Source organism: Pelophylax lessonae (assembly GCF_965119305.1).
Source record: "Pelophylax lessonae genome assembly, chromosome: 1".
Lineage (NCBI taxonomy): Eukaryota > Metazoa > Chordata > Amphibia > Anura > Ranidae > Pelophylax > Pelophylax lessonae.
Window position 1 is genome coordinate 404,577,481 of NC_138768.1, and position 72,089 is coordinate 404,649,569.

Below are 72,089 nucleotides of genomic sequence, written 5' to 3' on the forward strand. Positions count from 1 at the left end.
TGAGAGAGTGAGAGTGATCAAACCAAATTTAACACACCTGCTCCTTCACAGCTGAGATCTTGTAACACTAACGAGTCACTTGAAAGCGGGGAGGGAAAATAGCTAATTGGGCCCAATTTGGACATTTTCTCTTAGGGGTGTACTCACTTTTGTTGCCAGCGGTTTAGATATTATTGGCTGTGTGTTGAGTTATTTTGAGGGGACAGCAAATTTACACTGTTATACAAGCTGTACACTCACTACTTTACATTGTAGCAAAGTGTCATTTCTTCAGTGTTGTCACATGATAAGATATAATAAAATATTTACAAAAATGTGAGATACTGTATATATTGGAGGCATTCACATGTCATGCAGAGGAGGTAGATCAAAACAGTAGCGTTTTTATTGTTGTCATTTTGATGAAGCTCAGTCCAACTTTCTCAAGTCATGACACTACAACATGGAAGTGAACAAACAAATAAACTAGTGTCGGTGGGTGGGACTTTGGGTTTATTGGTCTGTTCACTTCCATGTTGTAGTGTCTTAAAAAAATGGACTGAGCTTTATTGAAATGTTGAAAATAAAAACCTATAAGTGCCTCAATACCAGTTTTGTAATGTATTTGCATGGATTTCTTTGTGGGTGAACACCTGGACATTAACCTTAAACCTAGAGTGCAGTGGCTCCCCTTGCTACTAGTATATATAAAACATGTGAATATAAAAGGTTGTAGGTGATGCAGGGGGGTGCTAGTCCCAAGAGAAACCTCTGATGCTGTCATTGATTCAGGTGTGTGTGGCAGGTCCTAATGCTTGGCCGTGCAGATGGCTGCCATTAAGAAGATGTGAAGGATCTGGCCATGGAAAATAGAAAGGAGAGGATTATTGTTACTCTGGGGAGAAATTCAGTGCCATCAGTTCAGCTGCCTGTGGTTGGCAGGATATTAATGCCGGGCCAGGATTGTTCAGGTTGTGGAATGTGATCATCAGGTGAGGTGGCTTGCAGATGGTCATCTCTCTCAAGGAACGTGGGACTGGGGGTGAGGTGTATGTGCCTGGAGATAAGATTGAGGGAATAGGGGCTGTTGGTTGAGTTGAATGCAGCTATCAGTCTCAGGGAGGGAGAAATAAAAATGTATTATCCAACAGGATAGGGTAATTCAATTTCTATAATTTATCTTAAGTTATCTTTTCTGAGAATTGGAGGAGAGGATACAGCTGTCGACACTTGAGGAATCTGAGTGGGTACCCATTAGTGGCAGGAGCAGCAGTGATTTGGTGCAGTTTGATCTAGGACAGGGGTCTCCAAATTTTATAAACAAAGGGGCCAGTTTACTGATCTTCAGACTTAAGGTGGACCGGACTGTGGCCATTGGGAGTAGAAAAGGTCCCAACATCAGTGGGAACAAACAATGCTCCAACTTTGGTGTCAATGGGAGGAATTATGCCCCATCGCTGGTGTCATTGGGAGGAATTGTGCCCCCCTATTTGGTGCCATTGAAAGGAATTGTGCCCCCCTATTTGGTGCCATTGAAAGGAATTGTGCCCCATCTTTGGCTTCAATGTGGGGAATTATGTCCCATTGTTGATATCAGTGGATTAAAATAGTGTCTCAAAGGCTGGATAAAAGCAAGCAAAGGGCTACATCTGGTGCCTGGCTGCAGTTTGGAGACCACTGGTCTAGGAGATACAGCACCTTGAAAAGGTATTCATACCCTTTGCCTTTTTCCAAATTTTTTCATAGTTACATAGTTACATAGTTGGTGAGGTTGAAAAAAGACATCAGTCCATCCAGTTCAACCTATGATGTGTGTGTGTTTGCTTTTAACCGTACATTGTATAACCCTGTATGTTGTGGTCTCTAAGGTGCCCATCTAACAGTTTTTTGAAACTATCAATGCTCTCTGCTGATACGACTGCTTGTGGAAGAGAATTACACATCCTTACCGCTCTTACAGTGAAGAACCCCTTACGCATTTTAAGGTTAAACCGCCTTTCCTCTAGTTTTAGTGAGTGGCCACGTGTCTTATTGTATCTTCTTTCTCTGAATAGTTTGTTCCTTATGCTAGGGTTGCCAGTACAGTATTTGTACATTGATATCATATCCCCCCTGTCGTCTCTTCTCCAGAGAGAATAGGTTCAGTGCTTGCAGTCTTTCCTCATAGCTGATGTCCTCCATTCCCCTAATTATTTTTGTTGCCCTTCTCTGGACTCTCTCCAGTTCCAGCACATCCTTCCTGAAGACTGGTGCCCAGAACTGGACAGCATACTCTAGATGTGGCCGGACCAGAGTCTTGTAGAGTGGGAGAATAATCTCTTTATTTCTGGAGTGAATCCCCTTTTTTATACATCCCAGTATTCTGTTGGCTTTACTTGCAGCCACTGCCAAGCCTGTTGTCTACCAGTACCCCCAAGTCTTTTTCCATCCTAGACTCACCCAGAGGCTCCCCCCCTAGTGAGTAGCTTGCTTTCTAGTTTTTGGCCCCAAAGTGCATTACTTTACATTTTTCAACATTAAACCTCATCTGCCATGTAGTTGCCCACCCCGTTATTTTGTTCAGGTCCGCTTGCAAGGTTTCCACATCCTGCATAGAAGATATTGGCATGCTTAGTTTAGTATCATCTGCAAATACTGAGATTGTACTAGATATCCCCTCCTCTAAATCATTTATGAATAAATTAAACAGGATTGGTCCCAGGACAGAACCCCGGGGGACCCCACTTTCCACACCCGCCCAATCCGAGTACTCCCCATTAATCACCACCCTCTGTACTCTCCCCTGGAGCCAGTTCTCTATCCAGGTACTCACCTTATGGTCCATACCTACCTTCCTTAGTTTGTACAGTAAGCGTTTGTGGGGAACGGTGTCAAAGGCCTTTGCAAAGTCCACATACACCACATCCACAGGCTTTCCTTTATCTAGGTGGCAGCTCACTTCATCGTAGAAGGTTAATAGATTGGTTTGGCAAGAACGATTTTTCATAAATCCATGCTGATTGCTACTAATAATACAGTTTTCATTACTAAAGTCTTGTATGTGGTCCCTTAACATCCCCTCCAAAATCTTGCAGACTACCGATGTTAGGCTGACCGGCCTATAGTTACCCGGGATATATCTCGGCCCCTTTTTAAATATTGGTACCACGTTGGCTTTTTTCCAATCAGCTGGCACCATACCCGTCCGTAAACTATCCTTAAAGATCAAGAATAATGGTCTGGCAATCACCTTGCTGAGCTCTTTAAGAACCCTCGGGTGCAAGCCATCCGGTCCCGGTGATTTATTTATGTTAAGTTTCTCTAGTTTAGTTCTAAGTCTATCTTCTGTTAGCCATGGCGGCATTTCCTGAGGTGTGTTGTTTAGTTCGGCCTTACAAGCTAGGTTCGTGTTACAACCAAAAGCGTAAATGTATTTTATTGGGATTTTATGTGACAGACCAATATAAAGTGGCACATAATTGTGAAGTGGAAGGTAAATAATAAATAGTTTTCAACATGTTTTTGCAAATAAATATCTGAAAAATGTGTATGTGTATGTATTCATCCCCCTTTACTCCGATACCCCTATTTAAAATCTAATAGAACCAATTACATTCAGAAGTCACCTAATTAGTAAATAGCATCTTGAAGGCCAAGGAACACACCAGACAGGTCAGGGATAAAGTTGTGGAGAAGCTTAAGCAGGGTTAGGTTATACAAAAATATCTCAAGCTTTGAACATCTCACAGAGCATTGTTCAATTCATCATCCGAAAATAGAAAGAGTATGGCACAACTGCAAACCTACCAAGACATGGGCATTCACCTAAACTGACAGGCTGGGCAAGGAAATCATTTACCATAAAAGCAGCCAAGAGGCCCATGGTATTCTGGAGGAACTGCAGAGATTCACAGCTCAGGTGGGAGAACCTGTCCACAGGACAACTATTAGTCGTGTACTCCACAAATCTGGCCTTTATGGAAAAAAAACATTGCTGAAAGAAAGTCATAAGAAGTTCCTTTTGCTGTTTGCCACATGGCAAGAAGACACAGCAAACATGTGGAAGAAAGTGATCTGGTCAGATGAGACCAAAATTGAACTTTTTTGGCCTAAAGTAAAACGCTATCTGTGGCATAAAACTAACACTGCACATTACCCTGAACACACCATCCCCACTTTGAAACATGGTGTTAGCAGCATCATGTAATGGGGATACTTTTTTTCAGCATGGACAGGGAAGCTGGTCAGAGTTGACAGGAAGATGGATGGAGCCAATCTTAGAAGAAAACCTGTTAGTGTCTGCAAAAGACTTGACACTGGGGCAGAGGTTCACCTTTTAGCAGGACAACAATCCTAAACAAACAGCCAGAGATTCAATGGAATGGTTTAGTTCAAAGTATATTCATGTGTTAAAATGGCCCAGTCAAAGTCCAGACCTAAATGCAATTGAGAATCTGTGGCAAGACTTGAAAATAGCTGTTCACAGATGCTCTCCATCCAATCTGAAAGAGCTTGAGCTATTTTGCAAAGAAGAATGGGCAAAAATGTCACTTTTCAGATGTGCAAAGCTGGTAGAGACATACCCAAAAAGACTTGCAGCTGTAATTGCAACGAAAGGTAGTTTTACAAAGTATTGACTCAGTGGGGCTGAATACAAATGCACGCCACACTTTTCAGATATTTATTTGAAAACCATTTATCATTTTCCTTCAATGTCACAATTATGTGCCATTGTTGTTATTCTTGTTAACCACTTTGCCGCTGCTCACTAGAGCTCTACTGTGGCAAAGTGGCTCGATAACGTCTGGCGACGTAGACCTACGTTGCCAGACATTACCCTCTCTCGGCGGCGCGCGCGCGCCGCCGGAGGCTCGACCCCGCTGTATTCAGTCACAGCGGGAGTTGGGCCAGGGGAGGAGCGGCGGCGATCGCCGCTGCTCTTCCCCGATCCTCAGGGAATCGAGTGTGGAGATCCGCCTGCTTGTGTAAACACAAGCGGGCGGATCTCCTAAGTGACAGGCAGGGTCAGATTGCAGGATTCAGCATAGCTGAACCTGCGATCTGTCCTTGTGTCACATAGTCCCCTCCCCCCACACACGTCAGTAAGCACCAGGCATACATTAACCCCTTGATCACCAATAAAAATTAACCCCTTCCCTGCCAGTGTCATTTTTACAGTAACAGTGCATATTTATAGCACTGATTACTGTAGTAATGTCACTGGTACCCCAAAAGTGTCAAAAATGTCAGTCAAGGGTCCAATCTGTCCGCCGCAATGTCGCAGTCCCGCAAAAAAAATCACAGATCGCCGCCATTACTCTTTAAAAAAAAACACCAAAAACTACAGAAATCTTTCCCTTAGTTAGTAAACGCAATAACTTTTGCGCAAACCAATCAAAATACGCTTATTGCAATTTTTTTACCAAAAATATGTAGCAGAAAACAAATTGGCCTCAAATGATAAAAAATTTAGATTTATACATTTTGGGGGGGGGGGGGGGGGAATTTCATATAAAAAAAATGTGAAAAATATTGTTATTTTTTCCAAATTGTCGCTATTTTTTTGTTTATAGCGCAAAAAGTAAAAATCGCACAGGTGACCAATTACCACCAAAAGAAAGCTTTATTTGTGGGAAAAAAGGACGTAAATTTAGTTTGGGTACGGCATTGCATGACCACGCAATTGTCAGTTAAAGTCGCACAGTGCCGCGCAAAAAGTGGCCCAGACGTAAGACAGCAAAATCCTCCGGTGGTAAAGTGGTTAAAGTAAAACTAAAGGCCAAACTATTTTTCATTTTGGATAGCAGAAAAGAGGGTTATAAGCTCTGTAAGTTTTTTTTAATGTTCAATATTTCTTTATTGAATTTTGAATTTACAAAGGGATATATGTCAATACAATTTTAACCACTTAGCGCATAACCACGTATACCTACGTTGGCTGCATTTAAGTGGTTGTACCGGGGTGATGCCTCTAGCTACTGTTTTTTGTTTACTGCTTTCCGGCGGTAATAACGTATCGGTATTGGTCGGTACCTCAGCAAACCTGTGGTAAAATTATAAAAAAATAAATTAAATAAATAGAAAAAAATAAATTTCAGCCGCCCCGTCACCGTGAGCTCGCACACGAAAAAAATGTATACGGAGGTCGGGCCCGCAAATGAAATCGCTGTTCAAACCACACATGTGAGGTATCGCTGCAATCGCCAGAATTATAATTTAAAAAAAAGAGCTACTCTCTAACTCTAAACTGGTAACGGTCAAAAACGTTTAAAGCGCCACCTATGGAGATTTTTATTGACCGTAGTTTGTCGCCATTCCGCGGGTGTGCGCAATTTTAAACCGTAACATGTTGGGTATCTATTTACTCGACGTGACTTTATCTTTCGCAATATACAAAAAAATGGGCTAACTTTACTGTTTAGTTTTTTTTTTAAATGCAGTGAAATTAAATTTTTCGTAAATTTTTCCAAAAAAATGGCATTTGAAAGACCGCTGCGCAAATACCGCGTGACAAAAAATATTGCAATGACCGTCATTTTAGTCTCCATAAGTCTTTTCTAAAAATATATATATATATAATGTTTGGGGGTTCTAAGTATTTTTTTAGCTAATTTTAAGCTGATTTTATCTTGTGAACAAAATGGGTCAAAAATGGGCTCGGTCCAGAAGTGGTTAACACCTCCTTTCCTATAGCCAAACAGGAAGTGGGAGGAAATCCCTCCAAAGTGAGGCACCAGAGCCACCAGAACTAGAGCCCCCATTGGAAGATTTACCCTCTATTTCTGTTCTTGTGACAGCCCAAATTCGTTTTTGTTTCTTTCACTTTCATGCTCGGTGATAACAGTAAACAGGAAAAATAGTGAATCTTTTTATTGAGGGCTCAGACAGCAATAAAACATGATAGATGTCCTAATCCTTAACCACTCTATCAAAAAGTAGAAAAAAATGTTTTGTCTTTATTTATACTTTAAATCAATCCAACTAATTGATATCACTGTACACTGAACAATGTGTTTGTCCATAATCAGCAGCAATACATACACTGAACGTTACGACTGATTTCTGCCATCTGGGGATGGATTTCTAAATTGTTTTGTAGAAGTCAACTGTTTTATTGATTCGCATTATCTGCAATAACATGTTTGTTTCAGAACCTATAAAAGCAGAAGGCTCCAGAGGAAGCTTCTTTTTTCCTGATACAGGATTAATACTTTAAAAAAGCATGCTCAAATAAGCGATGGGGGTATATAGGTTTTGAAATGACATTTTTAATACTAAATTTGGTATTCTGCATGAAATTCTCATTTCAAGTAACATGAAAAAAGAAAACATATAATTGTGAGCTCTGGTACCCTTAGGAAATTCTTAAAGCAGCCACATAGTTTTAGCTCAACTCAAGCACAGCTGGAGAAGATTATTGCCAACTTGACACACACGTTTTGGAATAACATTTTTTCCATCAAAGTCTCAGTGAAATCTTAGAATCACTACTGAATAATGCAATGTGTTCCTGCTTTTCTAAACATGAGAAGTGAAATTTGTAATTCATGCAAAGACAGTAGATGAGAAATGCTGGAATATGTTAAACATAATTTGTTGCATTTATGTATTTTGTTTCAAAAAACATTTGACAAAATAACTTAAACTACTGTAATTCATGGTCGGGCTTGAGTGGTGAATAGCAATAGAGATTTCTGTCTATGTGACTGGTTTCCAATTTAGGGTTCAGGAATATGGTTTTAGATATAATTTAACTGTCAGTAACAGTTTTAGCACTAAAAGTCCGGGCTTTGATTAGAAGTGAGATGAACACATTATTAGTCTCATGTACGGAAGTTCTGGTTCTAAAGAACTGGAATTGAATTTGCTTGGGGAAGCTCTAACAATAAAAACATACATAAGCTCTTACAAGGATCGTCACTATGGGGTCCGCTAACATCTCTATGCCTCAATGCTGCATGACATCTTCCTTTCTATGGTTAGGGTGGTTACATTGTCTTGTTCTGGCCCTGCACTCTTTCCACAAGGGGGAAATACTATCACCGGAAGCTCTCAATGACTTGATAAGTCCACACAAGTTAGCTCTTTGGTCATACCTCCAAATCCATAATTTTCTGACCTCACAGGGTCCAATTGCACTTTGGGGGAGACCTTTAAACTCACTGGAAACTATTTGTGGATGCTTCCAACCACAGCGACACAGGATTTTCTTTCTCTATAGGTCGCTTATGGGCATGACCCTCATTTCCATTGCTCCATTCTGTCAGGCCTAGGCCGGGGAGTTGAATTTGTCTTTCTTGGATGGAGAGTGGGAGAACGTGTGGACCCTTATTCACAAGGGCTCGCTCAATGTGGCAACTCTCCCTGTGGTACCGAACCCTGTCTAGGCCTCACAAATTTTACCCTACCGTCTCCAACCTCTGCCTGAGATGTGGAGTGGAAGTTGGCACAATGCTGCATATGTGGTGGTTGTGCCACATTCTTCAACCCTTTTGGAAACAAGTACACAGTATCATTTGCAAAGTTACTTCTTGCAGTTTAGATGACACTCTGGTGCAATTCATATTGCATCATACCTCCCTGCTTCAAAACGCATATAACAAATCGCTGGCAATGTGCATGTTAAATGCTGATAAGCTATAAATACCACACCATTGTCGTTCCTCAACTACCCCTTTGATCTGCAAGTAGCTTAACAGGATTATTCATATGGAGCAGATGGAAGAGTTAATCCACATTTCACAGTATAAGATGTCCACATTTACAATGATTTGGAACTGTTGGATTGCTTATAAGGAATCCTCAGAATATAAAGCACATCTAGGTCAGCTTGTGTAATCAGTTGCTAATACACTTTATGATCTTCTTATCTGAATCCCTTAATGGGGCTGGTAGCTCTAGATCAGATAATCATCTGAAAGTTGTAAAGTTGTTCGCTTATACTTTTTAGCACCTGCTCTGTATCAGGATCCTCCCCTACCTAACATCCTGCCCCCCCCCTCCCCCCCTGTTTTTTTTTTTCTCTTCTTTTTTTTTTTTTTTTTCTTTATCTTCCTTCTTTCTAATACTCTGTTTCTTCTTGCTTCTTTGCTCCCTCTTTTCGTTTTCTTTTCCTGGGGTCTCTTCCCCTCTGTTTCTAAACCTAATCAAGTATTCAGTTGTGGAGGCCTGAGCTTCCACTAGATCTCTGACTGGCAGGTGAGAGACAACCATCTTTGGCCTTGTTGTCATGTTCTACAATTCTTTGGAATGTACTTTCTTTATATATACGTACATAAGCCACATGTTACTTATGTTTGCCTTATCTTTGACATAATTCACGTTTCGACTGTATTTACCTTATTCTTAAGGTTTGTCTTTTTGTGTGAACAATCATTTGCAATAAAATCTTTATGAAAAAAAAAAAACACAAAACATACAGTACATGTAAAGCCAAATGGCAATGTGTTTAACCCAATAGGAGAAAAGCTGTTTAAATTCTGTGTTTGTAATACAAACTTGACATAAGCCCCTTGTTGTTCTAGTAGTAAAGAGGTAGGCAGCAACTTTAAAGTAATCAGAATTTAAGACCCTAATCTACCTTTCCTCCATGTATTCATCCTTTCTTTCAGGGTTTTATGTAGTCTACTGTAAGTCAGATGAATGAAGGAGTTAAAGAATTAACAATTTAAAGTATATCTAAACTCAAGAACAAAAATGTAATTTTAGCCAGGTGCTGGACTACAGAAGCATGGAGAATGAGACATTAGCCCTTTTTACAATCAGTTTACTTTCACTTTCTGCTGTTATGCTGAATGTTGTGTTGCCCTATCCCCTCCAGTCAGCAGAGGGAGAACTATAACCAGAAAAGCCTACGGATTCCTATGCCGAACATTGAGAAACATGGGATTTAAAGTCCAGAAAGCCATATTGTGGAGATTATAGACCATTTCCACTACAGTTCCCATAGAACACTGAGGGAGGGGGAGTGGTGAAACAGCTTTTAACAGACTTCTCTAAGAACTTTTTCCTCTTGGCACTGAGGCAGTCCATGTTAGCACATCTGCCTAGGTACTCACATATCAGCAGGAGGCCAATCAAGAGGGACTGGAGCTTGGGCCTGGAATTGGAGACATCGGATGTAGAGCAGCACGGACCACAGCATCACATTTTCACCATTGCCGCAGGGGGACCTGAGCATCCTCTCACCCTCTTCTTTCCACTGCTGGTCACCAAAGGCTTTCTGTGGAGAGACAGAGGGGGCCCCCTTCTTTCACAGTGAGTAAATAAAACAATAATAATATTGTATTGTTTTTTGTGTACTACAAATAAATATGCGCATTGGAATTTGTTCATATTTTTTTTTCAAAAGTAAATTAAAGTAATAAGTAGTGAAGTTACTTTTCAAATGCAGTAACTAGTAAAATAATCTCATTACAATTTACAGAAGTAACTAGTAACTAGTTCATTTTTTTGAGTAACTACCCCAACACTGAAAATGTCAGATCCCTAGCACATCTAGATCATGGTGAAGGTAAGAACCTATTGGCCTCCCCTCTTAGCATCATCATTTAAAAAAAATGTTGACACTTTGTATTATACCTATAACAGAAGGGCTGGTAGTAATGGTACTCACTGACTTTACAAACACTTTAAATTACAGGCTTGTAGAAGGTCTTGAAGTTGTACAAGATATTATAGAACAGCGACAGTGTGCTCTGGTGGTGTATATGCGCCTGTGGGATTTATTTTTTTCTTGTAATATTAGCTTGTCTTACATCCAGCATCAGCACCCCAATGTGACTTATTTTAGCTTACAAAAACAGCTTATTCAGGTCATTTTAGCAGTGACACATGCTTTTTCATCAAAAGGTAATAGAGCCTCTTTCACTGGCAGATAGCAATTGGCCAGCTGTTTGCTGAGGCTTTCCCTGTATTTTCTGATGCAAGATTGTCCAGCCACTGGCTAATTTCTGTCAAACTCACATTGGAAATTAAAGTAAACTCTTCCTGTTTTTTTTTTTTTCGTTTTTTTTTTTCCCACTGCAAAGTAAATGCATAATGTGCTAGTTTGCATTACATACTATTACATTATGTGACACTTACCTGCAAACAAAGCCCACGTTGTCCCCGCTGGCGGCCACATCCATCTTTGCCCGTCTTCCTCCTGGGTCTGCGGATTCCGGCTGTATTACTGGCCGAAACCGCATGACGTCACTCCGGGAGCCGCCAGTCACGGTACCGGGCCAGTGCTGCATGCAATGTAAATATCTCCTAAATGGTACATGTTCAGGAGATATTTACAGTACCTATAGCTAAGCCTTATTAAAGGCTTAACTTAAAGGCTTACCTTTAAAGGTATTAAAGGCTTACCTATAGGTAATAGTTCTCAAGGTGGGCTTACAACCACTTTAAGAAACCACAGTTGATACTGTAGTGTAAAACTGACAAGCAGGAGGATATTTTTGAATTGGTCAAAATGTAAAAACACAAGGCACAGATAGGTGTTTTCATTCAAGATTTAGGAGGCCACAGATGATAAAGCAGTGTAGAATTCGCCTGCCTGCATTCCTTTTTAATTGAGCAAGTATAGGCTGCAAAGTACTAGATATGTAGTGCACAGGAACATGTTTTCCTGATGCCAATATGGCAGCATACATGTGTTATAGCCTATATCCACCCACAGGAACCTGTTTAAATATATATAAGGAAAGCTAGAGCATTCCCCCATCTTTAAGTTGGGGAAGCCAATGCAAAATGCCTAAATCAGATTTTCCAAATCTGTTGTAATAACACTTTAGTCCTCCCTGTTTAGCTCATTATTTATCACATGTATGATGCCCTGTTGGTGTCAGGAAAATGTAAAAATATATCAAATACTTACCGTAATTTTAATTTCCTGATGCCAATTTATGGCAGCATACAAACCCTCCTTTTTTTGATCTTGCTATTTTTATGGAGAATAGGGGAGGTTGCTCTAGCTTTTAATTTATAAATTGAAACAGGTGGATATAGGGGCGGAGCTATATCACATGTATGCTGCCATAGATTGGCATCAGGAAAGGAAAATTATGGTAAGCATTTGATACAATTTTGCATTTTCATTCAAGAATTAGAAGACCAACCTGGGTAAAATTTAGAAAAAAAAAGAAGACCGACCTGAGATAATAAAACAGTCTATTTTTTTTTTTTTTTTTTTTTAAGGAAAGCCTTGGAGCAACAAAAAAAAAGCTTGTTATGGAGTGACTTCTGCCCTAAAAAAACAAAAAAAATGCAAATATTGCTCAAACTAATAAGGTAAAAAGAAAACAGCAAAGGGTATAGCCCATAAAGCTAGCAATCAGAAGTAAAACAAATCCCCCCCCCCTTATTAGTACTTCTAAACCTGTTAAAGGTTTTCAAATAACCCCATGTGTTCATTTAGACACAGAGCTTCCGTTCGGTCCCACCCCCTCTCTCTCCTGATTGGCTAACTGACTTCATTGACAGCCGCTGGAGGCAATGGAGCTGCTGCTGTGTCTCAGCCCATCAGTTGAGAGAGTCCTGGATGGCCGAGGAGATCGCTAGTTAGAGATGGGGCTCAGGTAAGTGTTAGGGGTTGGCGAGGAGGCTGCTACACTTAAAAGGCTTTTTATATTAATGCATAGATAAGATAAAAAATGTTCTGATTTACAACTCCTTTAATGCCCATATGGGGCAGACAGACATGTTCGGGGGAGAGCTACGTGTCATGGTCTTGTCCCTGACATGCACTATGCAAGAGAAATGGCAACATTCTGGTTCTCAAATCCTAAATGCATGATGTGCTACAGGATTTTAACCACATGTTAGTACTGAAGATTGTAAAATAATTCTATGCACGCTGCTATATACCCTTACCTATTCCAAGCCAACTTTTGCAAAGGAGTACAGATTTTTGGTTTTTACATATTGCAATGCATGTTCAATATTCCATTTTAAAAATGCTTACCATGTAGTTGGTTATGGTTGAAAAAAATATAAACTGGTCTGTGGTCATGATTTTGGAGCCTGCAGGATTCACTGAACATCCATGGTCATGGTGAATTAGAACCTCATCCTTCAGGCTCATATACATCGTCTCTTATACAATGTGATCAATCTTGATAGGTAAATTATACTTAGTTAGTAACCTTTCCAATTCAGAATTAGTTTGTCTAATGTTATTTCTACAGCACAAAATAAATGCATGAGCTCAAATGCATTAATTAGCATTAAATGTGAGAAATTCCCAGTAATTGTGTAACTGAGATCTTTCTAACAAATTCCGTTAAGGGGTTTTTAGACACTTAAAATTGACATCAAATGTTAATTTTTTAAAAGTTGTTAAGTGACTTTAGAAGACCTTAAATAACCTCTTGAGAAGATCGTATGTGTAGAGTGCATGGAAAAGAAGTCTATGCTGCCTGATGGAGTGGAAAAAGTGTGAATAAACAGCTGGATCTGAAACACGAACGCCACACTGCAGCCTTGAAATACAATTAAATAAAAGAAAAACTTAAAACAGCTGCTTTAGGTACTATAACTGTATTTGAATGTTTCCATTGCATTTTCCAGGGTAATAGTAAATAAAACGTATCTAGCTTTTATAATGATGGCAGATAATGTGTGCCAACTAAGCATAAAGATGAATATGTTTTCTTTTCTTAATAAAAGGCCTTTCTGGCCTTCTAATTGAAGACAGTGTTCTGATGTCTTCAATTCAACACAGTGGCCCAGAAAGCATAAAATACTGGTGAAGCTGTATGTAGAATACATGCAGCCAGAGCTAGGACACAGTCATATGGCTGCCAAAGCAAGGATGCCAAAGAACACCCCACCAGCTTTTTTTAGGGAAGGGGGGGGGAGCACAGTCTTTCTTTTAGCAGTACTGCCTTCAAACATTTCATTTTATACATATTTTAAAGGATAAAACAAAACAAAAAATACACCTTTTTTCAGTTAAAAAAAAACAAGTGTTACTATGTAAGACCCCCCCCCCCCCCCAACAAAGCCCTTTGCCCCATGTTGATAAGGACAAGGGCCTCTTCCCCTAAACTCTAGCCTGTTGGTTGTGGGAGTATTTGAGTGGAGGGCTTATCAGATTCTGGAATAATACCCCTATTCATTAACTTAAAAGCATGTAAAATAACAAATATTAAAAATTTAAAAAAGGTAGTAAAACATTATAAAAAAAAAAACTGTGGTAATTTAAGACACATTTTTGACAAGTCCTTAATTAGAAAAAAAAGTCCTCCAAAATGTCCCATCATTTAAATGAATCATCAATGACATTGTCATGCGATGCAGATCCTTGCCAATCATGATAAACTATACCCGTTGCTAAAAAAAAAAATAGTTCTGCAACTAAATGTAAACCAAGGGGTGGAATCTCCCAAGTGATATCATCGACCAAATATGGACATCATAGGGGAAACATTGTGATGTCATTGACCATATAAGGCCATGTTCACATTTGTTTGATGATGTCAACTCAGAGACTTTACCCCTTTGTTTACATTTAGCGATGGGGCTCAGGAGCTGTCATTTGCAGTGAGTGAGCAATGGGATTGAATGTGTCACAGTATTTTATGGGCAGTTTGGCAGGTGTCATTCATTGCTATTAAAGAGGATCTGCATTGCTTTACCATTTTTTTTGACAATGGATTCACATTGTTAGATTACTTTTTTTTTTTATATTTTAATTAACGACAAAAAGTGTGTGTTTTTATTTACCATTTACTTATGTACCCCTTATTCATTCACATGAGGTGGTGGTATCTGGGTGGGGGAAGAGGGCCTTTGTATTCATCAACATAGAGACAAGGTGATTTGCCAGGGGGCACCCCTACTGCCACTAGTAAAAGCAATCCAGCTGCTAATTAGCCCCTATGAATGCTTTTACATTACAGAACATTGCTGACTTTTTTTTTTTTGCTTTGGTACATGTTTTACAGAGCAGTGCCCAGTCCCTCATGCCATTTCTTTTTGCCAATACCTTGCCTATTAGCTTACAAAATGTCAATAGCTGTTTTTAACATTCAGCTTCCATTGAGTTCCATTGTTACCCATGGGTTCTGGTTCAGCACCAAACCTCAATAATGTTTGCGGAACCCAAATTTGTTCAGCTCATCTCGACTAAAGCTTGGTGTCAAAGGCAGGTGCCTTTTCTGCCTTGTTGCAACCCTCCATACAGCATAACATATATTCAGCCTTGTTTCTGTTTAGATGCTGATATCATATGATGTGTAGAGATGACAAGTGTAGATAAGGGAGGACTGAAGTATGATCCAATATTTACAGTATCTCACAGAAGTGAGTACACCCCTCATATTACACTTTGCTACAATGTAAAGTAGTGAGTGTACAGTTTGTATAACAGTGTCAACAGTGTACTCACTTTTGTTGCCAGCGGTTTATACATTAATGGCTGTGTTCTGAGTTATTTTGAGGGGACAGCAAATTTACACGGTTATACAAGCTGTACACTCCCTACTTTACATTGTAGCAAAGTGTCATTTCTTTAGTATTGTCACATGTAAAGATATAATAAAATATTTACAAAAATGTGAAGGGTGTACTCACTTTTGTTAGATACTGTATAAGTGCTAAGAAAATTCCAAACATCACTTTTGACAGGCAGGCCTTGAAGGGTTTAATTGCAAGCATTTGGCACAATCAGAAGTGTTTAATATCACACTTAAAACTTTTACATGAAACTATAGTATTTTTGTGATTGTTTTAGAGTTTACTACATGTGCACGTAGATGGGTGCAGCATAGTCCAGTGACAATAACAGACACAGTCCAGGTGTAATAATAAGAACTTGTAAGGCAAAGACAGTTCACAATAAACCCAATGGAACGATAGCGCAACCAGGATCACTCATGAATTCCAGCAGCGAGTAGCAACTGTTAGGAAGGGCAGTATGTGTCCTGGCCATCTCGTGCCCAAGCGGGCAGATGTGCAGAGAGGTTGTGAACCCTATGCTTTTCCTCCTCATCTGGAACTTTTCTCTATCACTAATATTGTCCCTGACAGATGGGGTACCTGTCCATACTCTACCAACTCACAAAAGTCTGTCAAGCTTTGAAACCAGGGCCTTAAATAGGCTCTGCCTGACCCAAGATGGCTGCTAGGGTGAGTCGTTTGGGGTGGCAGCATCCAATCAGAAAGATTTCCCAGTGAACCAGGAAATCATAGAGGAACCATGTTCCTCTTGACCTCCTCTCCAACTGCAAAACTGTTGCAGACAAACACCACTTACAGTGGAAAAAGTAGATGGCACCTGCCTACATTTCCTCCATCTTTAACAGATGCTGTCCTCGGTATCACAGAAACATGGAAACAACAATAAAAACAGTGATAAAAGCACAATTAAAGGAAGCTTAAGACACAACAGTAAACAATTGCAAACAACATAGTCGGAATATATTGCAGGCTGCTATTACGGTTAGACTGCAGCGGCTACAGCCCTCTTGATTCTCTGTAGAGTCACTTGATAAAGGTTCATCTGCGGATTGTAACTCTGGGGCCTCAGGTAGCAAGGGAGCAGATGTGCCTGTAACGGGCACGGATATTAGATCCCTGCCCTCCTCACTAACTCGTGACAATCTCAGCTATACCCAGCGCAAAGATTTTCCAGCTCACCGGACCACAATCTAGGGGCCAGCAGCCTAAGAGTGATTGTCACTGGGCTAATTAAGCAATTAACCCTTTAAATGCCAACAAGCCCATTTTGTCTGAGCAGGAGGGAGCCCGTAATTCTAGCAATAGCAATTATGATTTTAAAATAATTGTCTGTAACACACACTGTCACCACAGACAGGTATGTTCATAGGATTTATTCTATACAGTAGCACTCTTCAAGAGACAGGTTCTTTGTTAGCTTGCATTAAGAGCTTAAGGACAAGGTTAACACTTTTCAAAATATGGTTTTAACAATGAAAAGGTCAAAGTTGGCGCAAATAAAATATTTACAGAAAAAAGGTGTTTCAAAGAAATATCGACATAATTCAGCAATAGAAAATAAGGTAGAATTGAGGAGGAAGGATACTTGCAGTCAATGTCCTGGGTGTTATTAGAGATCAATCGATGTGTGTTATCGGTTCTCAAACTTGACAGAAGTTCCTGCTTTGATGGTACCATGTTAACTCTCTCAACTGGCTGGGCATCTCCCTTCATCTCTGGGATCAAAGGGGTGTTGACAGATGCCCCTGACCAATAAAACGGAGTGTCCATGGGCTGTCCTGGGTTTATGACAATATTAGGTCCCACCCTTACGGACAGTTTTATACCACTATTTAAATCTACCACTATGTATTGGTTGCATTCTTGAAACTGATAGATTATTGTTCAGCATTGAATTTCACATCCAGGGATACTAAACATAGGGTAGCTCAGATATGTCACCCAGGGAATATCTGACAGCTATGTTCCCTTCTAAATGTGCTAGTGTGGTCATGTATGACCTTATTTCATTAAGTACAACATTTCTCATTCAAATATATACTTATTATTAATGTGTCATGTTCCTGTCTGAGTTTACGAATCGTGTGTGGATTTGTTAAGTTTTAAATTGGGCAGAGCTCTCTGATTGCCTTTTTACGATCCCCATTAGTTCTGGGTATCCTTAATGGATTTGATCATAGTTTTACGATAGGCCTGTACAGCAGGAACAGACATCTTGCCAGGACTCAAATAGCTGTTTACAGCTCTACACAGGTCTAAGCACTGGTTCCTGATGTCTCTGAGTTGAGATAACTGCTCTTTTGTGTAAAACCTATGCATTTAATGAATTAAAGGAGGAGGGAGGGGGTATTCACTGAGGCAATGTGTAACTGTTCTGAAACTGTTCATGGCTTACCTATGATAACTGAACAACATGGCCACGTGCTACAGCTTTTTTTGTGTCCAGTACATGATATAATTACAGTGTCTTCTACTTTCTCTCCATCTGACCCCAAGATCAAATCCTTTAATAAGTCAATACAGTGTGTGATACTGAATTGGGTGGACGGGCGTTCTGGGTCGCCAGTCTCTGAGTTAGGAGAGGTCAGAGACTCAAATAGGAGGGGTGGCAGTAACCAGCCAGCTGAAGATTCACGCACTGGGGGAAGCTCTATGGCGCCAACCATCTCACGGTCATCGGCAGATTTCCTGGAGCAGTCACCACCCAGTACTGTACACATGGTCTAAGCATATATTTAAGGTGTCAGACCCCTTCAAAACCAGATCATACACAGGGGTAGGTGGAAAAGCCTTCCCTACCACCTGATATGGAATGAACTTCCACTTGGGCTCCAGCTAGCTTCCTCTGGTGCTTTTGTATTCTTTACCAATACCCAGTCCCCTTGTTGCAGTAGCAATTCTTCAAAAGCAGGATCAGGAACAATCTCCTTGTGTCTGTCCAACACCAAATACTTGGCCTTTTGCATCTGCTCCCAATGTTTCCACAAACTGAGCACTCTTGGTGGGAGGTGTTCAGGTATCCCCAACAGAAGGCCCACAGGCATTTTGCTGTATCGTCCTATATTAGGAAAAAGGCCAGTGTGGCCAGCGGACTTGTGGACAGTGTTGTTGTAGGCCTACACCACAACCCCACAAATTGGTGCCATTGATGTTGGTAACTCAGTTATAGGGTCTGCAGCATGCCCAGCAGGGTGCGTTTAACCATTCACAGGCACCGTTGCCTTGGGGGTGATAGGGAGTGGTGTGAGACTTAGAAGACAGAGTTTGGTAATGGGTACTGACTCAAAGTTCAGGCTTTGGTCTGACAGGATCTGCTTCAGGCAGCCATACCATTGGACAATGTGCTCCCGGAAAAGTTTAGCAATGGTCGTGGCTGTGTGGTCCTTAGTAAGCACCACCACTGCTAATTTGGTGAAGTGATCGACGAAATCTAGCAGGTACTGATAGACAGAAGGTGCACTGGAGATCCTCAGGAAGTCCATGGTCACCAATTCGAAAGGTTCTGAGGTAGTGTTTGCAAAAGGAGTTGTCTTCTCAGGTGGAGCCTTGTGTATGATGCAACTTTCATATTCCTGACAACCCTTGTGCACCCAGTCTGACAAATAGAGGCAGACAAAGTATCTCTGAACCAATGACTCAGTCCGATCTACTCTGAAATGGCCGCCTGGTATTTGGAGTACCTGACAGATCTGCAGGATATGCCACTGGAGGACCTCAACTTGGAGGATATCCTGCTGCTTGGTGGGAATGCATGCCTGATGGTAGGGTAGTTTCTCTTGCCATTATAGGGAAATTAAATGTTTTAGAGTGGCCTTAGCAACAGGAGACAACTTCTAGCACTTTCTGGAAATAGGTTTGAGCTTCTGGGAGAGGTAGCGCCGCACCAACATCATGTCTGTATCTTTTTGCTGAATCAGCACCCACTCCTCTCGACTGTAAATTTCAGCAACCTTGGTCTGTGGGTTTGATTCTTGTTCCTCGATGGTGCATGGGCAGCACAGAAGTGACCAGAATGCACAGAAGCAACCTCTATGTTCTTTTAATTAAAGTCCACATACTCCCCTGAGCGCTTCCCCAGTAATCATGACAGAGAATGCCTGATAAGCTACCCTGGTCGATGGTGAATTTTGAGCTTGAATAGCCAGGCCGTCCCCCTCTGTTCCAACGCCCCCAACCTCACAGTTTCCAGATAGGCCAGGGGGTTGTTGTTCGTGAATACGTCAGTATTAGCCCCCTTGAGATATTTAGTGAATTTTTCAGTGATGGCCCAAGCCAGGGCAAGTAACTCGAGGTTGAACAAGCTGTAGTTGTGGGGATTCTTTTCAGTAGTTTGTATGCTCCAACTGGCATAAGCAATCACCCTCTCTTGCCCATCCTGTACTTGGGCCAGAAAAGCCTCAGGTCCCTGTAGGCTCATATCTGTGTACACCCGAAAGGGTTAGGTTTAGTTTGCATAGGCAAACAATGGAGCAGAGGTTAGCCTCTGCTTTAACGTTTTAAAGGCCTGTTGCTGGGGTTCATGCCAGCAGTGTAGGGTCTGTTGGAATATTCTATGCAGGGCGCTGAAGACAACAGTCCAGGATAGGAGGAGAGATCTGTCAAAGTAATTTGACCTCTTTCCTTTCCCAGCAGATTTTTATGACCAATAATTAAAATGAATAGGGCTTCATCTGCTTTAGAGTTCTGAAACAAGCAAAGCAGAAAGAACATTTAGACCCCGTTCAACATTGGGGCGACGCTACTTGCCGGGGCGACCTCACAGGTCGCGGTGTGCAGCTCGCACCGCGACCTCGGAGCGGCCGGCACGGACTTCATATCATTGAAGTCAATGCAGGTCGCTCCAGGTCGCCCCAAAGAATCTCCGGACCCTTTTTCTAAGTCGGAGCAACTTGTGTCGCTCCTATTAGAACGGGTCCACAGCTTCTCTATGGCAGGCGACCTACGGCAACCTGTCAGGTAACCAGGTCGCCTGACAGGTCGCCCCAGTGTGAACGGGGTCTTAAAGCATGTGGTTGTGTGTCAGTGTATCTCAGATATGGCTACATTTAGAACATACCATTACTTTATAAATCAGTCCCCTAGTATTGTATAAATATTTTTAATAACTAGTGAAAAGTCAGTTAAATGTTTTGTTTTCAGCACATGGTGTACCTTCCTCTATTTTTCTTACATAACTATCGTCCATGGTTTGGTAGCCAATATACAACGTTTCTCCATGGTTTATATGTCATCATTCTTTCTACTATGTGGTTTTACACTTGGTTTTAGATTGTGTACTTTTCAGATTGCACATATTTGCATGTGTACAGTGTACTTGTTTTATATGCAAATACGCTTAACTAAAACAAACAAGCTACAAGGAAAAAACATCATGAAGGATAAAGGAATAATAATTCATCAAAATGTATACATGTATAAAAAATATTATGTAGCTAATAAGTAATTTATTATGGTTCTCAGTCTTCTGAGCGTACTTCATCCTAGGAACATACTGTATATGTGTATAATTAGTAAACTTTACACTCATCCAGTAACCCAACATAGCACTTTTGGTGAACTCAGATTCAGATAAGGTCAGATTTTGCATAGAAGATTGAAATACACTTTAATTGTAACTCAGTCCAGCATTTGTTTTTAAAGTTTTGGCTAGATTGTGTGCAACTTCATTGCCCTGTTAAGATTTCTCCACACTTCCTGTGCCCGTGACAGAAAAAAAGTTGACAGATGTTCAAACCTTCCTTTACCCTAATAAAAAGTCTGTTTATTGCTATGGAATGGCTGTTAGAGAGATTTTGCTTTAATTTCAAGTGGGTGACCTTGAAAATAAATCAGAAGAAATTTCCCTAACCACTTTTTTTTCTGTCTGGAGAGTAACTGGTCACCCCCACAAGCTTGACGCTGGAGTCCATCATTAATTCTGCACTGTGCAGCATTACAGGCCTCTCAGAGTCAGACCACCATCCCAGAGCACTGTGCATTACTGGCCTCCCCTCAAACCACCATCCAGAGCAGTTTGCAGCATTATAGGCCACCTTAAACCACAGTGCAGAGCATTGTGTGCATTACAAGCCTCTTCAGACCACCGTCCAGAACACTGTGTGCAAGGCATTACAAGGCTGCTCCTCATTAAAATATTGTGATCCTCATGCTATGTTATATGTGGAATATGCTTGCAAGACTGCGGCTGAGGTATAAGGTGTGTTTTCCTCTCAGATATTTTGGTGTGTGTGTACCCAGCGCTGTCTAACCAGCTTCTGAGGACGCTTCCTTCGCAGAGCGAAATGCATTAAGCGGGTGGACACTTCTGGTGACGTCATGTCCGGTCTTTGGAATGCAAGTTTCAAATTTTTAATTCTAGAATGGCATTTCTATATGCTCACATGCAAAAGGAGAGTTTTGTAAGTGTTCAATTGGCTTTTAAATGTTTTTTTACTAAAAAAAACCTGAACTACACTATGGATTTCTCCTGGTTCTATCTCCCCACACTCATTTGAGGTTCTTGGACCTACCTGCCACAGTAACAAAAGAAAAGGAAAAAAACATTCTTAACCATTAGAGGACTGCTCTCAAAACACAGGCACTTAACCCATATTAAGTCGGTGATTTAGGGCAGTGGTCCTCAACCCTGGCCTACAGGGCCCACTAACAGGCCAGGTTTGCAAGATAACTGAAATACATCCCAGGTGATGTCATTTGCTGCTCAGTGATTGCAGTACTCTAGTCTGCATCTCCCCAAGGTAATACTTAAAATCTGGCCTGTTAGTGGGCCCTGAGGACCGGAGTTGAGGACCACTGATTTAGGGCACATAAGGAGGGGAGCACAAGTGCACTTTTTGGAATACACTGGCACTAGAAGAATAAGATAACCAGCACTTTAAAGGACTTATTTTTTATGCATATTTTTTGCACTGATTGCACTTTATTTTTGAATTTTCTATAACAATACTGTATTGTGGTTTAAACATTATGTTTTTGTATAATATCACATAATGACTAGAGATACAGTATATATTAGGCACTTCATGGTTAGACACACCAAAAGGCCTACTCTTCAGACTGTTCATGTCTGGAGCACTGTGTGCATTACAGGCCTCCTCAGACCACAGTCCAGAGCACTGTGCAGCATTACAGGCCTCCACAGACAGACCACTGTCTAGAGCACTGTGCAGCATTACAGGCATTTCTATAGAAATGCTTAAATAATGCATTACAATTTAACTAAACACATTAAATTTTAGTTGACTAAAATTATTTTATTCAAATAAAATGTACTGGAGATTTTTGTCGACTAAAATACGTCTAAAACTACAACAGTGACAGATGACTATAATGGGACTAAAACTAAAATGGCATAGTAATAGTGAAAAGACTATAACTAAAACTAAATGTAAAATATGATGCCAAAAATTAACACTGGTTGCATGGAGATGTAAAAGCCTCTGGAATCATGCTCAGAACAGGAATCTACATGAAGGAGTCTGGATGTAGCAATTACTAACTGTTGTCCAATTGGGAGCAGCACAGAAAGTTCACTGGGGTGTTCTGAACCCTTTGGAATGTACAGTAAATTGCAGAAATTTTGTAATGATTCCTCTTTGCCCAGGCCATAAACAGTTATAATTCTTTCAGTAAACTCAGGCTGTGAGTTCTGCCATGCATTTTGATGTAAGATACCGCTGTAGATTTTCCCAGCCCTAATAAGACCGAAAAGCCTAATACCAGGTGTCAAAAACCATGGACTATATATAACTTCTGTTTGGCAGTTCCCTGTTCCCTGGTAACCATTTTCAGAAAAAACTTCTCTGGAATAGGCCTATCCTTCCTTACACCCATTTATATCATTCATTATAGGGGAAGTAGAGACCATGGTCCCAATATTCATTAGACATTGAGATACTAAAAAGGTCTATAAAAAAAAAAAAAGAGCTAGTGCAGTCTGACTCCTTGCATTGTATTGTAAATGATGTTCACTTGGGATGTTAGATACATTCAATCTTGTGTAGAGATCAGAAGACGTTTTTATTTGTTCACCACTCACCAGCCAGAATTTCTATAGGGTCCTGAGAAGCCAACTACTGTGTTCTAGACGAAGATCTCCATCTTGAGAAAAATGGGAAAATTATTGAAGTAATCGTAAAGGTATATGTGTTTGCTTCCTATCAGAGCTACCACGACCAGAAACGCTTTTGTGAAAGTGCAAGGGAAGGTTGAGAGGCCAAACGGCAGACAATTAACCGTAGATTGTCTTGACCCATGGAAAAGGGGAAGTACTTCTAAAAAGTGACCACTATGAATACATGAAAATATCCCTTATGTTTACTGAGACAAGCAAGTCACCTGGCTGGACTGCTTGTTGAATAGAGAATAATGTTTCCACCTTGAACTTTTCCTTTAAAATAATTTTACTAGAGAAGACAAACTTATAGTGGGCCTCCAACCTCCCACATTCTTCCAAACCATGAACAACAGAGAGTACATGCTATGAAACATCTAATCTGCTGGGACTTGAATTACCCCCCCCCCCCCCCCAAGACAGTAGAGTTTGGACATAGGTAGGTGAACTTAAATTATGTTGCTAGAGCAAGGAATTTTTGTTAGTAAAAGAAATTGGAGGCATAGAGCCCTACTGAATTTCTTGACATGGCATATAGAGATTGTCCTGGTAGTCCCAACATCCAAGATTTTCTGACTTCTGAAATGGTCCCCTTTCCAGTTCTTCCTGAACACCTGATTGAGTCTGTAGGAGCACGCCTTACTAGAGCAATACAAATTCTTTCTCTTGAACTGTGGTCTTTTTTGTCTCATGACATGTCTGTCCTGGGGCAGAAAGCCAAACTTGTCGCTAATGACCATGGCTTTGGCCAATGTGTGCAAGCACAGCCAACATGCCCCCCACCCATGTGCCCCTCCACAATGGTGGAAAGCAGAAGCATAACAGCGGTCATGCCAATGTTACAGAATCCTTACCTGGGGAGCAACAGATGGAAAGTTGTAATTTTATCCCAGCGAGGTAAGGGGAGACATCACATCTAGGTCCAAGTGGACGGCATGGATTAGTCACAAATTTATGGAAATGGGGTAGAAGTGATGAGCAGAGATACCCATTTATATACTGCCCTGGTAGTAGTCAGAAAAATGGTCCTGCTACATACAGAATATATTTTATGATGCTTAAAAAAGCCTTAATTAAGCAATTTGTCAAATTATAGTAGGGAAGAATAATAGGCTTATTATCAGAAGCTAAGAATATTAATAGTGTTTAGCACCAACATCAGCATAACATTAATTATAAGATTTATTTAGTGGGAAATTTCGTGATTTAGTAATATAAATGTTATTAACTTGTTATTTTTGTCATTGTTTAAAATATTGAAGAATATTCTTATACAATAAAGTCTCCAACTCAGAAATAATAGGTAATAATACTCTTTGCTTACATGTTAACTACTGCAGTATTTGTGTTATTTTATTTTTAGACAGGAGCTGTTTCTTTATATGAAATAGGCACATATAGGCTGGGTTACAGTAAAATTTATGTATGCTATGCTGCCCCCATGGAGCATGATGTTTAATTATATTGAATGATTACAATAAGTACAGACATAGTTATGTTGAACATTTTTTTTTTTTTTTTACAAATCCCTGATTTGCTGGTCTTGGAAAGAATTACTAACAATACCAAGCCAAGACACTAGAAGTTAGTTCATGTCGCTGCTCTCTTGCCTTATTCTGCTCCACTATAAATCAGCACTTATCAAGCATCAGTGTTTCCTGCACACCCATGGACTTTGTCTTCAGGTTTGATTAATAGATGGTAGCTAAATTTATACTGACATTTCCTGAGTCTTTGTTATGAAAAGAGCTCCATTGTGTTCTGTTTCTTTTTAGACAGTTGATGATAAACTGAATAGCTTAATAACCACAGGCATGGACACTCTGAATGGGGGTAGTGGGTACTCCTGTGCTATATGTAATCAGATACAAGGATCTATAGTTCAAGCTATATTCAAGCCAGCATTAAAAGGTTTTAGATGCCTAGAGCATGCTGACGGTATTTAAAGAGCATCCCGGCAATGCATCTTGGTCTTGCAGTTAATAGAAAATCTCTGTGTTACCACAAGGTGCATTATTTAATAAAGATCATTATAAAATGGTTCTCACATGAGAATATACAAGTAACGAGAGAAGCTTTGATGTCCACAAGTGAACATGTTCAGCATCAGCAAAGCATAACAAAACATAGAAAGTTTATGCAATAGAAAAGTTGATCCATATCGCAACCTTTCATCACCCAAATATGATTCAGTAGTAGATTAAGAGACTTGAATATTATCAATGTGGAAAAAATTAGACTTTCTCTGAGTAAAGTGGATGCTAAATCAGTGAGCTAAAATTTACAATGTTTATTTATCTTGCAATCTGCCCTCATTCATTACATTAGATCCTCAACATATTTACTACATATGGATTTATTTTGTGTTTTAAAATACGTAAGAGCTCCAATAGAAATGTCTTTCTTAGGAATGTTTAGGATTTTTTTTTACTCCTGTGAGCAGTAGCTATTTCCCAGGCAAATCTACATTTGATAGAGGTATGTACTTTTGGATACAGTTTTGTCTCGACGTTATCTATAAATAAAATATAGAACTACAGCATTAAAAAAATGCTTTTATTCATTGTAATTAAAGCGACCCTTTCCTTCTTACTGCTAGCTATTCCATTTAAAGGTGCCAATACATGGATGTATTTTTTTTTTTTATTAGCCAATTGCTAGTCAAAAAATAAACTGATTCCCCCATCCACACAATCGAGGTCCTCTCCACTGCCCTATTGTATTATCTTCCACTGTCAGAATACACTGATCAGCGCAGCTGCCAATTAGCTGCAAGACCTGATCGAATGAAAATTACCAGCAGTCCCATTCTAGAGGGGTTGATCTTTAGATTGACTGCTCTCGAATGGGAACAGCCATAGATGGATTGCAATTTGGCAGGTCCTTGCTGAACCGTAAGATTCTGGTACCTTCGGTACCCTTCCAGCCCATTTCTTCCGCATATAGCTACCTGTCCCTTTAACTCTCATGACGTCATCACTAGCCGCCGCTCTGAGCGACTATTTCAATCGCCGGCTTTCACTCACAAGGTGTTCGTGCAAACCGCTTGTTATACAGCCTTGTCTGACGCTGCCGAAGCCTCCAGCTATTTCCCCAGTATCTGGATAGACCGGAGTCTCGCTACTTGATCCTGTATCTCACTACTGATCCTGTATCTCGCTACCTGATCCTTATCTCATTACCGGACCCCTCATCTCTCTAAACCAACTAGTGATAAGTATCCCACAGGGGATTCCTTCCTATCAACTTACACTATCTACTCTTGCATACTAAAGACTGTTGCTATCTATGCATTACTATTTCTATCATCTGCACTGTTACATAGATTGCTAGCTCTTGAGTCTACTACCATCTATATCCTTGCACTGAGTTAGCAATTCCTGTACACTTCATCTGCTGTCCCCTACCACCTGTTACTTGTACATGATTGCTAACCTATCTGCATACTATCATTCACCATCTGCTAACACTCCTGAACATTACTATTGAGTGCCTATCATTGCTATCACTACTCACGCCTGTCCTTTCAGCACATCACCTCTATACTATCGTATACAACCTATCACTCCAGGAACATCTTATCTGAGTGTCTGTATATTTGCATGGTAAGGCAGGCTGGGCCACAATGACGAGTCTGGAGAGTTGGATATGGTAATTCAACGCATCTCTACACGACTACTGAGTGGAAATTCTGCAGCTGCAAATCCAGTTCACTAAACAAACGCCGGAGCGTTACATGAACCCACCAAATTCCAATCCATCTATGGCGAGCCTAATAGTGCCTATGCATAGAGACTGATGAAATCACTTTATTGTTACCCCTGTAAAATCACGAGCAAACCCAAGAAAGCAGCTTTGAAAGCTTTTGAGAAAAATTGACTTTACAAATATCTGTGGCCAAAATTAAAAGTCTGCTTAGATCCAGTGCCATCATCCCTCCTTTCCCAATTGGCTGAAAGTATTATTTTTATTCTGTTAGATATGCCGTCAGCTTTCTCTTTTCAATGACAGTGGGAGTTGTTTTGTAGTCTACAGAGGTGACAGGGAACAAAGCTAACTAATAACAGTCCGGAAACACAGAGTACAGGGAATTTTCAGCTCACAAGATTTATTTTGCAAGTGTATTTTTTTACTTTTCAAACAGATATAATAAAATGCTTTCAATGGTAAATTGAAGGCCTCATTCAGACTTCTTGTAACAGGAATGGCCATTCCCACACGCAATTTTTTTTTTTTTGACGTATTTCTGTGTGTAGCGCAAAGAGCAGCTCCATCATTTGAATGGTCTGTCCTTTGCACGTTTGTTGCGGAAAATAAGTTCCTGCACCTTTTTGGTCGATGAACTTTGCATGACTTTTTTCAAGCGCATTTTGCCACGATTTACGCATGTTTTTTTACATGTGACAATCATGGCAAAATAGCACCGCAGTTGGGTTGCCATTAAGAATGGATGGCACCCAAAAGCATGTTGCACGTTTTGCCACAATTTTAACGCAATTTGGAATCAAGGACAGATTTGCATTTATTCTGCCTGTGATTTCACATCACTTAGCGTGAATAGGGCCTAACAAACTGGAAGGAGATAGGAGAAAGAAGAAATTACATATACTTTACCTCCTCCCATGAGACAGGCCTGTTGCACATAAAGCCCTGCTCCCTGCAGGCACCCACCTGGGCACTTGGAGTGCCTATATGCTTGAAGCCCATTGGTTATAATCACTGGTCTTCTTAGAGGGGAGCCACTTTTTAAGACAAACCTCAATGCATCCCCCAATGCTAAAGGTGTAGATCTAGTGTGAAAACTAGTGATATAATAAGTAATAGACATCTCTTGGACCTTGTGTCTCATCTGATGAATATCTTCCCATGCTCTGCACTAAGTTACTAAGTTAGTTATAACAGGCTAGGGCACTGTATGTGGAAAAGGTAAAAAGAACTCTTGTAACAATAAACCAAAGAAAATATACATATTTGTTTAAACCCATACTTTTACAACAATGTTTACATCATTCAACTTTAAATATAGGTTAAAAAAAGGAAGTTTACAAAATGGTGGTCTACAACTTGAATGTGTTTTGACATATGTAATATAAGGGTGTACATGTTTACAGGAGTAATCTATGTCATTTAAACTCTGGAAGTGGAATGTGCTCTATGTAACTCTTACATGTGGTACAAATGGATATCAAAAGTAACTGTAACAACATTGCTTTGTTGATATGTAAGGAAGGTGTTAACCTTATGATTCCATGCTGGATTCTCTGTTCATTTTGGCAAATAGAAAAGACCACACACAAAGGTGCATTCCACTGATCTTCAGGTCTTTCAAAATGTATGTGCATTGTAAATGTTTGCCACTAGTAATATTAAACATTATTGTTATTGTTATGAATAGTATTCCAAACTGAAAATGTACAAGCTACTAGAGCAGTGGCCTTTGCTCCAACTTTCTATTAATTACTTTCCAAAAATGGGTTATATAGGCAATGCCATTGATCCCATATTGCAAGTCAAGCAAGAGTAAATAAAGTTTTTTTTAAAAAAAATATAACTCACCCCAATCATATTTTTTATATAGTACTTTTCACAAAACAATGGTTACCAAGGGTACAGTGCTGTACTAATTGATAACCATTGTTTTGAAAACAGCTTTATTTTTGTACAGCAGCTTTAATAGAGATGGTTAATCCATATACAGTGGGTACGGAAAGTATTCAGACCCCCTTAAATTTTTCACTCTTTGTTATATTGCAGCCATTTGCTAAAATCATTTAAGTTCATTCTTCTTCCTCATGAATGTACACACAGCTCCCCATATTGACAGGAAAAACACAGAATTGTTGACATTGTTGCAGATTTATTAAAAAAGAAAAACTGAAATATCACATGGTCCTAAGTATTCAGACCCTTTGCTGTGACACTCATATATTTAACTCAGGTGCTTTCCATTTCTTCTGATCATCCTTGAGATGGTTCTACACCTTCATTTGAGTCCAGCTGTGTTTGATTATACTGATTGGACTTGATTAGGAAAGCCACACACCTGTCTATATAAGACCTTCCAGATCACAATGCATGTCAGAGCAAATGAGAATCATGAGGTCAAAGGAACTGCCTGAAGAGCTCAGAGACAGAATTGTGGCAAGGCACAGATCTGGCCAAGGTTACAAAAGATTTCTGCTGCACTTAAGGTTCCTAAGAGCACAGTGGCGTCCATAATCCTCAAATGGAAGACGTTTGGGATGACCAGAACCCTTCCTAGAGCTGGCTGTCCGGCCAAACTGAGCTATTGGGGGAGAAGAGCCTTGGTGAGAGAGGTAAAGAAGAACCCAAAGATCACTGTGGCTGAGCTCCAGAGATGCAGTCAGGAGATGGGAGAAAGTTGTAGAAAGTCAACCATCACTGCAGCCCTCCACCAGTCGGGGCTTTATGGCAGAGTGGCCCGACGGAAGCCTCTCCTCAGTGTAAGACACATGAAAGCCCGCATGGAGTTTGCTAAAAAACACCTGAAGGACTCCAAGATGGTGAGAAATAAGATTCTCTGGTCTGATGAGACCAAAATAGAACTTTTTGGCCTTAATTCTAAGCGGTATGTGTGGAGAAAACCAGGCACTGCTCATCACCTGTCCAATACAGTCCCAACAGTGAAGCATGGTGGTGGCAGCATCATGCTGTGGGGGTGTTTTTCAGCTGCAGGGACAGGACGACTGGTTGCAATCGAGGGAAAGATGAATGAGGCCAAGTACAGGGATATCCTGGACAAAAACCTTCTCCAGAGTGCTCTGGACCTCAGACTGGGCCGAAGGTTTACCTTCCAACAAGACAATGACCCTAAGCACACAGCTAAAATAACGAAGGAGTGGCTTCACAACAACTCCGTGACTGTTCTTGAATGGCCCAGCCAGAGCCCTGACTTAAACCCAATTGAGCATCTCTGGAGAGACCTAAAAATGGCTGTCCACCAATGTTTACCATCCAACCTGACAGAACTGGAGAGGATCTGCAAGGAGGAATGGCAGAGGATCCCCAAATCCAGGTGTGAAAGACTTGTTGCGTCTTTCCCAAAAAGAATCCTGGCTGTATTAGATCAAAAGGGGGCTTCTACTAAATACTGAGCAAAGGGTCTGAATACTTAGGACCATGTGATATTTCAGTTTTTCTTTTTTAATAAATCTGCAACAATGTCAACAATTCTGTGTTTTTCTGTCAGTATGGGGTGCTATGTGTACATTCATGAGGAAGAAGAATGAACCTAAATGATTTTAGCAAATGGCTGCAATATAACAAAGAGTGAAAAATTTAAGGGGGTCTGAATACTTTCCGTACCCACTGTATATCCAATTTACATTTTAGACAATTTTTCATTACCTATTACCAATTACCAAAATCCAACAGATATAGGTTAAATCCCTGTGGATTTTTTGAGTCCCCTTAGGGGATTTAACTACACTTACTGTCCTGGAGATGCAACAAAAAGTGAGAGGAAGCCTCTATAATTCAGGGAAAATCCCTTCTACAACAGCTGTCACTAGAACAGGTGTTTCCAGAAGGAGATTCCCCCTCTTGTTCTGTGACAACATTAAAATGTTTCATTTCCCATCACTAAAGCTGGCCATAGTTAGTCTTTATTGTTTTATATATATTTTTTTTTTACTAGCTAGTTGGCTAATCAAAAAATCCCAAGCCGATTCTCTCAACCACATATTCCAGGTACAGCTGTTTGAGCGCAAATGCTGATCAAGCAAAAACATTCCAATAGTCCAGTTTGTAATGTCATCAGCTAGATCAACACCTCTTAAACGGGAGCAGCCACCATAAATGAAATTAAATCAAAATCCCGCTGAACCTGTTGAATTTTGATCCATGTATGACCAGCTTTAGGCCCTTTTCACACATGGGAGTCCGTCGGCGGACTCAGTTTTTCTCTGAGGGGGATCGATCCGCCGATCCCCCGCTGAGCAGGCGGATGGCAGCTCTGTCTCCGCGCTGTGTGCGGAGACAGAGCTGTCCGGTCCCCACTGTTCTCTATGGGGGAATCAGATGATGTCCGTTCTCATCCGATCCCATCCGATTTGGTGGATGGATGGAAAATAAGGTTTTTATCCATCCAGATTTGACAGACCGGATCGGATCGGATGTCAGTGGACATGTCTCCGCTGACATCCGATGCCCCATAGTCGGACCGACTTTGTTTTTAATTCTATATAGAAAAAAAGACCAAACATTTTAAAATATATATATATTTAATTCTTTCTGTTACAAAACATAATAAATAAACAATATTTCTTCATAAATCTAGGCCAACATGTATTCTGCTGCATTTCTTTGGTTAAAAAAATCCAAAATCCATCTAGCTGGGTAGAGGCGCCAATAATCCAATTAGCACATTCAGGCTTTCATAGAGTTTTGTCAGGAAATCAGATGTGTAATGTACATCCCTTGGATGCCTTTATGTGATTATTGGTTTATGGGTTCCTCTATGTGGTTAGGCTGCAAAAAAGTTTCATACATGTGTGTGGTATCCCCATATTCAAGAGGACTTCAGGGCTTCTGAAAATGTGATAGGTAGTCAGGAAATCAGATGCCTAAATTAACACCACCGCTTTTGAAGTACTCCTTAAATACCATACTCAAACAGAGTAGCAGAATGTGTTTTGGGGTGTAATTCTAAGAATACGGATGGTTTGTATGAGAAATAGCTTGGTAAAATTACAGCTTTGTGTAAAAAAATAAATTTTCATTTTCTTTCTTTATTTTCAAAAATTTTGGGGCAAAAAAATGAAATATTTAAAAGATTCACCATGCCTCTTTACAAATTCCATGGGATGTTGGCTTTCCAAAATGTGGTCATTTTGCAAGTGTTTCTACTGTCCTTCCAGTTCAAGCCCTCCAAAAAATGTGAAAGGTAGTCAGGAAATGAAATGCATATTTTTTTTTTCTCCTAGAAAGCGTAAAGGTGCTCCTTGGATTTTGGGTCCCTCTATTCTGCTAGGCTGCAAAAAAGTAATAGAGGATGGCTGGGACTAGTTTCTCAGCAGCAACTTAAGTAAGTGGGACACGCAGAGGGGTCAGTCCGAATTTCAGACAGAGGCGTGGTAAGCAAACAGGCAAAGGATCAGTCCAGAGGGCAGACAGAGATGTGGTCAGCAAAGAGGAAAAGGATAGATCTATGCAGTAAGCAGAAAGTTGGTCAATAAACAAGCGTCAGTTCCAGCAGCAGGCGGAGATGTGGTAAATATACAGGCAAATGGATGGTGCCTTTCAGCAGGCAGAGATGTGGGCAGCAAATAGTCAAAGAATAGATCCAGGCAAAAAGTAGAAACATTGTGGGTAAACAAAGCAAAGGATTGGTCCAGAAGGCAAGCAGGAATATAGTCAATAAACAGTCAAGTGTCAGATCTTGAGGTAGGCAGAGAGGTAGTCATTATGCAGGCAAAGAGTCGGTCCAGGAAACAGGCATAAACATGGTTAAAAAAAACTGGCAAAATTTGGTAAACACACAGTGCAGTCTAATGCCTTAGACTAGTACTGCAGTAATGTGTGGTAGCAACAGAGGTAGACCTTAATGTGGAGGCCAGGTTGTAAGGGACAATAATGCCATATTTTATCTTTATGAATGAAGCCTTTTTGGTGCAGGGCCTTACTGGTAAATTAGGACTGTGATGATATCTTCTTAATATTTTAGGAAGGAACCAGGTCTTCCCGCAGATTTATAATTGACATGAGAATTATACATGACACTTGAAATAAATAGATAGAAGCTTTTTTTTTTTTTTTTTTTACCAGTGCCTTGATCTTCGGGTTGCTAGGAAAGGCTTAATTTTCTAGTTGTTTAAATCTATGTGTACTGTATATTTCACTCATAAATGCAGAGAAGTTTTTTTAACCAGAGCAACATTTTTCCTGAATTTGCATCTTGGTGCATAGATGAAAGAAGGAAAAAACATCCCATTTGTTCTTACATTTCAGGGCCAAAAGTTTCTTTTTTTTACATAGACTTGCTGAATCACCCCTTTTCAGCTTTGTGTGGACAAGTCTGCACAAAACCTTTGTGATTTAATCACATTGTACCATAAGCTACGGTTTTCAAAACAGTTTGAATAAAATGTGTTTGAAAAGTGGCACAATAGAAAAAAAAGTCCACATAGAGGTAGCAGCCTTTCTAAAATAAGGGGGACATCAATATAACATCCAGGGGGCTCCAGCTGGCTATCTCTCCCTTCGTAAACGTGAAAATTGTGCAACATGTGTGTACTTTCACAATAAACCTGGCACATTTACTAGGGGGGATACAATTTGATGTTGATGTATGTCTGACTGTAAAGTGGATGAGGGATCCATCAATACAGATCTTTTTCTAAGGTTATCCACTTCGCAAATATTCAGAAAAAGAAATTGAGGTCTAATTTAGTTGATCCTATCAGAAGTGAGATCACTTCTGGGAGAGCATGTAGAATTGTCGTTGAAATGCATAAATGTTATTATCATTTTATAACATGTCCTGGACATGACAGAGGGATATAAGGGCATGCGGTGGATTGGGTGTGTGACCAATATGATTTCAGTTCATTTTTGTTCTGTGGTAATTTCCATTTTTAAATTTAGGCCAAAAAAGGTTTTACATTTTGAAACTGTGATAGGCTTCTACTAAAAATATCTGGCATATAAGTAATAGGAATTGTTAATATTTCAGTGTTAGCCATAAAGGTTACTTTGTTCCACAATTAAATTGAATAGCTCTTTAGTAAAAAACAAATGAAAGACTGAATCGGTGTACAATTTTCTGTTTCCATCTGAATACCTGGTTGGGTTTTAAATAGGTGTAGCACCCTCCCAGGTAGGTGCTTGGTAAAACATATGTGTGACCCTGTACTGCTTATCAGGAGGGACTCATCTGTCAGTTAGCCTATCACATGTTTCCAGGTGTGTTCTGTTGAGTCTGGGGAGTCTCCCCACTGTATCCAATGAGGGACCTTGTTGGACAGTGGAGGAAACCTAGCCAATAGCACACCAGGGTTTATGACTGTCCCAGTGGGTGGGCATTGCTGCAATGCATCCTGCAATTGGAAATAAATCTGGAGGGAGTATGTGACAGGGTGTCTTTGGGCGGGAAGCCAGGTCCCAGGAGGAGGGTGACGGCTGTCTCTCCTCCTGTTGCTAAGGAAGGAGGTCCAGGCAGTCGGCCTAGGGACCAGGGGATGAGCTGTGCTGTAGAGGATCCAGTGTGTGCTGAACAAGTGGAGCTGTGGGGCAGGATTCTTCTGGAAAACAGTATCGTGCATACCTAAGCATCTGCCCAGGGGTCTGCCTAAGAGAGGGTACCACTCCAGAAAGGTCAAGGGGATCCAAGAGCCAGCTAACCTGGAATGTTACTAAAAAGGGGGTGCCAAGTTGTAAGCCCTGAAGATTAGGGAGTAAAGGGGGCAGCAGGAAGGGCCCTGAAGTTACTCACCAGTACAGTCTACTTTTAAGGACAGTTACCTCAGGAAAGGAGTGCCTTAGGAAGCTAAAGGACTCTTTCACAGTCAAAAGGCAAAGTAAATTAAGGGGCCTAGCCGTGACTAACTCAACTCAGCGTTACTCAGCATTTAACTAGCGTTAATCAGCATTTAACCAGCGTTAAACAGCATTTATGAGATCGTCCCTGCTTATTGTGCATAGTTTAGTTCTGTTGGAGTATCCCACTTATCCCTTCTCCTATCCAATTTCCTAATAAAACATAAAAAAAAACAAAGAAACTGGACTGGTCCTTGTCTGAGGTAAAAACACTTGTAAACATGTCTGAATGTTCTACTCTTGCTAATGGTAACCCAGGGGTACTCGTCATCAGCAGCTCCCTTGGGAGTAGTGCTACATAGGGAATGACAGATGCTACTGAATGGGAGGGTAGCCACAAACAATTTAGAGTGCTTTATAGGAAACTAGATTGGATCTCTGGGCCTGTCCGGGACACTATGGGTTGTCTGGGTCTGTGTTTTCTCAAATTATTCATGGCTACTGTCGCTGCTCCAACATTCCACTGCCAGTACTTTCCATGTCATCAGGATATACTACACTGCTGGTGCTTGCTGCATTTCACTTGGATGATCATTATTGGATAACATAGTTGGCATAGTTTGTAGGCATCTCTTTGTAGCACCCTCCTGGGTAGGTGCTAGGCAAAGCATGTATGCGGCCCTGCTCTGCCCAAGGTAATACTTAAAACCTAGCCTGTTAGTGGGCCCCGAGGACCAGAGTTGAGGACCACTGCTTTAGGGCATTTTTCAACCACAGCGGGCAGGCCTGGCTGCAGGCAGTGTCTTAACAACACGATTGCTGACTGCTTGGTATCCAGGGCTGATGCTGACACTCTTAGAATTGAGGATCCTATAGACTATTGGCTTTATAGGCTAGATCACTGTGGTCAGAGCTAGTATAGTATGTGCTGGATCTTCTGGGTTGCTTTGCCTGTTCCCTTACACTGTGTACTAGCTTACTTTCATAAAAATGTACAAGTCATTCATTAGGAATTACAACAAAACACCTGCTGCTGATGCCACAGACTACATTTTGTATGATCCATGCCGCCCCTCTTGAAAAAAATGGCACCTGCCACCATTACCAGTTCCTGTTATCTCTTTGGGTCTTCCATCTCTACAAGCTTCTATTACCTCTCCACACCTTTCACCATTACCAGCTCCTGCCATCTCTCCTGGCCTGCTAGTATTACCAGCTCCAGCACTATAAACTTGACACACATATTTGTTGCTTGTCTACAAGCTACTATCATGTAGAGTAATCTTTCTTTTTTTTTTTTTTTTATTGAAATAAATCAGTTTGGGGTGCTGTAAATGTAAAAGTTAAAGAATCAATTACACATACAAAATATTTGATGACAGAAATTGTTGTCCCTAATGGCATCCTTGAAAATCATTCTGTTTCGAAGCACTACATACAGCTTAAACGCATCTCTCGGGCATGTAATTTAACCAAGTTGCCATAAAACCCTATCCGTGCTGTCTATTAACCTTGAATATGGTTTTGTAAATTGATTATGAAGATTCCGCCCCCATAGACTTCAATAGGGCTCTAAAAAAAAGTTTGTGTTTTTGTGATTTCACAAAGTATTCAAAAAACCACCCTTTCCTCCGCAAATTAAACTCAGACACAGTCGTGCATATCTAATATGCACTGATATGAATAAGCAGGAAACTCCTGCCTTAAGCCAATTTAAATTTGGCTTCTGTGGACAAGTGGTACTTCATGCCAACAAATTATTTCCTATGGCACAGGTGTGTGTTATAGAACAAACAAACTGAAAAAGTGGTCGTTGTCATGGACCGAATGCCGAATGCACACAGAAATAGCAGCTTTCCATGAAAGTAAAATTCATTAGATCTTTACAGTTAAATTTTTTTCAAATGAATCACAACAGATGACTTTAACACTACCAATGAAATATCTTAAAAATTGGTTGCTTTAAGTGCAACAAAAACCCCATATAATGTGCAAATTAACCACTTGCCGACCGCCGAAGGACATATACTGCGGCGGTGAGCCCCTCACAGACAAAGTGACGTATGGGTACGTCACTAGCCTGTGAGGCTCTGGAGAGCGAGCGCGCGCCGCCGGAGGCACGCTCCCGCTCGGTCACAGACCCCCCCGCGCATGTGCCCGGCGGACCCGATGTCCGCTGGGCCCTCACGATCGTCCATGACAGCGGGAGAAAGGCAGGCGGCTGATGTAAACAAGCCGCCTGTCATTCTCCCCTGTGTAAGAACAGTGATCATATGGTTCTACTATGTAGGACCGTTGATCACTGTTCCTACACTTCAAGCCACAGCCAATCACAGTAAGAATCACGCCCCTAGGGACACACACCACCCCTCCCTCTCAAATAAAGTTAACCCCTTCACTACCAGTGTCATTTTACAGTAACAGTGCATATGTATAGCACTGATTACTGTAGTAATGTCACTGGTAACCCCAAAAGTGTCAAAAATGTCAGTCAAGGGTCCGATCTGTCCGCCGCAATGTCGCAGTCCCGCAAAAAAAATCGCAGATCGCCGCCATTACGCGTTAAAAAGAAAAACAACAAAAATGACAAAAATCTTTCCCTTAGTTAGTAAACGCAATAACTTTTGCGCAAACCAATCAAAATACGCTTTTTGTGATTTTTTTTTACCAAAAATATGTAGCATAAAACAAATTGGCCTAAAATGTTAAAAAATTTTGATTTTTACATTTTTTTGGGGGGAATTTCATATAAAAAAATGTGAAAAATATTGTTATTTTTGCAAAATTGACGCTCTTTTTTTGTTTATAGCGCATGATCAAAAAATCGCACAGGTGATCAAATACCACCAAAAGAAAGCTCTGTTTGTGGGAAAAAAAGAACGTCAAATTCGTTTAGGTACAGCGTCGCACGACCGCGCAATTGTCCGTTAAAGTCACACAGTGCCGAATCGCAAAATACCCCCTGGTCAGGAAGGGGGTAAAATCTTCCGAGGCTTAAGTGGTTAAAGAAAGCTAGCATGTTTAACTAAGCATAGAATAGGTTCAATTTACTAAGCTTTTACCATTCATTTTTGCTATAATGGTTGTTGCTTTCAGCAATGGGAGCTGAGTCATCTGACAATAATAATCAGTAAGGCAGATAATAGCCCCAGCTTTGTAAGCTTAAAGTGTATTTGTAGGCAATTTGTTTAGTTTTTTTATGATATAGGGAAGGGTTAGACACTCTGTCAAGATTTTCAAATTGAGAGATTCATCCCTATGTTTGTAGTGGTGACTATTGCTTTGAAACAGAAAGTAGGCAGAAATAAAACATTTTAGAATTATCCCCAGAACAAAAAGTTAGAGGAAATCTTCTAATGGGGACACCTGTTCTGCTGGCATATAATGATATGTAAATAGCAAAAAATAAACTGGCAGGGGTTTTTACCCTTTTCTACACAATCCTAAAGAAAAGGTTTGGGTCTTTATTAACAGTAACCTCCGTTCCAACAAGAAACATATATGATTTTTTAGGAAGCCACAATCAGGTAATTAGAAAAGTTGTGTGGATTCATGTTGAAACAACCAATGATTGGATAGCACTATCCTATTTCTAAAGTGTATGCTTTTCTGTGTTTCTGTTAAAGGTGTTTAATACATTTGGTATGCGCTGTATGACTTGAAATTTTGGTATTAGTTTGGATTATTACAGTTCTTTGTTTTTTTATTAAAAATCATATCATTTATAAAGAAAACTATATATACATTCCTTGATAATGAAAAACATGGCAGCATTTCAACTTTGCACTATACTGTAATATGTCTAGGGTTGGGGTAGTTAATGGAAGCAAAAAGCAAGTAAAATAAATAAAATATGTTTTATGTTTCTATAAAGTCTATTTGCTCAGTTTACATCCTCTAAATGGCCCCTTTTAATAGGCTGCTTGTTTCCATGGGGAAGGAAATGTAATTTAATAGACTACAATCTAATGTTTTAGACCCATATTTAGAGCTTGGGCAGCCCTAAGCACCGTCAGCAAATATCATCTAAATCAGTAAATGTGTACCCCATATGGCCCTCCAAATACTTACTTCAGAAATTATGACAGACAGTTGTTTAAACATCGAAATAAAGAAGAAAACATGGAAATACATTAAAATAGTAAATAAAGTTATATTTTTCATTTTCAAATTTTGTGCTACCATTAGTTAGTACATAGCAAGAAACGGGTACTTACCTTCACAGTACTGTGTTAAATCCGCACATCTTTCTAGAGTCTTATACTATGAATCTTGTAAGATAATGTCAGCAGAATGTGGTAAGGAGTAATGGATGCAGAGATTTAGGAACATGTCAGGTTTTTAGTGTTATCCGGGGCTCTGTTAGAGACATTTTACTTTATTCCCTGTACTTTCAATCAGGAAGTGAGCAAAATTAACTTCACAGAAAAATAAAACTTTCCCTTCTCCACGTCCTATGGTCCTGCCCGGAACTAACTGCTTTTTGGAAAGAGGTACATAGGATCACTACACAAGTGACAACATATTCTCTGGAATTCTCGCCTGCGCAGTTTCTTTTGCACCATTCTCCCACGTCGCATACGTCCTACACGAAATCACTTACGGTCCATTTGATCAACGCAGCTAGACAATGCATCCCTGTGTTGTGGAACTCCACACAAGCACCCACGATTAAGCAATGGTTTTCGTCGGGTGACTGCTATTGCTGAAATGGAAGAGCTTATCCACAATGCTAAGGACACCCCCACTAAATTTCATAAGAAATGGGCGTGCTGGACCCATTACACGACCACTGCTGAATTCTCTAATCTCAGCTCTTAGCAGGGCTGGGATTGACGGCGCCCCTTCTCTTTCATCTTCCCGTTGCTGTTTGAATGCTCTCTGCCGCTACTGCTTCTGGAACCATAACCTCTTCCGATTTACATTTTGGCTACTAGTGTCGTCCTTCGCTCCGTTTTCGTAGCCGTATTGTTTGGCTAGGCCTTCCTCCCCTCCCCCCTTTTTTTTCTCTCTCTTTTCCTACCTTCCTAGGTGCTTCCTCGCTGTTTGGCTGGCCCGAACAGCGCGCACCTGCGTACCACCTGACCCACCTCACTCGGGACCAATCTACACACGATAACCCCCCCCTTTTTTCCCGTGCCCGGGCCACTGGAGCCCGGAGCATGGGCTCTCGTAACGCCATGTCCCTCTAGAGTTGCTGATCCTTTCTGGGGCACATGTGTTTTTAAGGTACTCAGGCTCCCTTTCATAGTTGGGATTTTCTCGTTGTTTCAGTCCCTCCAAATATTTGCTTGCTTTGTTTCGATTGTGGGTATCCTTAAGCTCCTGGCTGTTCTTTTTGAAGAACAGCGATACGCCCTGGATCTCTTGGGGGTCCTTTAGTTTGTTTACATTTGCTCCGATTGGTTCTTACTGCTTCTGATTTCTTGTTATATTTTTATGTGATGGTGGGGGTATTCCCATACACATTGTTCAACTGTTGATATTTGTTGTTCATGAATGTATCCTTGCATACGGTTTTCTATTCATGTACTGTGCATTTATTTTCTCAATAAAATGTTTTGAAAAATAAAAATAAAAATAAAACTTTAGTAGAGTAGCGGAAGGTTAAAACCCCTCCTCAATTTTAATTTCTGTTGCAGATTTTCCTTTACTTCCTGTCTGGTGAAACGGTTGGCAACAGGGCAGGAGTTGTGGGTAAATCTCTCCAATGCAGCCCCAAATAGCAGTAACAACTGAACGGGTGTTCAAATCTGTTCCCCATTCAATCCAAAACTAGAACTTTTTTGGGGATTTTGCATTAAGAACCCCTTTATTTATTTTTTTGCAACCTGACCCTGAAGAGTATCACTGTAAACTGGCCCTTGTTTGCTTGATTCTAAATATACAGTATTTATAATGGACAAAACTTTATAAAACTACATTTCCCCTTTTCTCTGCAAGTGATCTCAATAAAACTAATTTGAACGAGCATACTAGAGAACTTGCTGGATCTCTCCCTTGGATTCCAGTTTTGTCAATACTGCTCAATACTGGCCACGCTCAGTTCTCTAGCTTGATGCTGATTTACAGGAGTCACTGCAGCATTACTTCTGTCAAGCATAGTAATGGCCACAATAGCTGCTCACTCTGCTATGGAGACAGGCTGGGGAATGGATCCTCTTAGGACAGGGAAATAAAGCCACAGTGGGTGGTAAAAAAGGAGTGCCTCCCACGATGGATTAGACTTGCATTTATATCAATCTCCTCTACCAGTAAAAAAAATTTACCCCTTTTTAGCAGTGAGTTCATACAAGAAGGATTTCTATGCATGGTGGCCCTCCTTGAAGATATAAAACTCTGCAGATCTACCATTAATAGAGCTATTGTGTTCTGGGCTAAATATGATCAATATGGATTTATGCTTGATATGTGTGCAATATATATTTAGCATGGATTGAGCGGCCAGTGACCATATCCTAAGAATGTGTGAATCAAGCTGAGCTACATAGATGGATATAAGGACCTTGCTGAGGAGTTAACACTAGTTCATCACCTGTGGTAACATACATGATGAGTGGTTATCCATGCTATACCATAATGACAGCTGCCAATAAAATCTTTGGATTTCCAATTTCATCGGTCCTCTGGCTAATTCTAAAGAGGAAGTAAACCCTCCTCTGTAACTTTTACCTATAGGTAAGCCTATATTAACCACTTAAGCCCCGGAAGATTTTACCCCCTTCCTGACCAGGGGGTATTTTGCGATTCGGCACTGCGTGAATTTAACAGACAATTGCGCGGTCGTACGACGCTGTACCTAAACAAATTTGACGTCCTTTTTTTCCCACAAACAGAGCTTTCTTTTGGTGGTATTTGATCACCTGTGCGATTTTTTGATCATGCGCTATAAACAAAAAAAGAGCGTCAATTTTGCAAAAATAACAATATTTTTCACATTTTTTTATATGAAATTCACCAAAAAAAATGTAAAAATCAAAATTTTTTAACATTTTCGGCCAATTTGTTTTATGCTACATATGTTTGGTAAAAAAAATCGCAAAAAGCGTATTTTGATTGGTTTGCGCAAAAGTTATCGCGTTTACTAACAAAGGGAAAGTTTTTTGTCATTTTTGTTGTTTTTTTTTTTTTAACGCGTAATGGCGTCGATCTGCGATTTTTTTTGCGGTACTGCGACATTGCGGCGGACAGATCGGACCCTTGACTGACATTTTTGACACTTTTGGGGTTACCAGTGACATTACTGCAGTAATCAGTGCTATACATATGCACTGTTACTGTAAAATTACACTGGCAGTGAAGGGGTTAACTTTTTTTAGAGGGAGGGGCTATGTGTGTCCCTAGGGGCGTGATTCTAACTGTGATTGGCTGTGGCTTGAGATGTATGAACAATGATCAACGGTTCTACATAGTAGAACCGTATGATCATCATTCATACACCGGGAGGAGAATGACATCAGCCGCCCGCCTTTCTCCCTCTCCCTCGACGATCGCCGAGTGACCGGCGGACATCGGGTCCGCTGGTCACACGCGCGGGGGGGTCCGTGACCACTCGGGAGCGGGAGCGCGCCTCCGGCGGCGTGCGCTCGCTCCCTAGACCCTCACAGGCTAGCGACGTAGACCTACGTCACTCTGCCTGTGAGGGGCTGACCGCCGCAGTAAATAGTCGTGCGGCGGTCGGCAAGTGGTTAAAGAAAACCTTGTGGAAAAAAATACAATTTAATTTTCTTTATGAAATTTCTCAAAACTTGTGAAAGAAATGAGGTTTTCAAAAGGCTTACTGGGGTACTGAGACAGATGCTCCACCCCTCCTTCTACAGCCCGGAATGCTGGAGGGGCAGAGCAGAGAGCCGGTGACTGACAGCTACAAAACCCTCAACAAACACATTTCTATGATTTTAATAGGTGGTCGTTCACATATGAGCGCTCAGGCGCCACTATCACTCAAAAAGGTACATGATCTACTTTTGAAGTAGAATTGGCATTTTGGCCTTTATTAGTAGTGCCTGTAAATGTGCAAATTGAGCTTTTTGCATACTGTTTCAGGTGTATTTTGGGCATTTTTGAGCTTGCAAGAACTGGTCTCTTCCTCCTACTACTGTTTATTTGCTAAAACAAAAACACCTGAAGCTTGAATACACATGTAAATGCCTGAAATATGCATCTCAAAGGTTTGTATATGCACACAAAAAACTCTCCAATAAAAATGCCTGAAAATGTCTAAAAATCGTTCTGCTCAGAGCTGCCTGACACTGTTAGAATGTGCAGCACATAAAAAACTATTTAACAAATGTTGAGATACATACACTTACATAATGTTTTAAGAAAATACATTTAAAAAAAAAATAGTTTAAGGTAATTTGGGAAAGATTATTTTGCAAAATAAATGTTTTGCAAAAAAATGAGGACAAAGAGAGACGGTGATTTGTGAAATTTCCATCTATAAAAGTAGCTGTGTGCTCTCTTTAAAATAACAAGTAGGTTTGTGGACAGTGTGGTCTGAACTGAAATCAGTGCAAATGACAATGGGTAACAAATGAAGCTCATACTTTTTGTAGTGAGTCATTTTTACAAAGCCTAAAAACTGGCTTCATAGTGGTACAGATGACTAAATGAATGTGTGCAATGCAATCTTATTAATGGAAATGAAACTTGTGTTTAGTATGGACACAGCCCATCTGGTACAGCAGCTGCATGTATTACACAACTATTGCACATGTTACAAGGGAACAGCTTCCCCAAAGAATATATGAAAAACATACTCTCTTATTTTTTTTTCTCACAGCTCAATTCCTGTAAGCCTATGGAAAATGTCTACCTACACAAATACTATAAAGCGTATTTATCAAGGCACATTTTCCATACTGGAATCCACTCATATTTACCAACATGTACCAAATTGGTAGAAGCAGAAGACTGATGAGGTCATCTCTCTGCTCTCACCCCTGTCAGCATGTTCCTTTTCAACAGATATTAATGCAGGACATCTGATTGGCCATTGTGCTACTCCTGCTTTTGTAAGTCTAAATGTTGCCGTGAAGGGAATTACAAAAGAAAGAGGTTCAAGGTTCAAATATTAATAAAATATGCTTGTAAAATACATTTGTTTATTTTTTAATAAATATATAACTGCATGAATTGATACTTGTGGTAATATCTACCTGGAGTTTTATTTTGAAGCATAAGAACCTGGATTTGTCTTGAATAATCCTCTGTCATCCCTTCTATAGCAGAGAGAAAGTATTGCAGCATTAGGAATTTTTTTAACAGATATATACATGCACATACCACAAAGGAGACATCTTGTATTGTAATAGCACATAGTTATACAGCTGTAGAACCATTATAGACACCTACAAGGATCATCACTGAGAGATGATATGGGTCACTCATGAATTAACCAGACGTTTACCCTGAGATACGATATAAACATGTTCCAAAGTATATTTAGTAATATTCAGGCATCAATCAACCATTGGGGGGGAGAGAAAATTGGTATGGGGAGAGGATGGGGGGCACAAGAGGGGGGGTCCCCATGAACCTGAAAGAGGGGGCATGGGCAGGAGAAAGAGAGCAGTACATCTTAAGCTCTGTAAATAGGCGGTGTAACACTGACTTTAGAGAGTAAGATTTCTAGCTTCGACCCATGTTGACCAAATCTCAAATTTCTGAGGGAAGTTATCACTCATATATGAAAGCCAGTAGAGAGAAAGCACTGTATTGACCATTGATCTCCAGGCTGCCACAGTTAGGGCATCTGCCAATTTCCATTTAGTAAGTTTTGTTTTCCTGGCATAGCAGGTAGTAAAGAATACAGACAATTTCTGATGTGTAGAAGCTGCAAGATTGTCAGTTTTACCCTGCAGAAGTACCAAGGGGTCAACTGTTATATGTACTGTATCAAATTATTTTGGTGTGATTCTTGCGCTGTCCTGGATACTTAATATCAAATCTTTATCCCTGATGCTACTCGTATATTAACTGAAACCTTTTAACAGTGTACTAAATATGTATTGGGGGGGGGGGGGATACTGCGCTTCAGGGATATTATATGTAGTATTACATATAATATCCCGTTATTTGTACTGTGTTCATGTATGCTGGTAGCCGTGTCGGCCTTTCTTATGCTGACTTGGGGCGGTGTTTGGAAGTTGTGGTTGTGTCCCCAGTGTGGGACGCTTTGGTTCACTCCTTCCCTCTGTGTTGCTTGGCAACAACCAAGCTGGCGACTGCACTTGTCGGCAAGCGTGACGTCATCCCTCATACGCTGCCTCCTACAGGAGCTGGGCAAGGGCGCGCTGTGCGCCCAAGATACGGAAGACCTAACAATGGCACAAGTGAGTGCGGACAGACGCCGCACATATATGAAGTTCCTCCCCCCCCCCCCACACACACCTGGGGGAAGTTACAAATAAGTACTACCCTACTTAAAGCCCAAAGACAGGCACACAAACATCATTCACTATTCTACAAAGTGAGGTTGAGAGTAACACATGGCAAGGTAAGTTCTGGTACTATACTTATCCATGCATACTCTATTTAAATACTACCATGGGAAAAACAAAGAGGCCAATTCTCTGCTCCAGGTGAGAGGTTTAAGTGTCAGCATCCCCCCCTTCTACTTACCTAAGCCCTCATTTGATCCAGCACTGTGTACGTCTGCAGCTCTTCTCTCCCCTCACTTCTGGGTCTCGCTGGCTATGCTGGGTTACTGGGAGCCATTGCGCTGTCAAATAAATATCAGTGATGAGGGAGCGGGGGAGGGCCCACTGTCTGTGTCAATGGATGCAGCAGCGGGGCTCGGGTGCGAGCACGCACGAGTGCCCTCATGGGGAGTGGCTTCCCATGCTGGCACTGGACACAGGGGAGGGGCCAGGACAGCCGGCAAGGTTCGCGGCTGCTCTGTGCAATTCCATTGCACAGAGCAGGAAAGTATAGACATGTTTGTTATTTTTAACCATTTAACCTTAGGCTGACATCATATGATGTCCTTAGGTTTAAGTAGAGATTTCTGAATGATGTCTGCAGCTGCAGGGATCATTCAGATATAATTTTTTTCTGCAGGCGATCATAACGGCTGTCCCCTCCCGCTGCCCTCTGGTGCTTCTCTCCGCTCTCCCGAATGAATCAGCAAGCAGCAGGCATTTACCATAGAGCTGAACATGGACCAGATGGTCCATGCCCTTTTCTATGACCCTCAGAGGCAGCGAGCAACATCATGGCGTCACTTCCGGCGCTGGCAGATGGAAACAGTGACTTTTTTTATAGGAAGCCTGAGATCGTTTATCGTTTTTTTTTTAAATAGGAATAAAAGTGATCAAAAAAAAAAAAGTTCAAATGTAAAAATAAAAAAACAAAAATTAAATAAACAATACTTTTTTTTTTTTTTTTTAAAGTGCCCCTGTCTCCGTGTGCTTGCGCCCATATTTGTAAAGAATGTTCAAATCACACATTTGAGATATCACCATTAGAGCCAGAGCAATAATTCTAGTGCAAGACCTTCTCTGTACCTCTAAACTGGTAACCTGTGAAAAAAATTTAAAGCATAGCCTATGAAGATTTTTAAGTGAATTTTGGCACCATTCCACGAGTATGTGCAACTTTAAAGCATGACATGTTAGGTATCTATTTACTCGGTGTAACATCATCTTTTACAGTATACAAAAAAATTGGGCTAACTTTAGTGTTTTGGGTTTTTTTTTACATGAAAGTGTTTATTTTTCCAAGAAAATTACATTTAAAAAATTGCTACGCAAATACCATGTGACATAAACAATTGCAATGACCACCTTTTTATTCCGTAGGATCTCTGCTAACAAAAATATATGTAATGTTTGGGTGTTCTGAGTAATATTCTAGTAAAAAATATGCTTTTTACATGTAGGAGAGAAGTGCCAGAACAGGCCTGGACTGGAAATGGTTAAAAAAAAAAAAGAAAAACCCTTTACAATCACTTTAACCACTTAAGCCCCGGAGGATTTGGCTGCTAAAAGACCAGGGGGTATTTTGCGATTCGGCACTGCGTGATTTTAACGGACAATTGCGCGGTCGTGCGACACTGTACCTAAACGAATTTGACGTCCTTTTTTTCCCACAAACAGAGCTTTCTTTTGGTGGTATTTGATCGCCTGTGCGATTTTTTGATCACGCGCTATAAACAAAAAAAGAGCGTAAATTTTGCAAAAATAGCAATATTTTTCACATTTTTTTATATGAAATTCCCCCAAAAAAAAAGTAAAAATCAAAATTTTTTAACATTTTCGGCCAATTTGTTTTATGCTACATATGTTTGGTAAAAAAAATCGCAAAAAGCGTATTTTGATTGGTTTGCGCAAAAGTTATCGCGTTTACTAACAAAGGGAAAGATTTTTGTCATTTTTGTTGTTGTTTTTTTTAACGCGTAATGGCGGCGATCTGCGATTTTTTTTGCGGTACTGCGACATTGGGGCGGACAGATCGGACCCTTGACTGACATTTTTGACACTTTTGGGGTTACCAGTGACATTTCTACAGTAATCAGTGCTATATATAAAATAAAATTACACTGGCAGTGAAGGGGTTAACTTTATTTGAGAGGGAGGGGCTGTGTGTGTCCCTAGGGGCGTGATTCCAACTGTGATTGGCTGTGGCTTGAGCTGTAGGAACACTGATCAACGGTCCTCCATAGTAGAACCGTATGATCAGTGTTTCTACACAGGGGAGAATGACAGGCAGCTTGTTTACACTAGCCGCCTGCCTTTCTCCCTCTCCCCCGACGATCGCAGAGTGACCGGTGGACATCGGGTCACACGCGCGGGGGGGGGTCCATGACCACGTGGGAGCGGGAGCGCGCCGCCGGCGGCGCGCGCTCACTCCCCAGAGCCTCACAGGCTAGTGACGTATATATACGTCACTTTGCCTGTGAGGGGCTGACCGCCGCAGTATATCTACTTGCGGCAGTCGGCAAGCGGTTAAGCTGTCCAGCAAAAGCAGCAGTTAGTTGGCTGAGACAAATAATGCAACACTGACAGGGGTGCTTACAACGATCAGCTTTTATTTATTTATTTATTTATTTATGTAAAACCTTTACCCCAAAAGGTTAAAAAAAAAAACCTGTTGCTATAACTGCCTAAAATGTGTTAGCTGGAGTTCAGCATTATTTATATAAAGTTCATCCAACACTACTCTTTTTAGACAATGCTGCTGTCCAATAATGTCTCCGTTGTTGCTTCATAGATAGAGGCGCAAACCTATGAAAGGAAGTTTGTTACTTGTCTGATTACCAGGTAAAAATAAAGGGACAAAAAAAAAAACGGAAAACAAATGCAGCCACCTAAGGACTGGTAAGGTGCAATATATTGCATTTTTGTTTTCGTCTTTGGATATGATTTAGGAACAGCAGTATATAAATAAGGGGAGCTTATCTATACGGAGAATAAATTGGGGATCTAAGAAGTTAAGGTCTAGTAAAAAGTAATTCATTTACTGATTACAGGTTCCTGCCTTCAATAAGCTTACAATGTAAGTTTCCTATCACACATGCACACACATATACTGTACTATATACTCAACAAACACAGAACAAGGCCATTCAGTGGCCAAGGTGAAGATTTTAAAAACCTTATATACAACATACAATGCTACTCAAAAATAAAAAGGTTTAATATCATTCAGATATTTATACAGCAGGATGGGTTGAGGGGGTTTAGCACAGTGTTTCTCAACTCTGGTCCTCGGGGCACACTAACAGGCCAGATTTTAGGTATTACCTTAGGGAGATGCAGACTAGAATACTGCAATCACTGAGCAGCAAATTATATCACCTGTGATGTATTTCAGTTTTCTTGCAAACCTGGCCTGTTGGTGTGCCCCGAGGACTGGAGTTGAGAAACAGTGGTTTAGCATACCTCCCAACTTTCTGAGTTGGGAATGAGGGACACCTATTAACAAAAGTATGTAGGCATAGGATACACCCTCTGCCATGCCCCCTTAAAGGAAAATTGTACCAAAAAGTGATTGGTTAAAACCACAAGTGCTTTTTTTTTTTTACCACTGCTATTCCTTTATATTGGCTTTTGGAATTTACAAATTCAGTTATTTAGAAATTGGATGAAAGGTTTAGCACTGGGGAACACTTTTTGATAGATAAGTAGTGCATTTTATATACACTATATAGATCGGACCAAAATGAGGGACAAATGAGGAGGATATTAGGGACATAGGTACTTTTTTCCCGAATTAGGGTCAGTCTCTTGAAATCAGGGACAGTTGGGAGCTATGGGTTTAGAGAGAGCACAGAAATGTATGTATTTGCCCATGGTGAAGATTTCAAACTGCGCCACCTGATGTGTTTACCCAATTATCTTCTACAGCTGGGATCCCACTTTCAGCTGCCACCATACTTGTGTCAGCCTTACTGTGTAGCTTCACATTCCCCAGATGTGTTTCATGTGCACCCTGAAGTGCACATTGACATGGTGGGACCTTCTTTTTGCTTGTCCTCTGTCTCTGCTGGTCTCCTAACACTTACTGTGAATAGCGTTGAGACAAAGGAGTTTGGAGTATGTAAAGTACTGAGTGCAGAAGTCAGGAGTATGCTATGTACAGAGCACAGGGGTCATAGGTGTGTAACATATAGAATGCAGGAATCAGGAGTATGTAAAAAAAAAAAAAAAAAAATAATGGGTCAGGAGTATGTAATGCACTGTGTTTAGGTAACAGAGGGCATGAGGGTGTAAAATACAGAATGCAGGGATCAGGAGTATGTAACAAACAAAATATAGGGTTCAGGAGTATGTAATGCACTGTTTGCAGGGAACAGGGGTCATGAGTGTGTAAAATACAGAATGCAGGGATCAGCAGTATGTAACAAACAAAATGAAGGGGTCAGGAGTATGCAATTCACTGTGTGCAGGGAACAGGTCATGAGTGTGTAAAATAGAGAATGCAGAAATCGGGATTATGTAACATACAGGTAAATATATGGTATGTATTGACAAGGACAAAGTAGGTAGGTCCAAAAGATAATGCACAAACACATATACCGGAAAAAAGTATGATAAAGTGCAAATGCGCACTTTATCATACTTTATTCCGGTATATGTGCTTGTGCATTATCTTTTGGACCTACCTACTTTGTCCTTGTCAATACATAACATATATTTATTTGTTTACCCATGGCAGCGCCATCTACCTCACTTTTTTCCTAATATCTAGTATTTCTCATTTGAGTCATACCTTGGGGTGGGCAGCAGCCTTTATTTATTTATCCTAAGCGCGGATCTCATGTCTACATATGTAACAAACAGGGTCAGGAGTATGTAATGCGCTGTGTGCAGGGAACAGGGGTCATGAGTGTGTAAAATACAGAATGTAGGGATCAGGAGTATGTAACAAACAAAATTAAGGAGTCAGGAGTATTTAATGCACTGAATTCAGAGAACTGAGGTCATGAGTGTGTAAAATACAGAATGTAGGGATCAGGAGTATGTAACAAACAAAACGAAAGGGTCAGGAGTATGTAATGCACTGTGTGCACGGAACAGGGGTCATGAGTGTGTAAAATGCAGAATGCAGGGATTGGGAGTATGTAACAAACAAAATGAAGGGGTCAGGAGTATGTAATGCACTGTGTCCAGGGAACAGGGGTCATGAATGTGTAAAATACAGAATGCAGGGATCAGGAGTGTGTAAAAAAAAAATCAAGGGGTCAGGAGTAGGTAATGCACCGTGTGCAGGGATCAAGGTATGTGGTGTACAGTGTTCAGGGGTCAGGAATATGTAGTAAACAGCGTGCAGGGGGCAGGAAACATATACAGTTTGCAGGGGCTAAATGTTTGTCATGTACAGAGTGCAGCTGTCAGGAGTGGGAAATGTGCAGGGCACAGGGATCAGGAGTGGGTAACATACAGCGTACAGGCGTCAGGAGTGTGGAGCATAAATAATGCAGGGGTCAGAAATAATTTACGCCCTAGTGTACCCCCTATGAGTCATTTCGGCCCTTTTTCATGGCATGGTAGTACTCCCTATGAGGCATTTCGACAACACATATACTGTACACCCAGCCACATACATACATTTGTACATACAGTCACATACATACATGCAGTCACACACCTACAGCACATACACACTCACATCCAAATACTTACACCCACATACATAAAAACACTCACATATAAATGGCTTCTCCAAAAACCATGCATTTACTGTACCTAGCAGACCCAGGCATCTTCTCTGCTTGGCCACTAATGTGAGTTTATGTAGTGTCTGTGCCTGCTCTTTTGGGTGTTTTCAGTATGACAAGGTAGTGGTTAGAAGGTGAAGAAGAAACTGGCCTGAGACATGCTTTGTGTCCGGTGCCATGGGCTGCAAAGCATCTAGTGCCAAATATTTTTACAGTTTCTCCAACATGTGATAAGGAGGGTACAGCCCCCCACTCAAAGAAAACACTGTACCTGCCTTTTTGCATGGTCCTGTTCCCAGGCTAATTTAGACAGAAGGCAATTATTCTACCAGCATGTCTTTGTAGAATGAGAACATGCAAACTTTATGCATAATGCATCTAAGCCGCTATTAGAACAAGGGACCCTAGTGCTGCAAGGCTAAAGAGCAAACCACAAAGCCATTGTGCTGATTGCAACATTATCACATAAATATGTGGTCAGTTTACTGAAAGATCTTCCAGCTGAATGAACTTCCCACATAATGCAGCTGTGGGGCTCCTGGTTCACAGCTGATTAGTTTTCCTGTACATCCTCCAATCTCAGAAAATAGATATTTCCTAGAAACAATAGACCTGTGTATGATGTCATCAAGTCAGACTAGGGGCTTACCATTAGAAGACTGAGCAAGGGACAGTGCGACCACAGAAGACACCGTTAACCCATATTTACTGTAAATATCGTAGATGTACAGTGCATTGCGAAAGCCCCCTTAAACTTTTCGACCTTTTGCCACATTTCAGGCTTCAAACATAAAGATATAAAACTGTAATTGTTTGTGAAGAATCAACAACAAGTGGGACACAATCATGAAGTGGAACGAAATTTATTGGATCTTTCAAACTTTTTTAACAAATAAAAAACTGAAAAATTGGGCGTGCAAAATTATTCAGCCCCCTTAAGTTAATACTTTGTAGCGCCACCTTTTGGTGCGATTACAGCTGTAAGTCGCTTAGGGTATGTCTCTATCATTTTTGCACATCGAGAGACTGAAATTTTTGCCCATTCCTCCTTGCAAAACAGCTCGAGCTCAGTGAGGTTGCATGGAGAGCGTTTGTGAACAGCAGTTTTCAGTTCTTTCCACAGATTCTCGATTGGATTCAGGTCTGGACTTTGACTTGGCCATTCTAACACCTGGATATGTTTATTTGTGAACCATTCCATTGTAGATTTTGCTTTATGTTTTGGATCATTGTCTTGTTGGAAGACAAATCTCCGTCCCAGTCTCAGGTCTTTTGCAGACTCCATCAGGTTTTCTTCCAGAATCTTCCTGTATTTGGCTCCATCCATCCTCCCATCAATTTTAACCATCTTCCCTGTCCCTGCTGAAGAAAAGCAGGCCCAAACCATGATGCTGCCACCACCATGTTTGACAGTGGGGATGGTGTGTTCAGGGTGATGAGCTGTGTTGCTTTTACGCCAAACATAACGTTTTGCATTGTGGCCAAAAGGTTCGATTTTGGTTTCATCTGACCAGAGCACCTTCTTCCACATGCTTGGTGTGTCTCCCAGGTGGCTTGTGGCAAACTTTAAACGACAGTTTTTATGGATATCTTTAAGAAATGGCTTTCTTCTTGCCACTCTTCCATAAAGGCCAGATTTGTGCAGTATACGAATGATTGTTGTCCTATGGACAGAGTCTCCCACCTCAGCTGTAGATCTCTGCAGTTCATCCAGAGTGATCATGGGCCTCTTGGCTGCATCTCTGATCAGTCTTCTCCTTGTATAAGCTGAAAGTTTAGAGGGACGGCCAGGTCTTCGTAGATTTGCAGTGGTCTGATAGTCCTTCTATTTCAATATAATCACTTGCACAGTGCTCCTTGGGATGTTTAAAGCTTGGGAAATCTTTTTGTATCCAAATCCGGCTTTAAACTTCTCCACAACAGTATCTCAGACCTGCCTGGTGTGTTCCTTGTTCTTCATGATGCTCTCTGCGCTTTAAACGGACCTCTGAGACTATCACAGTGCAGGTGAATTGATATGGAGACTTAATTACACACAGGTGGATTCTATTTATCATCTTTAGTCATTTAGGTCAACATTGGATCATTCAGAGATGATCACTGAACTTCTGGAGAGAGTTTGCTGCACTGAAAGTAAAGGGGCTGAATAATTTTGCACGAGCAAATTTTTCAGTTTTTTATTTGTTAACAAAGTTTGAAATATCCAATAAATGTCGTTCCACTTCATGATTGTGTCCCACTTGTTGTTGATTCTTCACAAAAAATTACAGTTTTATATCTTTATGTTTGAAGCCTAAAATGTGGCAAAAGGTCGAAAAGTTCAAGGGGGCCGAATACTTTCGCAATGCACTGTAGTTACTGAGAATTATATATATTAAAAATCAGTTTTTATTACTGAATGCAGGAGATCTGCAACCAAGAGAGCAGTCCATTTTTATTTGGAGTCTGTCAAAGTCCAGATTAATTTAAAATGCAATGTACTTGGGTGCATCAAGCTTTATTATTATCTGCAATGTTCGGGTAGAGAGCTGTTTTAAGAGTCCTGGGTCAATAAGGATGTCTTGAATAGAGACAAAGAATACCAATTGACTTCCAGAAGGTTTTGCCCCCTTCATGACCGGGGCATTTTTTGCTATTCAGCACTGTTCTGCTTTACTCAGCAGACGTCATGCAACGCTGTACCAAAATTTAATTTATATCATTTTTTACACTAATGGAGCTGCTTTTTTTTAGTGGTATTTATTCACCACTATTTTGGGGGTTTTTTTTTGCCATAGAAACAAAAATAACAAAAATTTTGAAAAAAAAAAAAAAGGTTTTTCTTCATTTTTCTTATAACATTTTGAAAACAAATAATCTTTCTTCATACATTTAGACTAAAATGTAGTCTGCTACATTTCTTTGGTAAAAACAATCCACATCAGTGTATGTTACCTTATTCATTGTCGTATAACATGCACAGGCGTATAACACTTACCTTTTAAAGTGGTTGTAAACCCATTCTCATAACCTTTACCTATAGGTATGCCTTTAATAAGGCTTACCTATAGGTACTGCAAATATCTCTCAAACTTGCAACGTTTAGGAGATATTTACATTTCATGCAGCCGATGACGTCATTGGCGCATGCACTCTGAAGGAACGGTCATCTGTACTGTTTCTTCAGAGCTCTGTGCCATGAACGGCGGGAGTGATGTCATCGCGCCTCTGGCCAATGAGATGGCCGGAGGACACGAACAAGGAAGCAGGACGGCCGAACATGTCAGCCGTGTCACCGGCGAGCGGGTGGCACTGCGGGGGGCTTTGTTCTAAGGTAAGTATTTCATAATGAGCTAGTATGCAATGCATACTACGTCATTATGCCTTTGTCATAGGGTTTTTTTGTTTTTGGGGTTTACAACCTCTTTAAGAGGGAAGCTTCAGGAAAAAACATTTTAAATAATTAAAAATAACAGTACACAGCCCCTTTCATTATACAGCCCTCCTTTACATTACACAGCCCCCTCCCCCTGCACAGTACACAGCCACTTTCATTATACAGCCCTCCTTTACATTACACAGCCCCCTCCCCCTGCACAGTACACAGTCCCATTGCATTTTACAACCCCCCCCTATACATTGCACGGCCCCTTTTACATTACGCAGCCCCCTCCCCCTGCACAGTACACAGTCCCATTGCATTTTACAACCCCCCCCCTATACATTGCACAGCCCCTTTTACATTACGCAGCCCCCTCCCCCTGTACAGTACACAGCCCCTTTTACATTACGCAGCCCCCTCCCCCTGTACAGTACACAGCCCCTTTTACATTACGCAGCCCCCTCCCCCTGTACAGTACACAGCCCCTTTCATTATGAAGCCCCTTTTTCATTGCACAGCCCCCTGCACTCCCGGGACACCCCCAGTCTCCTGGGACAGCAATAACAAAACACACTGCCAGCCTCTTTTCATAGATGCTTTCTTCATTGTGTCACTGTCATTGTAAACCGATGCCTCTAAATACTTTGTTAGCTTCGTTATTTCATGGCCAGTCACGTGACTGGTCTCCTCTAACGTTTAATGGCCGGTCATGTGGTCGCTCTTGTCCACCAATCTAAAGCTACACTCAGAGGAGGAGGGGCGGTAGAAGGAGAGTGGCCTGAAAGAACAAAGCTAACAAGGTATTTAGAGGCACCGTTTTTCAATGATAATGATATAATGTAGGAAGGATCTATAAAAAGGGTCTGGCAGTGATTTTTTCTTAACTGCAGAGTATGCTGGCAGGGCTGTCCCAGGGCCAGGAGAGAAGGGGCGGCCGGCCTGACACCCTCCAATGTGTGGCACCAAGGGCGGACCGCCTGATCCCAGCCACCCCGTTGGTAAAAAGAAATATACGCCCCCTTTCACTCCCTTATCTTCAGGGCTTAACACTTGGCACCCCCTTTCTATGCCACAGCTACCGTTTAGCTGGCTCCTGGATCCCTTTGACTTTATGGAGTTGCCCCCTCTCTTAGGCAGAGTAGATTTCGAGTACTCACAACACTGTTTTTCCTGGAAACTCCTGCCCAGCAGCTCCACTCGGTCAGCAACACTCTGGATCCCTTTCTGCAGCCCAGCTCAACCTCTGGTCCTTCAGGCCAACTGCCCAGGACATCTTCAGTCGCTCTGACAGGAGGAGAGACAGCCGTCAGCCTCCTCATGGGAAAGACGCTCTATCACATGCTCCTGCCAGGTTTATACCCATTCCCAGGGTGCATTGTGGCAAACTCCGCCCACTGGGACAGCTATAAACCCTGGTACGCTATTGGCCAGGTTTCCTCCACTGTCCAACAAGAGCTCTCATTGGACACAGTGGGAAGACTCCCCAGACTCAACAGACTACACCTGGAAACACATGACAGCCTAACTAACTGATCAGGCCCCCTGATAAGCAGACAGGGCCACACATATATTTTTCCTAGCATCTACTTAGGAGGGTGCTACATGTAATTTCATTCATGCTGTACAGTGAGATGTGCTGAGATGACTGCATTTTTATGTAACGCACCACAATACATCTCAACACACCATTATGCTGTGAACAGGGAACATAAAAAAACAATTGTTTTCTATGTGTCTTTGCGGTGAGCCCGCAGTGATCTGTATAGATAAGCGCAAGTCACAGCACATGATGTGAATGAGCACTAATTCTTCAAGACACAGAAAATACTGTATAACACACTGACCTCTAAAAAAGTAAGTATTAAACTTCGTCCTTTACAGAATGTTGTTCTCATTTTGTTTGACTGCATTTATTTAATAATGGTCTTTGATCTGCTTTTTTTCATGAATTGTGATGCAACATGCATCGCTGCGTGCATTTTTCAAGGGCAAGAAACTTTCTCTTATGAATCAAAACACATAGATGAAAATGGTACAACCGAATAGAAATGTACAAATTTTTACATGTTTTTATGTTCAGTGGACGCAGTTTTTAAATTAGCTTATCTGTTGTATAATGTAAACTACTACAGTGCCTTGAAAAAGTACTCATACTCCTTAAAATTTTCCACATTTTGTCATGTTACAAAAACATAAATGTATTTTATTGGGATTTTATGCGATAGACCAACACAAAGTGGCACATAATTGTGAAGTGAAAGGAAAATGATAAATGGTTTTCAAATTTTTTTACAAATAAATATCTGAAAAGTGTGGCATGCATTTGTATTCACCCCCTCCCCCGATTCAATACTTTGTAGAACCACCAGCTGCAAGTCTTTTTGGGTATGTCTCTACCAGCTTTGCACATCAGCAGAGTGAAATTTCTGCCCATTCTTCTTTGCAAAATAGCTCAAGCTCTGTCAGATTGGGTGGAGAGCGTCCGTGAACAGCAATTTTCAGGTCTTGCCACAGATTCTCATTTGGATTTTGGTCTGGACTTTGATTAGGCCATTCTAATACACGAATATGCTTTGATCTAACTATTCGGTTGCAGCTCTGGCAGTATGTTTGGGGTCGTTGTCCTGCTGGAAGGTGAACCTCCATCCTAGTCTCAAGTCTAACAGGTTTTCTTCTAAGATTGTCCTGTATTTGGTCCATCCATCTTCCCATCAACTCTGACCAGCTTCCCTGTCCCTGCTGAAGAAAAGCATCCCCACAACATGATGCTGCCACCACCATGTTTTATAGTAAGGATGGTGTGTTTAGGGTGATTTGTAGTGTTAATTTTACTCTGCACATAGCGTTTTGCTTTTAGACCAAAAAGTTCAATTTTGGTTGCATCGGACCAGAGAACCTTCTTCCACATGTTTGCTTTGTCCCCCACAAGGCTTCTTGCAAACTACTTTGCCTTTCTTTCAACAATGGCTTTCTTCTTGCCACTCTTCCATAAAGGCCAGATTTGTGGAGTGCACGACTTATAGTTGTCCTGTAGACCTTGTAGATCCTTGTAGTTGTAGATCCTCCAACTTGAGCTGTGGATCTCTGCAGCTCCTCCAAGGTTAACATAGGCCTTTTGGTTGCTTCTCTGATTGATGCTCTCCTTGCCCGGCCTGTCAGTTTAGGTGGATGGCCATGTTTTGTTAGGTTTGCAGTTGTGCCATACTCATTCCATTTTCGGATGACAGCTGTATTTATACTGAGATTAAATTACTCACTGGTGGACTCTATTTACTAATTAGGTGACTTCTGAAGGAAATCGGTTCCACTAGATTTTAGTTACGGGTATCAGAGTAAAGGGAGCTCTATACAAATGCATGTCACACTTTTCAAATTTTTTTTATGTAAAAAATCCCCCCTTTGACACGTGTCCCCAATAGTAAACATCATCTTTACTCCCATTTCAATGCTGTCTGTAAAATTTTGGAATTTCTCTCACTTTCTATCTTGGAAAGAATGGTTAGCAGGATAGGTAATGAGAGTAAAACTCCTTAGTAGGGACACAGACAGCAATGAAAAGGATCTAACACATAAATCTCCATCCAAAATTAGAAAACAAGTTGAACTTTACAATAAAATAACCATAAGTTAAATAATAAAAAGCCACCGAATCAAATATCAAAATACATAATACCATCAACGAAAAGCTGATACATCATAAAGAGTCAGACCAACAAATACAATTGTTGATCAGTTGTCATGCCAAAATCAGGATGCAGAAAAATCAAACATGCCTGGCATGCACTGCAGGCAACTATACAGTTATTCCTTCATGTACAGAGCTCAGGAAACACAGTAAATATACTTACATAAATATATACATAACTTAACACAAAAGGTAGATGTACTCCACCCGTAGCAGCTTAACCGCTTGCCGACCGCCGCACGACTATATACTGCGGCGGTCAGCCCCTCACAGGCAGAGTGACGTATCGGTACATCATTAGCCTGGGAGGGTCTGGGGAGCGAGCGCGCTCCCGCTCCCGCGCGGTCACGGACCCCCCCGCGCGTGTGACCGGCGGACCTGATGTCCGCCGGCCACTCTGCGATCGGCGGGGGAGAGGGAGAAAGTCAGGCAGCTTGTGTAAACAAGCTGCCTGTCATTCTCCTCGGTGTAAAGACACTGATCACACGGATCTACTATGTAGATCCGTTGATCAGTGTCCTTACAGCTCAAGCCACAGCCAATCACAGTAGAAAGCACGCCCCTAGGGACACACACAGCCCCTCCCTCCCAAATAAAGTTAACCCCTTCACTACCAGTGTATTTTTACAGTAACAGTGCATATGTATAGCACTGATTACTGTAGAAATGTCACTGGTAACCCCAAAAGTGTCAAAAATGTCAGTCAAGGGTCCGATCTATCCGCCCCAATGTCGCAGTCCCGCAAAAAAAATCGCAGATCGCCGCCATTATGCGTTAAAAAAAAACAACAAAAATGACAAAAATCTTTCCCTTTGTTAGTAAACGCAATAACTTTTGCGCAAACAAATCAAAATACGCTTTTTGCGATTTTTTTTACCAAACATAGGTAGCATAAAACAAATTGGCCGAAAATGTTAAAAAATTTTGATTTTTACATTTTTTTTGGGGAATTTCATATAAAAAAATGTGAAAAATATTGCTATTTTTGCAAAATTGACGCTATTTATTTTTTTGTTTATAGCGCATGATCAAGAAATCGCACAGGTGATCAAATACCACCAAAAGAAAGCTCTGTTTGTGGGAAAAAAAAGGACGCCAAATTCGTTTAGGTACAGTGTCGCACGACCGCGCAATTGTCCGTTAAAGTCACGCAGTGCCGAATCGCAAAATACCCCCTGGTCGTTTAGCAGCCAAATCCTCCGGGGCTTAAGTGGTTAAATACCAATAGAAAGCAGAAGATGATTCCGATATTCTGAAGGCAATCTTGGTATGCACTTAGAAAAAAAGCACAGTGATAAAACAAAACCTTTGTGGAAGCCTGATTGACATCTGCTTTTTGCAGACTGTCCAAAACATGATACTTTGCGCTGGACTCCAGCTGTATCACACATTTTTACACTTACATAAAAATGAGAGCGTTTCATGATTTTCCCTGTTGTTCCTGCATGAATGTATCATGTTTGTTAAATGCACGCCATATGTTTGGAAATGGAGGCGACATATTCCACAGTTATAAATTTCTGGTAATAAGAAATAGTATAAATGACAACAGGAATGAACAGAATTTTTAGTAAAAAAAAAAGAAATGCACGTTTTTTGTATTATTGAAAAAAAATTTCTGGATATAGAGGTATTATAGAGGTACTAACTAATGTCGTATGATTTATAGAGAGGAGAGATCTTTCTGTTTCAGGAATGAGAGAATCATTCCAGTCAAGGTTAAATTCGCTACATATCTGACTGCTTTGCTGGGGGTGGATGTTTGTGTATAAAGAGTCAGCTGCATCACTGCCATTTGCACCATTTGGCAACATATCTGTTTCTTGACCAGTCGTCCATTAGTTGACATCATTTTCTTCCACAGTCTGAGGACTAAGTAGCAGTAATGTTCAGAGGATCACAATAAGTGTATGAGCACTGACTTCTTGTACGTCTTTCTTGGGTACATATTGTGATGGAGAAAGAAGAAGGCCATGAAGGACATTGAAGTTTTAGCATTCCCAGAAAACATGGAGGATAATGCCTCCTGCTTCCTCACATTGCCAGCATGTATTGGCAGATTGAAAGGAACATATGGTGTAGGGTGGAGAGGACTCTACCAAATATGAGCAATTTGTAGAAGTGTAAGAATTTTTTTTTCCACCAACCATTCCGACACAAAAAAGGGGATATACACCAGAGATAAAACTATAATCCTGCCACTTTACAAAACTCTGGTCCTGCCACTTCTGGAGTAGTCTGTCCAGTTCTGGTCACCAATCCCCAGAAGGGATGTGCTGGAGCTGAATAGAGTCCAAAGAAGGGCAACAAAACTAATTAGGGGATTGGAGGACCTCAATTACAAGGAGTGACTACAAGCACCAAATTTATTTTGCTGGAGAAGAGACGCTTAAGGGGAGATATGATAGCGATTTACAAATACCTCAATGGTGATCCCAGCATAGGAAAAAAAACTATTCAGTCTCGGGAGTGTAAGAGGATATTGGGCCACACAATGACATTGAAAGAGAAGCAGTTTAACCTTAAGCTGCGTAGGGGGTTTTTCACTGTCAGGGCGGTAAGAATGTGGAACTCTCTTCCACAATTGGTGGTATCAGTGGGGATTATTGATCCTTTTAAAAGACTCTTGGACATGCATCTCAAAGAACATAATATACAGGAATATGGGAAATGATTAACGTCACTGACACACACCTACACGGGTTGAACTGGATGGAATATTGTCTTTATTCAACCTTTACTACTATGTTACTATGTTACTTAGCTTTCTAAACAAATAAATAGAATTTACCATTCTGCACTTTTCTAATTGCACATTGAAAATGGAAGTCCTGTGTGTTTAGAAAAGGCATCCTCAATCTCTGAGGGACTGGAGGTAAAGTTCTTAGATCAGTTTCAATTTCATGGGTAGGCATTATATGAAGGAAACACAGATTCTAAGCAAGAGTATTGGTTATGTTTCTGTCACTGCTGTCACTACTGATCAAGTAAAAACAACATTATTATTACCAAAACAAAGTTTTAAATATTCACACTCTAAAACACATCTATCAGGCCTGGGGGCTAAATCTGACCATTTTAGGTGGCCCTCGCACCCAGGACTTTTTTTCAGCTGGAACCCTGCACACTATGCTAAGCACACCCCTAAACCCTGAAGTCTGTTAGTAGCACACTCCTCAACCCTGCACTCTGAACATATTAACATAGGTAGGCGCTGGTTGTAACCCATGTAACCCATGTTACCCATATGTTTACAATCTTGATATTCTGAAGAGCGATATACGTCCTAGTGACCTGCTGTTTTTTGGGGAGCATTTAGGTGTGGACTAGCTCACAAGGTGGATTTTAGTTTCTTTAAGCACTGTGTTGGGTCTACTCCATGATTTATTTTTTGGACTTTTATATGTTTATATTCATTATGAATTCATAATTATTGATTTCACTTTTTTCATGCACTGAGCACCTTTTAAAGAGATATTAGATGCAATATATTATTGGTTATTGAGCACTTAGCACTTTATATTAGATGGGATTTATTATATTGATTGCACATTTTTATGGTATACCAATTCATGCATTTTATTTATGATTGGTTAATCCTGAGAGATTGGGATAATCTATTTAATCACAACCAGCACTTACTTTTATTAGTTGTTTTCTTGCTTTTTGTGTTGGCTCCCATTTAAAGGGTCAGCAGGCTGATTTATACACATTGTTAAATTGGGGACAAAGCGCCTTCACGTAGTTTTACATACTCTGTACATATTGCACCCCTGGACTCGCCACCCTGTACGTAGCACACCCCTGAACTCTGCACTCTGTACGTATCCCACTCCTAAACTCTGCACTTGGTACATCCCTGAACTCTACACATAACGCACTCCTAGTATTTTTCCCTGTTTAAGATCCTCCCAATGGTAGTACAATTTGGCCAAACCCATCGTTTGATGCTGTTCGACGTGGGGGTGTACGATTGAATTCCTGCACCTATTCTGAGAAAAAAAAGGCCAGGGTAAATATGAAGTCTTACAAATTCAACTGGCCCTTTGAGGGCAACCATAATGCTGATACGGCCCTCGATACAATTGAGTTTGACACCCCTGCTCTAAATGGATGTTTATGTGCTTAGAAAAAACATCATTCAAAAAATCTTGAGCACTGGAGAGTGGGGCTGCACCATTAGATCACTTTTATAGTCTAGGGGTAGCCATTACACAAAAGAAACATGTCTGACACCTGTTGTTACTCCCTTACTTATACATTACAAAATCCTGCTGTGATGCCACAACAGAAATGCCACTTTTTACACCCTATTTACATCATTTTAATTCTTCATCAAGGCCCTTTCATGTATCTAAGTACAGAAAGGGTATAGTCAGCATGTGCCAATATGATAAACACTTTTAAACATCAGAACCAAGTTACTAATTAGTGGAGTGAAGTTTCACTTGCAAAGCAAATTTTGGATTCAAACCCTACAAGTTAAATAACCTTCACATTCCTAATGAATACATACCCAATCCAAATCCCCCTTTATTTTTTCCACTGCCTACAAAACTATCCAGAGACACCTCTTCACTGACATCATGTTTATAACGTTATAACGAGGGGGATGCTGACACCAGTACGCTACTATCTACGGCAACTTTGTTTTTATCTTGGAAGCTTTTTATTGTTTCACCTTTGTGAGTATTAGTTTTAATAAACTTCTTACTACTGTAAACAGGCCTTCACTATGTGTGGCTCTGTCATTCTCTTTTGGTTCCATCATCTGCCCCTGTGAGAATATATGTTTGTCCAGCCAACAAGTGTGATCTGCCTTTGATCTGGATTGATTCCTGCCCAGCTGAAGTGGTTTATGCGAGGCTATACATCTGGTCATTGCCATAGTGTACGGTGCATTACCTACATGCTCATCACCTTTTTCACTCTGTTAAGGAGATTTGAATGGCACTGTGGTGTGGCGTGCTGCTCTTTTCACACTGGAGCTGGTGTTGGGATTTAATCCTTCCATCTTTTCCCATAATTATAGACTGATATGTCATGTTATAGCGATGCATTTGGACTTTTTCTTAACGTTAGCTTTTGAAAAAAGGAGGCACTAGAATGAAATCGAATGACTGTCCAAGCTTGCCTTACTTTAAAGCAGTATTGACTTGAAAAGCAAAATTTAATATATTGCAACTTACAAATTCTTTATTTTCACCTAGTGATCTGTTCAGATATACCCTTCCTGTATTTGGATGTCTCCACTCTGGATAAAGCAGCAACCCAATTGGATTAGGGTTATCATTAAAAGCACTAGCAGATCTAGACCTCATTAATGCCTGGAAATTTGTAGCTTGACGCTGAAAACTCAGAAATGCTCGACATCCAAATACCATGTATTGCAACTGTAGCTGTTCACATACACTATATTACCAAAAGTATTGGGATGCCTGCCTTTATGCGCACATGGTGGGCAGTCACATTGGAACAGGAGGGGGCCATCCCCAAACTGTTCCCTTAAAGTTGGGAGCATGAAACTGTCCAAAATGTCTTGGTATGCTGACGTCTTCCTTTCCCTGGAACTAAGGGGCCAAGCCCAACCCCTGAAAAACAACCCCACACCATAATCCCCCCTCCACCAAATGATTTAAACCAGTGCACAAAGCAAGGTCCATAAAAACATGGATGAGCGAGTTTGGGGTGGAGAAACTTGACTGGCCTGTACAGAGTCCTGACCTCAACCCGATAGGAAACCTTTGGGATGAATTCGAGCGGAGACTGCGAGCCAGGCCCTCTCCAACATCAGTACCTGGCCTCACAAATGCGCTTCAGGAAGAATGGTGAAATAATCCCATAGACACACTCCTAAATCTTGTGAACAGCCTTCCCAGAAGAGTTAAAGCTGTTATAGCTGGATAGGGTGGGCCAACTCAATATTGAACCCTACAGACTAGGACTGGCATGCCAATAAAGTTCATGTGCGTGTAAGGGCAGGCGTCCCAATACTTTTTACAATATAGTGTATGAGTGCTCAAGCCCCTGTAGCTTTATGCGTGATGCACCAAGAGCTACTTGGGCTACTTCTGAGGCAAAATTGGGTGTTTTTGGCCCCATAGACTTGGATGGTAATACCTGAAAATGTGTGAATTTAGTGCTTTTGCGCATTTTATTTCAGGTTTCTTTTAGCCTGTAAGAACTGGTCTCCTCCCCCTAGTGTTTTCCATTGCATTAAAAATAAAAACACCTGAAGCTTGCATATACATGAAAAACACTTGAAATACGCTTCTAAACTGCTCATATACGTGTGTACAAAAAAAACACTGGAAAACACTCAAACAAATGGCTTGAAGTGCCTAAAAATCTTTGTGAATGCTGCCTTATGGAAAAAGGATTTTTTTCCTGAACCATAAGAAAGTTATATGTCCAGTTTACATGCAAATAGTGTTTATCAAGGTATTTTTTGGCTCAAATAAACTTACAATAATTAAGAGAGAATACTTACTGTATCTAATAAATACAGAGAAATACACTGGAGAGGGTAAATGTTACTGTGCAGCAGAAAACAATTGTTTTGAACAGATCTATGTTATTGCTGGAAAACACATTGCCGAAATAGGGAGAATGCCAAATTCCAGCTCCAAGCTACACATACAAGATTGTTGCTGAAACTGACTTTGCTATGAGGGAGTGGGGTTTTCCAGCCAATAGGGATTCTAAGAGGTCTGACGCAACTGAAGATTTTTATTGTGGCTATAATCCCTTGAATAGTCCAAGAAAAATAGCAAAAGTTCCACAGAGCTTTTACAGCGAGATAACATTTGACAGCATGGGGAAAATATGTAATATATACTAATTCTAATCCGTAATTACCATACGCTTGCAATGCTTTCAAGTTCAATTCGGCCAACCCACAAAAACATGAGAAAACGGAATGATACATTTATCAACAGCCACTGTTGTTAAATATTTTTATATAGAAATGCTGTGACAATTGGCCTTCTTGCCCCCACAAGATAAACCACATCCTGGACTTAATTGGTTTTGTACTTTTCTGTCTGGAGCGCGCATGCATAATATTGAAGCAATTAGGCCTATAAATGAAAGCCATCCCCGCTTTTGTTGACTAACAATGTTCTATTGCAGCAATAATTTTATGATGTGCACCAGTAAGCAGAAATACATACAGGATCGTGGCGGATGCGCCATATTATCAATTGGGACAGAACTTGGCAAGTCTCATGCAGTCCGGATTTGTGGGAAGGCCACACAAGTTGGGCCTAGAGAAGGAAAAAGAGGCTTCATTATTTTAACACATTTGACCCCTTTGACATCAGGAAATCAAGAAACTAATATAATTTTTTACATTATTTTTACTTTATGTATCTTGAAAACTAAGATTTGAGCTAGGGGAATACATAGCTGAAATCTGGCCCTGGATTTATCTTAAAGAGTTCCACCGAAAAGTGGAACTTCCGCTCATTTGCTTCCCCCCCCCCTTCGATGCCATATTTGGCACCTTTCAGGGGAGAGGGGGGACGGGGTACCTGTTTTGACAGGTACCCTTCCCCCCCTTCAGGAAATAGCGCCGCAGCACCATCTACTGGAAGTTCCGTCCTCCTTCTCCTTCCCCCGCCACCGCGCCTATGAGAATGCACAGAGCACTTTGCGCATGCGCAGCAGAGAACCAGCTGTGAAGACTTCATTTCTGCTTTCCCTTAGAAAGAATGGTGGTGGCAGCACCAAGCAGCCGATCTGAAAATCGGCTGGGATGCTGTCATCGCTGCGGCTCCCTGGACAGGTAAGTGTCTATATATTAAAAGTCAGCAGCTACAGTATGTGTAGCTGCTGACTTTTATTTTTTTTTTTTCTCCAGGCGGAACTCATCTGTCTGAGAAACAAACTGTTTGTGTTGCCCATAAGACCCATACAGACTGTCCTTTTCTAGTTGCTAGGGAAAATCAGGACAATCAAAAGCACCCCTTAAAAGGGAAATATTAAAGCTGCTATTATTTATGACTTGGTGCAGGATAGGGGCTTTGGGGCTATGATATTGATAATGGTTTTTACTATTTAGCGAGGCAGTGACATGAAATAGGTATGCAGGACAAACCTAAGACAACACTGGCTGCATACATATTCATCGGCAGTGAGTCAGTGGGCAGGAAAAAACCCCTGACACTGACACTTCACCTTCAAAAACAAGTCCAGCATTTCCTGCCTCAGAGATTCTCTTTTAGCTTCACTTTTCTTACATTGATAGTATACATAGATTCTTAACCACTTAAGCACCGGAGGATTTGGCTGCTGAAAGACCAGGGGGTATTTTGCGATTCGGCACTGTGTGACTTTAACGGACAATTGCACGGTCGTGCGACGCTGTACCTAAACGAATTTCACGTCCTTTTTTTCCCACAAACAGAGCTTTCTTTTGGTGGTATTTAATCACCTGTGCAATTTTTTGATCATGCGCTATAAACAAAAAAAGAGCGACAATTTTGCAAAAATAACAATATTTTTCAAATTTTTTTATATGAAATTCCCCCAAAAAAATTTAAAAATCAAAATTTTTTAACATTTTCGGCCAATTTGTTTTATGCTACATATGTTTGGTAAAAAAAAATCGCAAAAAGCGTATTTTGATTGGTTTGCGCAAAATTTATAGCGTTTACTAACAAAGGGAAAGATTTTTGTCATTTTTGTTGTTTTTTTTTTTTTAACGCGTAATGGCGGCGATCTGTGTTTTTTTTTACAGTACTGCGACATTGCGGCGGACAGATTGGACCCTTGACTGACATTTTTGACACTTTTGGGGTTACCAGTGACATTTCTACAGTAATCAGTGCTATATATATGCACTGTTACTGTAAAATTGCACTGGCAGTGAAGGGGTTAACTTTTTTTGAGAGGGAGGGGCTGTGTGTGTCCCTAGGGGCGTGATTCTAACTGTGATTGGCTGTGGCTTGAGATGTATGAACAGTGATCAACGGTTCTACATAGTAGAACTGTATGATCATCATTCATACACCGGGGAGAATGACAGGCGGCTTGTTTACACTAGCCGCCTGACTTTCTCCCTCTGCAGCGGCGATCGCGAGTGACCGGCGGACGATCGGGTCTGCCGGCCGCATGCGTGGGGGGGTCCGTGACCACTCGGGAGCAGGAGCGCGCCTCCGGGGGCGCGCACTCGCTCCCTAGACCCTCACAGGCTAGAGACGTAGTACTACGTCACTCTGCCTGTGAGGGGCTGACCGCCGCAGCAAATAGTCGTGCGGCGGTTGGCAAGTGGTTAAAGTTTTTTCTAAACCCAGGACCCTGCATTCATTATATCTGGTCTCCCACAGTACACAGAACTTGGAAATACAATCATTTTAATAAATATAAACTGTTAAATGCCTTTTCCCATCAGCAGTATATAGCAGTCTTGTGACTTCTGTGACCAGTGACCGGTCAAGCACTGGTTAAAGCTTGTAGGAGGAGTTTTCATTCTCATCTTGACTGTCCTGTGAGGCTGCACGACCCCTGACCCTCTGTTTGGACAGTACTGATTGGTCCTGTGCTGATCCCATGCACTCTCCCAAAAATAAAAAAAAGCTCTCTAGCTATACACACCAAACTGAGCATGTGCAGAGTGCCTCCAATGCTCTGTAATATCAGCAGGCGGATTAGGGACAGCAAAAGAAGGGGAGTGTCAGAGAAGACAGGATCAAACAGCCTTTTTACACAATATGCAGGATTAACCCCATAGGTTCTACAGTGAGTATACCAAGCATGCTTTACTGCATATACAGACTGATTTTACTTTTGAGGGTTTAGTTACACTTTAGGCTAGAATCATTTGTGCAAATCCAAGCCAAATCCTGTCCTGATCCAACTGCTCAATCCAATGCACAGGCTAGTGGCAGGACATTTAGGGCAACACTCAGGGGGAAAAAAACAGGCACATCTGACATTGGAAGTGATTATTTTTGCCAACTGAGCCACCTTGCTAATCCTTCCCTCTCTCATCAATAAGATTCAAAAAAGTAATGGCTGTAGAGGCTACACATGTACTCCGTAGCTAAAGGTGTATCAGATACATGTCCCTGCTCTTTGTTCTGCACTTTAATGCCATCACTTCTCATAAAAAACGCTTTATTCAGTCAAAGCAAAATGCTGGAAGTCTCTGCCTAAAAACTGCTCCTTACTGACGCCTTTCACCTTACCTTTTTCCCTTTATTTTCACCTTGTGATTATACCAGTATCACACTTCCTGTTTTAGGACTATGTAACCCCACCCCTTCATATTGCCTATAGTATAGAGGGGCCTGGTTATGGTTATGTAGTCCTTACAGAACAATGAAAATTATAAAACCTACCTGTTCAGCATTCTTCATAGAACCCAGAAAGTTATCAGCTTACAAGATTTCCAACAAGATCAACTGGTATTTTTCTCTTTCATGGGTATATTTAAAGCCCAAATCTGAGAAAATGTAAAATTGTTCTTGCAGTAGGGCTACTCCCATACTGCATGGGTTAATTGCTCATTTTTTTTTAGGGGAAAGGAGAAATACTTTTTAATTATTTGATTCTTTGCTCCACAGGCGGGTGCACTGCACTGCACTCTGGCGGTGGTCTGTCCCTCAGCATCAACACATCCAATAGAGGACTATGGAAGAAAAGGCTCCAGGACCGGTCTAGCTATGGGGAGGAGCAGAGGATCGGGTAAGTAAACCTTCTTTTAGTATTATCTAGACCTAAACGAACGTTTAATCCCTGTAGTGCGGGCGCACCCCCACTACATGGAAAACATTTTTTTAGCTGCCTAGAGTTGGGGTTTAATAGACCAAAAGATAATATTTTGGAGAAGTTCATTGTTAGGGCTTACATTGTAGAAAAAAAAATCCCATTGAGTTAGGCTAAGGTAAAGATTACACTGTCAGTAATTTCTTCCCTATACTTATACGCACACTAATATTTACACAGTAGATACAGCTGTCATACGAAACAGCAATATAACTCATTTTATTTTCCAGGACACTGTCAGCTATAGTCGGAACATAGAAAAAGGGAACATTTTCAATTTAGATTTCTATGGGAAAATATTTTTGTATATAGGTGTAGATTTGTCCTAGGCAGTAAACAGGCAGTAAAACGTAATTGGTGGTAATATATTTTGCACACATTTTACAGCTTTATAACCATATATTATCAAAGAAAAAAAAGTTTGCTTTCCTTGCAAAAATTGTTTACTTTGAAGATCTAAAGTAAATCACTGTCAAGAATAGGTTCACATATATTGTAAGTTTATAAAACTAACAACGTAGCATTACCAGTAAATAATTTTCCTAGAAACATTGTAAAATGTCTTCTGCATTACCTTCTTTGAAGCAACCGTTATCTAATGAAGCTTCCCACACACGTAGCTTGCATAAATGCTCAAAGGGTCAGTCAAATAAAAAGTGATATTTTAGTTATTGGTGGAGCCTTGTGGGGTGATTTATATGTTTATAGATATATGTGTGTCTAATAGTAGGATCTCGCTGATATAACTCCTGGCTCTATCCCTGTTCGAATATAAATAAGTGTGGGTGTTCTCACCCACCTGTGCAGCAACTTCTGCTGCATTCTTCATATAAAATCAATAATAATCCTGTATTAAACAAAATTGAATGGTATTTTTAGGGAGGACTGTCTTTTTAAAAACATTAATCCTTTGAACAGCCTTTTTAAACCTAGGGTTCCTCCAAAGGTAGCTAGGGGTTCCTTAAGCAGTGGGTAGTGAATCAATCTCCTGCCGGGTGGTGCCTGCATGTTTCTGCCACCAATGCCACTTGGCAGCACCAGTTGTGTGGGACCAATTTAGCTTTTCCGACATGAATGGTCATGATAGCTATCTGTAAGAGGAGGCATTCTTCCAATTGACCACCAATATAAGGAGCATTCTTCCCAATGGTCATTAATGTCACAGATCAGTCTTTTCACTGGCCACAAGTGTGAAGGGGACCCTTTTCCACTGACCACCAACTTTGTGTGTCTAATGAACCTTGGTTTGCAAATTTTATCATTTTTATAGGGGCTCCCCTGAGTCTTAAATCATTTCAAGGATTCCTCCATAGTAAAAACATTGAGAAAGGCTGTCTTAGAATATTAACATTATTATATATGAACACCTACAGCTATTATAGAGCTGATTCTTGTAGAGTTTCATTCACAGTGTAAACATAAATATATGTCCATGGTAAACCCCCACACGATTTAGATGGGTTTTTGCAAGTCCTACATAACTACATTGAGAGGACTTTTTCCAGGGCACCTTATTGCAGTAGGGGTGTGTGAAAGTGATCTGTTTCAAATAATGGATTTGATTGGAAGATGCGTTTTCCCTGTGCTTAAAGTAGCAAGAATGCTTGAAAATACATGTGATATGAACATATACAGTATATTGTATAGATATCTAATTCCATTTAAAAAAAAATGGCAATGAACATAGGGTATTAAATCTGTTCCCATGATGATTTCTCATCAATTTGGAAATATACATTGTTTTATGATATTGCTTCGCAAGTGGGAGCTAATTTTATATATTTACTATACTGCAAGTTAGAGTATACCTTTATACACTATACATGTGTTCAATGATATGATATAAAAAAAATGTTGATTTATGGAGGAGTGGTAACAAGCAGTAAAAGAGCTTGAAAGCTGAAATCTAGGATTAGATAAGAAACACTGCTTGTTAAGGTTCCATTCAAACCCAGGCACCCCAATAAATCTTGCTGCAATCACGGCAATTCGCAATGTGCGACGCTGTCACCCATAAGAAACTCTTGCTCCTGTTTGAGCATTGCTGCCCCCCCCCCCAATCTCTCCTCACAGGATTGACAGCAGCAAGAGCCAATGTTTGAACACAGGTGCTAAGGATGCGGAGAACTTCCTTACTCTGTTAACGGCTTTTGCTGAGGTTAAGCCTGCCCTAGAACATAGGGAAATCTTTTTCTTTTCTGCAAGGCAGGTACCTTATTAATATATTGGTACATAGGCAAGCTATACTTTATAGAAAGAAAAGTGAACTTAGCCTTTAACATAAGCCCCCACTCACCTCTCTAGCTGCTTGTACTGTGAAATAAATTCTTCTCAAAGATAACAACAATGAATCTGAAGTCAGGTACTAAAAGCTCTCAAAAACCTGGCTGTGTGTATACATTGCAGGGCTGGTAGGCTGCCAAGATTCTGCTCTCATAAAAAAGCTGAGATTTAATTTCTTCTTTTGTGAATTTGAAAATGACTGTGCCCACAAAGCATATAGCTACAGAGGTGAACTATGACTTAAAGTGATTTACTTTTTTTGGAAATGCAAATACTTTAAAGTGCATAGCTTAGGCACAGGTTCAATTTCAACCTTCATTTTTACTCAAACTGTCTATTGTGCACCAGTAATTAAGAGTGAATTTTCTATTGCAAGAGGAGTGGTCATTTGAAAGGGGGCCGGTCTTTTTAGAACCCTGAGACTAAAGAACATACAAGCTGGTGTTAGCATGCTCCAGCCTGCAGGAGATGTCAGATATCTCATGAGGAAGGAGCTTCCTGTGTCCTGCAGCCGTTCCCCGCTGTAAGAGACGAAACGCGTCAGGTCGTGGTCACGCGGTCACCAAGGTTACCTACGTCCTACTTCAGACCCGGAAGTTAGCCGCTTAGGTACCGAGCGGCGATCTCTTACAGCGGGGAAGGGCTGCAGGACACAGGTTTACCTTTCCTAATCTACGCTTTTATATATTTGATTGATGTAAGTGCATTACTGAAGGGGTTTGTCTGCTTGGGTGAATAAAGCTGAAAATATACAGTATCACGCTATGTGGCTTTATTACTTTTCATGCACTATGGTATGCTGACTGGCTTA